A 72,089-nucleotide genomic window follows, 5' to 3' on the forward strand; every position below is an offset into this window, starting at 1 on the left:
TACTATGATTGTGATGTTTAAAGTATTTAAATATTTACCTGAAATCTTGAAAAAGGGATTGCTTTTTTAAGGTTTATTCAACTGGAGAATGACGCTAATCTTTCTTTCTGAAAGTCAGAAATGACATCCTTCAGTTCTTCCAAACTAGCATCAATTCTAAATTCATGTTACTGGTTTGATATAATAGATATTTTTTTTAAAGTAATGTATGCCTTTCTCTATTCTCTCTCCTCTTTGTGCTTGCATGTGTGTGTGTTGTTTGCCTTTCTGTTGCTGGTGTTGGCATGTAACTAGGGATGTGGAGCAGGCTGGTCTGTCAGACTTAGAGATCATCTCCCAGCCAGTGGAGGACGAGAACCAGTGCTTGGCTCCTCCAGTCCAGCTGGTGAGTTTTGGCTACAGAGATCTGCCCCTCGCGGCTCTGGACCTCTCGCTGGCTGGCTCACAGCTCCTCTCCAACGCAGATGAAGATGAAAACAGGGAAGGGTGAGTGAAACTAGTGTTGTATAGCGAGATTAATACATGTGTTTTGTTTTGATTTTAATATGGTTTGCCTCTGTGGCAGGTGTTACAGACATGTGATCATTTATTGGTTTCAGACAGCTTTTTCTGTGAATTCAGAGTGACAACGGTTTGCTTCTGTGAACGGTTTGGCAACAGGGAGGTGTGAGTGACACACTGGTGGTATTTTTATGTACTGTAGGTGACTTTTCTGAAATCATTTGGAAGTGGCCCAAACACACACTCACAGCCAGCGTTTAGCCAACAGATTCCTGCATCTTTTGAGCTCTGATTTGTTTGAGGAACTCTAAAACTTAACATATCACTCTTCTGAAAAGCCCCATTGAACATTACTTTCTGTATTTATCCCTATGCCCTGAGCTTATCATGTGTACATGTTTGTCAGGAAAACTGACCAGATTTTGGTAAATGATTAGGTTTTTACCTTTATAGCACCCTTTCACTTATCTGTACTACTTTCAGATGATTCCCCATCTTCTCTTTCTCTTGATATTCACCTTTACCCCATTATGTTATTATTGATTTCACATCTTAGTGTATACAAACTACTGAAAAGATCCTCTATAAGAGCTGCAAATCAGCTCCAAATCTACATCTTGTTCTCCATCAGCAAATGAATAGCTTTACTTTGAAAGTACTTCTTAGTGCACAGAATTAAGCGGGTGCACTTGCCAGAGACATTATCACATTGGGATACCCTTCTCTACAAAAAACGACTGATGTGATTTGTTTGCTGCAGGATTAATGCATTTACTTTGATTCCTAAGTATCACATGTTCAGGCTGTTCTCTTGACTCTTGGCACTTGCTTGGTCCAGGGAGAAGACCTTTTCCAGTTAAAGTTGTTAATGACTGTTTTCACCAGGAGCCGACTGAACACTTTAGATTTCTGCTCAAAATAACGTTACCATTCTGCCTGTACATTTTAAACATATCTAATTAAACAGCACTTTAATTTACTAAACATAAAGACATTCCAATCACAAATCTAAAAATCACAAGTGTGACTAGTACTGTGACTTTACTGTTAGGCCTGCGGTCTGGCTTGAATCTTCAAAAACCTTAGACAAGGTGAAAAGCAAATGAATTTAAAACGTGTAATAACTGTGACATCATCTGATTCAATATGACTTATTAGATACATTTCCTTGTGTGTGTGGATGTTGTGGGAAATTGGTATACACTAATGTCAAGGATTGTTGTTAAAGAGTAACCACTTACATACACAATGTGAAAAATGATTCAGAGTAAAGAAGCTTGCTGAGAACAAATTAGTATTCAGAGGTTGTCATCTTCACCCTGAGGTGATTATATTGGCCAAAACATGAGACTTAGTGACAGAAGTGGTAAGCCATTCACTCTTATTGGTCCTATCTAAACATACAGCTCTACTATGGAGGTGTCCACCTTTCAAATGATCATGATAGCAAGTACATTGAAGACCCAATTGATGCAATGCAAACTTCACCGATCTTCCCACCGTCAGCGGTATGAGACGATATGATTCATTTATGGATTGCAGACATAAAAGGGAACCAAGGGATGACATGTTCAAGTGAAAACAATTATTTCCAGAATGGTCCCAAGATGTTAAAAGACCAGAGGAGTTGCAGTGACAGGGTTCAGAGAGACAGCAGGGGCACAGCTTGTATTGGTCTTTGCAGAAAATGCACAGACGGTAGATGGAAGGGGTCAAGAGGTGGACATGCATCACACATGGATGGTGAACCACACAGCTTTTATGAGACCCAATATGATGGGAGCTACACTGGAACTGTCAACCGAATGGGTGGAAAGATGTTTAATACGTTTTCCTCTGTTGGAATCTCACTGTGATGAACGAGAAGAGGACATGAGAAGTGTCTGTATTTGGAAAGTTGTACAGAACAAATGTCTGCACTGAAAACATGCTGACGAAAGATCGAACACAGATTATTTATTTAACATTTACACCAGCCCGTCATATCAGTCCTCTGAAGTGGCCTCAGACGTTGCACCTTTTGCTACTTTGTGACCTCAGCTGTAATAAGGCTGAATTAAAATGCATTAATGTAAGGAATTTTTGATCATTTCAGCTACAGTTAAAGTCGACCCCAGTTAGATAAAGTTTGTGCCAGGCGCTGAAAATGTAGATTGTTGGTGTCAGAACTCTAATGTCAACATGTGTGTAACTAGAACAAACACAAACAGACACTCCAACGATTTTACACATGAAGTTCAGTTTACTCAAACTTATTCAGCCTGTGAAAACTGATGCACACAGTCTTCTGGAGGGTCTAACATAAGACGTTGAGTTGCATTATGGGAAATGTAGGATCCAGTGTTTATGGAGCTTGATCCACACTGGGGACTTCAGGAAGTCAGGACATTTCATTTCCTCTGGTGCTTCGATTTTAATGATTCCTTTTTTAATCTGTCTCTTGTTAGCCCCCCATTCGCAGTACTGCTCTATTTCCCCTTTGTTCCATGCAAACTAAAATGTTTTACAAACCCTCCTTGTTGCAGATATTTAGTAATTTACTTCCACATAGTCAATGTTTTGCTCAACATATCATCATAGCTTTTGTTTTTGTGATACAGTATTTCAGTATGGTAGGGTATTTGCATATTTAGCAGACTTGCACCCACATGAATTGAAGTAGTTATATGTACTGCATATGTATGCACATGTCTGCAGTACATATTTAAAGGGATGTCAACATGTTCTTGACATGAACAATATTTTTCTTGTTAATAAGACCATGATGGCTACTATATGGTGGCACAGGAACCTGAGGCTGTTATCTACAAACATTTATAGTTTTTACCAAAAAGCATCTACCTCACAAACACACTCTCTCTCTCTCTCTCTCTCTCTCTCTCTCTCACTCACACACACATGCACACACACTTGCCCCATCACACATTGCATAAATGCCACATAGTATACATGATTATCATCCATCATGTATTAAGTCTCCTTCCCCAAGTCCTTGACTTGCTGTCCCTGTTGCTCAGTATTACATCCATTTATCATTAAGTGACAACCTCTGGGTTGTCCAGCATCCATAAGTTAACTTCGATCAATTCATCATTTCAGACTAAATATCTGCCCTCCTCCCCCTGCCGGCTGACAAAAGGAGCCTTTATTGTAAGTGACATTTTGCAGCGCATGAGCCAGAAGCCGATAATATCGCACTCCTAATTTCTTGTAAGTCTTTTGTACCGTCGAACTATACATGCCGTCACATTCAATTATTTCATTGGGTCTCACATCAGCGATCAAAAGCAGGCTGTTTAAGGTTGAACTGCAACACACTTCAAGTCGTTTGATGTCTTTAATATAGTATCGTCTACAGTTTGAAGTAATTTAAAACCTACAAATTGTCATAGACGGTTCTTCTAAAAGTGTTTTTTATCATTTATATGTAATCAGGCATTATTACATGGTGCTTTTGTTGTTATGATTCTTTTATTTTTCCTCTGACTGGGAGTTCTGTTTGGATGCATGTCTGCCTCCATTGCAACATGTACATAGAGGATTTAAGGCTATATCGATTAGGTCCCGTAAACTTCAAGTTCAAGATTTTTATAAAGCACCAGGATGTAAAGCAATGAAGATGATTTATACAGGCAAATTACTGTAACAGTTACACAGGTTTTTGAGATGAGTGTCTGCACAGTCATTTCCGTCATGTTAAACTTGCGACCTGCTGATAGCGGTCCTTGTTTTTTCCGCTTTAACATGATTGTGCGAAATGCTGGTATGGCATATGGATATGAGGTCACATCACAGCTGTCCTTTTGATTAGTCACAACATTAACACATTTTTTTTCACTGTGCAAAGCTTGCTCACTGTCCAGTCTTTCCATTCTGTCCAGCAACTGTGACTCAAACCTGGCACTTTGCACAAGCTCTCACCAGGATGCACATAAACACCATAAGCTGTAGTACAGGATCCAACACATATGCACACACACACACGCCAAATCCATGTACACCACCTCATCCAAGCACTCCGTTTGACACTAAATCAGGTCTCACTCCATTGGGTCCCTTCAGTCAGCCAGTCATGGCCAGAAACAGATGGATTTCACAGACGCACCGTCAACAGTAGGCGGTGCCGACACTCACACTGTGCTTGTATCTCGACCAGCACAACCCTCGTGCGTTCTATTTCAAATCAGGGTCAGTGATAGCATGCATTTCCATCCCTATGCATAATGGATAGATGTGTGTATGTTTACAGTGATTGTCCTCGCTGTCTTGCGCTGGCATTGTTGGGGAAACATTTGGTGTACAGAGATGAATTATGCATGCAGCACTTCCTATTGTAGCTCAACCTGTGAAATACCTGTACGGCTGCTCGAGCTAAGAGTTGGCCAATAACTGGGTCACAGGCCTGCTGTTGTTGAGTAATCAAAAAACGAGACTACCAATATGTTCAAATGAGCTCAGGTCCGAGGGCACGAGACTTAAGTTCTCCTCCTGGTCCCGAAACTGAAAAGCCGTAAGAGCCCCTGCTGTAAGAAGCTCTAACCGCAGATTTACCAGTCACTGCGGTGAAGGTTATTTTACCATTGAGCTCAATTTACTCAAACTGTGCTTAGTGCGATGGGGTCACTATTTCATATTCACGTCATTAGTGCGAAATGTCTGCCTGTAAAAATGCTGCCAGTGGGAGTTGTAAAAGTCATCATTCTTTCTTTTAGCTTTAATGAAATTCCATTTAAATCCACCAGGCATGAGCTCCAGTAATGTGTATGTTACATCTCCACTACACCTTAAACGCTATACTAATCCCTCACATTAATCACCATTACCAGGCCTTGTGTCTGGCCGTATATTAGGAAGTTTCATTAGGATGTTCCTTTCGTTATTTCATTCATTAGGATGTTGTTTTGTGATAATAGATATAAACCATCAAGAACCTCTATTGTTTATAGGTCTTGCGTCACATCAGGTGTTTTTGCCAAGCTGAGAGATTTTGAGGTGAGAATCAGCACTGAAAGAGAAAAACTGAGAACATATGAAGAAAAGAGGCCTCCTCTGACATTAAGGCCACGTCATTAGAATCAGTGAGATGTAGCGAGGGAGCGTCTCGCTGAATGTGTCAGTCAGCCCGCTGCCCTCCAGGACCCAATTCTATTTTACCCTGTGGTTTTCAGCACCGTTGGGCTTTCTGTGATTACGCCTGTGCCTCCGTTTCCTCATTACTGTATTGATCTACCTCTCAAACAGACAGCGGCTATTAGCCTCCTTTAATGACATTCACGAGCATCATGCCCGTGCACCATCATCATGTTTTACGATGGTCTCCTGCGGCAGCATGCAGGTTTCTCAAGTCAGCGCTTTGACATCAGCTACCTGTGAGTTGACTTTGTTGGGCCATAACAGTGTGTAAGCACCATCAGGCCCGTATCTGTATTTGCTGTCAGAATGCAGATAGGAAAAGCTGGAGTGCATCTAGCAGGGAGACCGATTGCTAAACTCACCTTTAGGGAAATGGGGCAGAGGAAATGAACCTTTTTTATGGGCATGTGGAATGATGAAATGAAGTTGAGAGAGGGCAAGACGGCGGCAGTGGGACAGCAATCCACAGCCATCAAAATCAAAATGTATGTGGGAGAGGAATCTGTTGACTGCTCCACTGACTCTATCTGGGAATGTGGATTGCCCCACCACCACCCCCAAACACCCCTCTACTCCCAGTCTGCATTAGCTGGCTCATTGGCTTTCTGAGACAGTGAAGGAGCGTCATGAAGAAAGCTGCGCATGGGAAATGTTTAGGCATGCTCTGTAGTGATGTTTGGCAAAATGAGAGCGTGCGCTCCTGAAAGTGAGAATGTCACAACCACGGTAGAGGTGTTTCATCAACATGGTGACGGCTCATTGGTTGAGGGGCGGAAGTTATTTTCAGTGGTAGTTTGGAAGCGTCTTGCTGTCAGCAAAACTTTCTCATCTACTCATTCCAGAAAGAAAGTGGGTGTAAATGAAAAACATGCAACCTAAACAGATATATTTTCTCTCGTAATGTGTTAAAAGTTTTCCGTCAAATTGAATGGACCGGCTTGTCGTGTATTTTTGAAGTTATTGAACTAATCGGTTTCGTTGATGAGTCCCTGAAATTGAAACTTGAAAAACTGCAGAACATGCAAAATAAAACCTCATATTTACATGTTGGGAGCAAGAGACAAGTCGCAAGCTGTGTTCCTTCCTCACAGTTTACAGATCTGATGCTAAACGAACAGAGCTTTGTATTATTAAGGTTTGCCTATATACTGTAAGGTTGCGGCGTGTTTCGTAGCAGGAAGCAAGCAGAGGGGATTAATCAAGAGAAAAGGCTCCTGTGTCAAGCTGCCACTGTGTGATGAAGCACCTACTGTCAGCCATGTTTGCATATCATAGCCTGTAGCATTGTGAAGGTGGAACTGACCTTACTGCTATCTCTCATATAGTGCGCTGCCCTCGCTTCACATGACGGCAAAGTAGTCACTCACACACAACCCCTCCTCTTTCTCTCTCTCTCTCTCTCTCACACACACACACACACACACACATTTGTGCATGCATGAACAGAAACACTGCACATAGAGTATTTATACACTGAGAAAGAGAGAGAGAGAGGGAGAGAGAGAGAGAGAGAGAGAGAGAGAGAGAGAACAAGGCCAGGCCTGAAAAGCTTTCTCACTGCACTACATAGTGGCTGTTAATCTAATCCTCTGTAATCATGGTTCACTTCATATTCTAGTTTATACTGGGCTGTCACATCTCATTAGGAACAATAGTGTTCCTTCATTGATGCCTCTGCATATTTAGATAGGCTCTTCTTTCTCTCTCTTTCACCACCTTTCTACATATTTCTATATTTCTCCTGATTTTGCTCTTTGTTCTTTGCTTCTCCTCCCTCAGTCCTGTACTCTTTTCTTTTCACACTCACTGTCTCATCTTTTTCCATCTTTTCCTTCCCTCGATTTCACACACAAGTTATGCCTTCCCATACTGAATACCAATCCACACTGTATTGTAACTACGCTAAATGCCAAGAAGCAGCCCGTGTTTTCTTATCACTGTATATCATGCTGTACACACTTGTCAGTACATCGCACCGGCCAAAACTACCAGAGGCACCTTCGCCAGCCTTCAGGGGCCTCTAGGTTCACAGTCCTGTGGTGAGGGTGAAGAAAGGTGGACAGGTTGGAGATTTCCAGTACCCGTTTACTGTATTGTTGCCTAACACAGTGTTCCTATCAGGAGAAACGTGGGCGACATTGTGGGAGGTGGTTGTTCTAGCTAGCATCAGGGGGCAGTTGCAGTGTTAGCAGTTTTGGCGTCATGGTAAGTGGAGTGTAGTTATTAATAGAGTTGGGCCCATCCATCTTCCTGTCTAGGAAAAATGCTGGGAGGACCAAGGTGGCGTGGGCTTGTGTTCAGCACTTTCATGGCCGCCCACTCTCCCCCTAGTCATCAAGCTGCTTTTGTTTGTTTGCTCACTTTTTTTTTTTTAGGTTGAAGGGTTCTTTTGGTGCATTTTAGCTTGTGTTTGTGTAGGCTGCTGCTGGTGAAAAGAAATGCCGGGTGTAACAAAGAATGTCAGTGAGGGAGATTTGAAGGGCCTGGCCTCAACTGCAGCTTTCATTGATGGTTTAAACTGGCAATTAAATAGCCACTGGTGGCCGATCACAAAACAAGATTCAAAATCCTTAAATAGAGTTCCAAACTAATAAAAATATGTAGCTCGCAGCATCTGATGAGATCTGATCTGAGTTTAATTCATTTTTTAATTCTAATTTATTTAGCAGGGACAATGCATAAACATGTATTGTACCAAATATAGCTAGAAGCTTATTTTCATCTGTAGTCCCTGGGCGGAGGCCAGTAGTGATGTGCAGGTTACACTGATTTGTCCTTCATCCATGAAGCAAATAAAAAAGTTCAAAATGACTGCACTCTCTGATACTCAGTGGTAAAGATTCCACATCCCGGCTGCCTTAACCGAGAGGCAGTTTTGCCCAAATGTTGTAGACATAAATTAATAAATTTAACAATACAGTCCCCTCTAGAGGAAGCTCTTGTTAACCTTGAGCCTCCTCTACATGTTGTTACAAACTGTTTGAGAGGTTGTGGTGCTAGATTGTGAATGATCTTATATAATAAACCATTGAAAACTTTGGCAATACACGTCAAAAGCCCCCCCCCCCATCCCAGTGATTGGTGTGTGGTTGCCAGACGCGGAGACAGAAGCATATGTTGCTGATACGGCTGTTCCAAATGTGCAAGGAGTCCAGGGTTAGGTATACCAACACCAGATGGTTCATCTAAATCTGCAGTGAGCAAGGGGGGAAAAGAGGAAAAAACAAGTGCTCCTACCCTCTGCCACCCACCAGCTTTAGGCCAAAGGTCCAAATGTTCCACTTTGGAAATAACTACTGGCCCATTTGCAAGTTTTAGAAAGTGGTTAAAGAAGGAAAATAAACACAGCCCTTTGCATAAGATCACAACTGTTTTTGGGTAGATGTAACTGGCATGGTTCTGAGAGGTTAGGAGGTTTTGTAACCTGGACATGAACTAAACTTGGCCTGGACGTTTGAAGCACGCCACAGATAAAATCTTGTCTGTATTTGACACAAAGTGCATCAACTTGGCAGAGAATTTAAAGACTTGAGGTCATTGTTTTTGTATTAATTGCATTAGGAGTATTAATGTCTAATGTCTTCTCTATGTATGAGATGAATGTATTTTGTACGTAGACCCCCGCAGTGTTTTGCCACATTATTAAAGGGACATTTAGGAACCACTTGTGGCATATGGGATTTTTACCTTACACGCTGCAACTTTGTTAGAGGAGGGAAATAAAAGTCAAATGTTGAAGTCCTGCATTTTGAAATAATGCATTCTCTGAAGGCTCTCACCTGGTCGAGCCAATTTGGCCTGATTTAATTAGCGAGCACAGGAAGTTGTCTGAGACAGCGACCAGAGAGGGACCGGCCTCCCTGTTATCTCCCAGGCTTCTTAATTCCTCTACAGGGAGGGCTTCTGGCCCATGTAGTTTAGAAGAAATGTTAAAAATGTTCATCATTTTCAGATAGATGTTTTCTTGTCTGTCTTGAGGACAAATAGACATGGGTAAAGTTTTTTTTGTCGGAGATTCTCCAAATTATGAAAAATGCTGAAATAATACTTTTATTTCACAATTTTGAAACGACATTTGTCCAAATAATGTAATTTACCCTTCCACCCCACTACTCTTCTTTTATAAATACAGCAATAGTTAAGCCTAAAACTAAAACACTACATTAGAAATATTTGATTGAATTTTGATTACTCTGCACATTAGTCATTAATCATTATGTACAATATTCAGACAAATATCTGGTAGTTTTTGATGCCGAACACATACACGATGTGGTTCAATGTATTTTATTTGTGGGACTCAAAGTAGCTAAAAAAGTTTAAAAAATGTTTAAATAATCCACAGACACTGTTTACACCTCGTTATTACATGTCACCTCTTGGACGCGGTTGTTGGTGGTTTGTTGGATTAAATCTTCAGTTCAGCAGGGTCCAAAGGTTTACTACAGCTGCACTGTACTACATGTACAATGTACTATATACTAATATATTTGGTTGCTCTGTCCTTACACACACTAATCACACATGACTCATGTTAAGACCAGGTACATGAAGGAGTGTCCTTGACACTGCATAGATCTTCAGCTTCTCTGAAATATAGATATTGTTTGTTATGAAATGCTAAATAGATATGTAGTGTAATGTACAATACTATTAGTGACAGTATAGTAGATCCCTGAGCGGTAATTGATCACAGTGCTAGAGTAAGTCAATGACCAAGCATCTGCTGAGGAAACTAAAGCTCATGTTAGCTCTGTTCACTTAGGAATATTTGACCGTCTTGTTTTAAAAGCACCATGCACACGTCTCATTAGTCTTTCATGTCCATGAAGTCAAAATGCAGTTTTGTTTTGTTTGCTGCATCTCAAATGAGCTCCCCAGTGGCTTCTCTTTCAGATCAATTCACTTCTGTCACTTCAACTGAGATCTATAACAAACTGCAGTCGATACTATAGCAACAGTGCACTGATCTAGGCTGGCTCTGATTGGCTGCACACATATGAATGCACATATATGGTATACACACACAGAATACAGAATATACCCGTGCAGGCACACACACACACACACACACACACACACACACACACACACAAGCACACACACACACTGACCTTCCTGTCCCCTTGTAACATACAAATGAGTCTTTCCCCAGTGTTCCCACAGGACTGTGAGGGAAAGCTGAACACCAGTTGCCCTTGTTGATTGTGCTGTGTGCATGAGGAACTGCTCACAGTAAACTTAAGCCTCTAGCTGCAGGTTAAATATAATCTCAATCATGTCTTTCATGTAGTATGTATATAACATCAAATATGGTGACTTTCAGCATCAGGTTTGAAGCTTTTTTGGCCATAACCATAGCACACTCACGTCTTTGGACTTCACTGTGCTGCACAAAATAAGTACTACATGTTGTTGGGTGTGTATATATATATCTGAACATTTGTCATTGCAGGGTGACAGGGGCAGGTTTAGAAACTTGAAAAATGTGTTAAGACTCAAATTTAAGGCCCTTCTTGGCAATGATAAACTTTACATTATTAATAGTTGCATTGTTTAATCAGTGTAATACAGTGCCAAATAAACAACTTCAAATATTCTAATATGAAATTATATCAATAAATAGCTAATATTTGTAACTTCAAATATCAAATATGAGACAATGGGCCCCTGGGCACCGACATGTAAAAGGCCCCCAGCTCTCCTACATAGAAGACACCCTGACTGAAAGAGACACAAAACGACGCAGCTGCGTTGTATGTGGATGTTTTGCGTCTCTTTGTGGTCATTTGATTGACTTTCTTGATGATAAGATGTTAACAGTCACTTAATACAGAGGCAAACTAACTACCTGTTACCCTTTGACTCTGGTAGGGGAGGCACCAGGAGTGGCCAATAAGATTCCTTTGCCACACCTCTGGCCCTGCTTCAGGGTCAGTATCAATACTGAATGATGAATGAGAGTGTGTTGATAATGTGCCTTGGGTGCTTTCTAGGTTAATGTATGGATTATCTCTTAGCCTTGTTAACTGTACTTCACACAGACATTCTCACCAGGATTTTGATCAGATTATAAAAACTTATACTATCATCTTTATTCAACTAGCTATACTACTACTGTATTTAATACAAGTTCAGCTATTCAGCTGCTGGCATGACTTGGAGTGAAACTAAGAAGCTGTTATGTAACTGTCACGCGTAAACAAATGAAAATGTGAATAAATAATTTGCTTGCCTGACAACATTGTTGATGTGAGAAGGTAAATACTGTATAATAATAATTCACTTGTCATATTTCTTTTTAGCTATTTGCCAGAGTGAAAGTTTAAAAAAAAACAAAAGCCGCTCTATCTTTGAGGCAGAAGTTGGTACCTCAGAGATTTATATCTTGACTCCAGGGTCAGTCATTTATTCCTGCGGTTCCGTTTCCGCTGAAAGTGCTGCAGGAGTTTTGGGGGCCTGCCTCTTCCCTGCTGATGTGTTGTGATCAATGGTGCACAGGCATTGGTAATGGGGAACCTTTCAAATGTAAAATTAATTACCCGCAATCTGACAGCATCAGGGAAACTCAGCATGTATTTTATGCTTAGCTGGTACTCCCCCTTTTCCACACTTGCTTTAGCATGACACATTGTGTATGTGTGTGTTTGTGAGTGTGTGCATTGGTTGTTGAAATGTGGAGCCTGCTGGAGACACATTTGTTTCTAGGGGAGGGCAGGATGCTGCCTTCCTGGTGTCTGCTTTGTCAGGTGAGGCTGAATTTGCAGAGTGTCGTAATTCTGCCTTCAGAAAGCAGAAGGTCTTCTTGCACCCGTCCCTTCTCTTCTTTCCTGTTAAAACAAATTCCATAAGCACTGACATGATTTTTGACAGCATGTTTTTTGGCTGTACATACAATGGTCTCACGACGACAAACTGTGGGCCTTGTATCTTGAAGCCATTGCTGGGAGCACTGGCTTTAGGAGGTTCTGGTTTGGCAATAACACAAATGAATAAACAAAGATGGTGCGTTTACTGCCAGTCACTAAAGCTCTTCATGTACATAGGAAATCATTTGTTTCTGTAATTTAAAGAGTCTGTGCTGTGAGGTCAATGTGGAGTGCGGGTAAATTCCTTAAATTACTTCACAGAAACACGTTTTTCTCTTACATACAATACATCTGACAGATGGCCTGAGGGTATCTCATGCTTCTCTGTTCTCTCTCTTCTGATATTTGAGTAATGTAACAAAACTTGATAAGGTGAGTTAGTATGCCAAGATTTATTGTTTTAAGTTTACTTTTGAGTCACTTTCTGACCTTTAGTGGTCAATGTAGCTTTAAATGCGTTAATGCTAACCAGGATTCTGTTGGTCGGTGCACCAGACTGAAATACCTCAACAACTATTGAGTTAAAATCTTTTGCACACATTCATGGTCCCCGGAGGAGAAAGACGACTGACTTTAATTAACAACATTCTCATCAGTGATAGCAAAATGATCATGCTAATATGGTTAACTAAAAAGCTGATTGGGGTGAACATTAGCCTACATGCTAAACATCAGCAAGTTAGCATTGCTGATGTTACCATCAAATAACCACTGTGCCCAAGTGCAGCCACTCAGAGCCGCAAGTGTGGCTGTAGACTGTAGGCTTGTTTAACTAAACTAAACCCTTATATGCTGAATTTAATGAACTTGATTGAACATGATACAATAAGTTGTTTTATCTGTCTCTCTCTTTCTCTCTGTCTTTCTCAGTATGAGTGTAAATTAGTTTCATCAACCTTTCACTGAACGTTCACAACCACACCTCTCATCCCAGGAATAGTTGTCATCCCCAGTTTCAAAGCACCCCAGGTGATTAGCCAATAATAGAACTCATGTCAAAGAAAAAACTCATCAGTTGTGAGTAAAAATTCAAAATTAAATAGATAATTAATAGATTAGATGTTACCCCAATTCATGACACGCAAGTCATTACACTCGATTGAATGTCAGTTCGTAAAAGATACTCAGACTACAGCAAGTTGTACAGTGCGCTTTTCCCCACTGTTTGGACCTACAATACTTTTATAGGCTTTCAAAGTCAAAGTGCAGGTGTACAATTATTTCTATAACATACACAATGTGCAGCAGTGATCCACCCTTTACAAATGCTATAGTATTAACTTCATGTTGCCGGCTTTTCTGTGTGAAGCTTACATGTTTCTGTATGGGTTTCCTCCAGGTGCTCCAGTGGATTAACAAGTAATAGATAAAACAAGGCAAATATAATTATTACTACCTCTTTGTGTGAGTTTTAAAATTTGACAACTTTTGTGCAGAGAGTGGACATAAAAAGTTTAGAAGATTTTTCATCTTAAACAGGCATCAAATTACCTACATTTGCCCCTTCCAGAGCTAAATAAAAGTGCTGATCTTAATATTATGTGCATTTCTTAAATTTCCTTGAAGTTGCTGGTAACACACACACATGGCAAGAATAAAAGATAAAGTATTGTGAGAAGTAGAAATAGTAAAAGCATAATATTTCCAAATGAGGAAAACCTGAAATTGAACTTGAATGAAAGGATATATTTTCTATTGCTGTCTATTGGACTGAGGATGAATGAGTGTTTAAGCAATATAACCCCCTTCACTGCAGTGGAGTACTTTATCTGATGAGACCATCAGGTGCTGTGAGTCTGACAGTCCCAGTGTTTGGTGGCTCACTCGACATGCTGGTATCGATTACTTTGCCTGATTTAATCTCCCTCCTCTGTTTCCCTGTCCAGCTCCACTCAATCTCACCGGCAGTGGGGAACAGTGACAGCTATATCAACCTGCTCAACACACACCGGCAGCAGAGCAGATGTAGAGAAAGAAGGAGTGGACAGACAGAGAGAGAGAGCAGGAGAGATAAAGACAGAAATGTAGAGAGAGAGAGAGAGAGCGAGCAAATGAAATCTTGCAATTTGATTATAATGACAATGACACTGTGACTGTATTTTGTAAATCAATATTAGGTTGTGAAAAATGTCCATGAAGCCAAATTGGGTTTGAAAACAAGCAGTCTGAGAGTGACCTTGTCCACTGTATATGCTTGTCTACTAGTGACTTGGGCCAGGTGGTTCTGTCAGGCCGTCAGGGCTGAGTGGGTCAGAGAAACAACATTTGCTACTGTTCTGTTGCTTTAATAAGACTCATTAATATACTGCATGTGTCACCAGCAGCGTCTGACTGCGTCCCCTCTGGGCTGGGCTAGTTTTGGCATGACATGAAGTAAGGACACACACATTCACTGAATTTAGCCCATTTGTCTAATGTATCAAAGCTGTATCAAAGAGTCTTCACACTGCTTGTGAACTCACATCCCTCATTCATCTGAGTGTGTCTGATGCATTGGCTTGTGTGGTGCGGTTAGCCTGTAAAAAAAGATGGGGCGTGTTATCAATGCTGGGCAGATTGTAACTTACAGGTTTATTGCCTTGTTGACTAATTTTAATACCCTCAGGAGATAGATTTGATCTTATCCAGGATGCTGCCTTTCGATGAACAAGGCACTGGTTACTAGATGTTGTGCTGAAAGGGACTGTTTTAGGGACAGACAGACTCATGAATGCCTTTTTAGGTCAATTACGGATATTTATTAGATCAAGCTCCCCTCAGTAGTAGGGAAACACCCCATCTACACCAGGGTTTAAAGGAATAGTTTGATATTTAGGGAAATACGTTTGTTCGCTTTCATGCTATGGGAACATCAATACCACTCTCATGTCTGGTTGCCAAATATGAAGCTGTAGTCCAACCAGCGGAGACTCCAAGAAGTCAATGCTTCTGGCCAAAAAATTGTCCGGCACATAACACACATCCAACCCAACTTAATCACATAGACGTCCATTAGTTGAGATACGCTTATGTCACATCAGTGTACTTTCAAACTGTAGCAAGAGATGGGGTTAAGGAGTGCATTGAGGGAACTTTGACTCAAGACTTCAGTGTACTGGCTTTTGCTCTATTTTGGGGGTATGGAGGGAAATAGTAAAGTTACTTTACCAAAAGTGGACTTTCCTAGTAGTAAGTATTGTATTCAGTGGTGTTCATCGTGATTGGCTGCACTATGACATGATTCCTAAAGCCATTAAAGGCTGAGGCGACTGTACCCTTATAAAGTTTGTGAGAAGAGTATTTCACTTTTACCACTTCTTTTTACTACTCCCACTCATGGAGTTTTATTGTTCTGGTAATTTTTTCTTATTTTTTTGCTTCCCCGCAGCAGTTGAATGAAGCGTGAAATCATTTGATATAAGATGCACTTTGATGGACTATCTAATCATATGGTGGAAGTTTGCTAAACCATAACCTCTGGAAATGGAGGTTGTTTGAACCAGTGAAATGTTTGGATGACTCAAATGCATGGATTTTTTTCCTTCTTCTTTCTTCTTTTTTTTTGGGTGGGAGGATTTTCTTCAGCGCAAAAATAAAAATAAAACATATTCCAAAAACTGCCTGCAGTCTCACTTGCACCAACATGACTCAACAAGGAAATACCATTGTTGGAGAGCCATTTTTAGAATATATTCTCACAGTGTTGAATATTCAATTTATTATGTTCATACAATCAGATGTGATCAACAAGGTTTGGTTAAATGAGACTCTACTGTGTGCTGTGTGCTGCTGCGAGTTGTCACAAATCCATAAAGGTTAGAGAAGGTTATTACTGCAGGTTGACTGGTGCAAATCCCCAGAGTCTTGTGAAAAATGTGGATGGAGAGGGTGAACGAGTAACTCGCCTCACCTTCAAATACTGTCAAGGTGACCAAAGTCCAACTACTCTAATGGAGCAGATAAGTAGCAGAAGGTGAATATTTGAATTGAAAGCAATGCATAGCTGAAGGAGATCATTCACTCAGTTCCTGTTTAAATGAAGAAAGATTTAATGGCCCAATGAACAAAATCTTTAATTATAGTATATAGTATATCATATTAAGGAGTAATGATATGTATATTAATACTGTGACTTTATATGTATACAGTATATAGGTTGGCATGTAGGCTGGTTCTTAGCACGGCACGGTACCTGGCATCCACAGAGTCTCGCCAAGATGCTGGTGGAGCAGATTCTACACCATCTGGAGCTCGCACATTTGTGCCACCCCACCCAAAGCCAAGAAGATGATTGCTATCAGCATGATTACACCTTTATTAGATTAGCTGTGCATTGTTTACAGGCTTGTGGCTCCGCCCGTGCCAGCCTTGAACGAATACGTTTCTCTGAAAAACCAATGGTGAGGGTGGAGGGGTCAACTCAACGTTTCCCTTCTTGCTACATAGATGTCTTACTCTGGGGGATCATATGTTTTTTTCTCATTTTGATCTTCTGCAGTTTTATTGTATAGTGATGTCCTGTGTCTTCAGAAATGATCTGTTATTAGGGTCAGACTAATTCCTAAAACAGGTTATGGCAGCCATTATAACCCAACAATCCTCCACATGCCTAACATTTAGTAGTGATACTTACTTACAAGTAGTAAGATTGTGTCTAGCAACAATTCTGAATGGAGTATCGGGCCCAGTCTGGCTTAATCCCATTGAAACACAGCTCTTACAAAACTAATTTCAAGGATAGAACATATCTTCATCCAACAGTTTCAAAGTGAGAATGTGATGTTGTTATAACTGGTTTTAAAACACAGAAAATATCAGAATTCTTAAGTAATGAGTGCAGCATAATCAGTTTTTCAATTTTGAAGCCACAGTGAAAACGGAGCCATTTTGCCACCGTTGTATCTCATATTAGCACCATGCCAAGGAATGAAGACATGATCAGAGGAGAGAAATGCTCTGCCAACGTCTGTCTCCTCCATGCCAGTGCATAGGGAGAAGGGAAAGGTAGTGGGCAGAGCCAACTTTCCACTCCAGCTGGAGAGCTGGTGAGAGGCATTGTTTCGCTCATCTCCTACTGTCAGCCCTTGTAGTAGCTGGTCTGTAAGACTAGCCACTATTTCAAAATAGCATTGAGTCATCTTGCCAGACACTTTAATGGCCTAAATGCTGCATTCTTACACTACCTGTTTCTTTTTCAAGTCTTAAAAATTTTACTATTTTCCCTGGAGCATATAATTAAGTTAAAGGCCTGATTTTCCATCAGACAGGTGGTTCTTACTAATGTTCCACTGAAAATACTTCTCAGATTGATATGTAGATGTGGATTTTTGTTTATATCTCACGCCTTCACTTGTGTCTCAGGTCCCTGATTTTGCTGAACGTTCCAGCATCCTCTACAGTGACTCCCTTCATCACCATGTAAAAAGGAGTCCATCAATATTCCAGTCACACCTACGGCTGATGGTCAACTCACTAGTTCACAGAGCTTCACTGTCCTTTTCCCTGTCAATGCTGTCTCTGACCACGCTTCCTTTCCCTTTTTGCTCTGGCTGTCACCACCAAACCTTCATGAGTGTGGACTACCACCCTCTGTTGGCCATGTCAGGGAGTTCAAATATTAAAAAGTTGTTCAGCATTGCACTCTGACAGGAATCAATGCAAACAGCAATTCATCCATGTTTCAATATCAGTTTATTAAACATGCTGTGCTGGAATAAAATTCATTATTCAAGAGTCACATGTCAGTATGTCACTCTGTCAATTGATTTGCATTAGTTATACTTTGTTTAAATGCAACACATTTACCTCAAATACCTACTTTACTTTTATGACACGTAACTCTTTCCTCTCTCTCTTTTGTGTATTATGTAGCCTAGAAATGCAATAGAATAACCCATACTGATACAAACCTACTTTATACTTTTAAATGAAAAAAACCTACCTCATTGTTTGTGTTTACTGTCTTCAGGTCCAACTGGCTGAAGCCCTGCTGCGGCCGCCGAGTGGCCCTGTGGCAGGTCTGTCTGCTCAGCGCCGGCTTCAACTGTATCCTGGTTGCCTGTGTCATCCTGGTGGTGCTTTTCCTGTCTTTGGAGCTGCTCATAGACACCAAACTCCTACAATGTAAATAGTGTGCATGGCTGCTTATTTATTTCTGCTATTTTAACCTTTATTTTTTATCAAGGGGAGGTTTGCTGAGCATGCATATTCCAGCAATAAACTGTGACGTTTATAAAACACCTGGGAGGCATGGAGTGCAACACACAGGAGCAGCTCCACTAAAGCAGTGGGGAGTTAAATGTTGTTGTGTCCTTGAGCATTAAACTGAATCTTTACTAACTCCACTGGTGCTGTTCCTGCTGACAGGGTCAGGGTTTCAAAAATCAAAAATATTCATCATTATTCTTATTCTTATTACTCTTATAATTTGCTGTACATCTACATTGGTACATTCTTAAACTCATGATGAAGCCGCAAGATTTAGAGGTTATATCACTGTGAAAAAAGTCCTCTTTTCAAATCTCAGTTGTGGTTCTTGGAAACCTTGGAAAGTAATTACATACATTTATTCAAGTGCACTACAACTCAGAGCGAAATATTGTGTTTTTTTCTCCACTATAATTATTTTTACAACTATATTCACTTGCAATATTATTCTTAAATCAGTGGTTTCCAACCCGTTTGGCTTGTGACCCAAAATAGTGTCTACTTGGAGCCCCTTGTCACATTTCAAATGTCTACGAGTTGTTAGCAGTTCCACCAATGGGACATTTCCCCCTCTAAAGTTCTCACATGGTTTCATTTAAATAATGTAAAAGTATATAATGTTTCACAAAAAAGCAAAGATTAGTAAAAGTCAGAAAACTTAGTACAAATCTTTATGGCAAAACTAGTTGCCATAACTAGTTTTTTCTTCTTTCCTGACTCATTAATTATGGATTAAGATCCATTACTTGCAAGTGTTGTGGACATCATCATAACAGTCGTTTGACTTATTTATTAAACAGTCGTGTCCATCACCGCTGTGTGTGTAGTCTAGTCTAGTCACAGAGGAGCTGGTGGTGCTGGATGGTAAATGGTTGTGATGGAGGGTGATGGAGAAAGGTGATAATGAACCGAGTCTCTTGGCAATGGCAGCAGGCACTCGTTCCCATCGATTACTGGCCACCATCCAGCTCTGATGATACCTGAGTCTGGCTGCAGGGACTGCAGGACTCTCTTCACTTCAAATCTATTGTAAGCTTAGTGCTTTGTCAACTGTCAGTCATGCCAGACAAATAGAGGAGTGGGCAATAAGACGTGAGAGAGTGCACAGAAAGACTAGTGGCATAGGACATGGGTAGATACAGGTTGGCACTGTGGATTAATGGATGGAATCTGAGATATGGAAAAATCTAAAAATGCTGATGAACAGAATGTTAAGGAGCGAAGCAGTGGAAGGAGAGATGAGTGAAAGTTCAAAATCAATTCAGGCAGGACAGGAGAGCGAGCTCACCTCATAGATATGGGAACAACTTGCTTTTTGTGTGCTCTTCTTGGTTAACATTTGTCCCCTTTCTTCTCTCAACAGTTTCCAATGCTTTCCAATTTGCCAGCATTATCCACTGGATCAGCCTTATCATCCTGTCGCTCTTCTTTTCAGAGGTAAGATTACACTGTTTACTGTTGCGCATAAAACCTTATTTATGGCACCACCATTGATAAAACTCTTTCTTCATATAGTTCTCACTATAGTTCTCTTGTTTTTCCTGCTCTTGGTCTCTTGTATGATGTTATATATGTCACAGGAGTACTTCATGGGCACGAAACCCCTGATATAATATTATTTCATAGTTTAATAAAACCAAACTAAACTTTCTTTAACTGTATCCTATCTATGGCAATGCAAACCAGGTATAGGCCTAAGGGAATTAGAATACGTGGTCGCCATGTCAATTCCATTGTTGCCCATTCACGTCTCGTCAGGATTTAACTTTAGCTTCAGAAATGCTACCTTGAGGCAGGGTGGCTGGTAAAATGTCTATCATTTGAACCATAATTGTAATTAGTCTTAATAAAATTCGAGCCATTGTTTGATGAAATAATGTCTTATCATCACTCTGGAATTGTGAAAAACAAAATGGAGATAGGAGAATTTGGCCCACAGGCCTCCACTCCAGTGCAAACCAATTACCCTGACAGTCTCAGCCCCAATGCCCTAAACCAAACATTAATTACCAGTGAGCCAGCAGGAGCAATAATTAAAGCTGAGCTTAATGAGCAGTGGGGATGGGGTTACAGTGATACGATCCATCCAAACACCTCGCCCACTGACATCACAGAAGAAGAGTCATCTGGGAATGGTGTTAGATAGACGTAGCATAGCACCAGCCGGTCCCTCTGCCCCAATCAGAAAAGAGGATTCCAACATGTGGGCGGAGTCCCCGCACTTCTCACTTGACACTAGCTCTGTTGTCCAACATGCGCTCCAGATGATGGATTAGCAGGACCGCTTGTACATGACACCCCACGCTAATTGAAGTGTAAATCAATGGCCCCACTCAACAAAGGGTCCCACAACCAGCAGCATTTACAGAATGTAGAATTTGACAGGTGATCGGATTACAAGTGTTGTGTTGTCCGTTTGTAGGTCAAAGATCAAGATCAAGGAATAGATTTCCCACAGATGTAATAGTTTTATCAAAGAGCTAGCTATAAGAGCTTTCAAAGGACTGTGATCTGTGATGTGTGTGATATCATTCTGTATGTGCACAAGTATTTACTATTTTGTAGCTGTAACATATTTAACACCAGTCAAATACAGTTATTCTTTTTATTCTGGGCTACTTTTAGGGTGTCTAGATTCACATATAGCACTTTAGCATAGTTGTTATTCTATCTGGAAAAAAAAGGTGTTTGATGAGGAAAACTGCACCACACAGGCCTCCTCTCAGTTTCTATGCTAACACATCTTGACAAAGGTTGTTGGATGTGATGACAACTCAAAAGACTAAGAATATCCCAAGAGCTTTTTATATGTATCAGCATACTCACTTATCTATTTTAATGCTTTCATTTATCTCTCTCTCTCTCTGTCTGTCTTAGACTGTCTTCAGAATTGTAGTGCTCGGGATCTGGGACTACATAGAGAACAAAGTTGAGGTTAGTGCTGTTGTGTGTTTATTGGCAGATCTTGATGACCACTTTCCAGTTTTTGTCAGTGTAATATATTATTCTCATTTCAATTTGGCCACTTGTTCCAATATTATGTATCTATATGCAACTTACTGTGCACGCATACATGAATAAACTTCTCATGTGAGTCTAGCCTACAAGGTCAGGGCTGGAGGGTTGGGCGGGGTACTGGCAGGTGCCTATGGTACACAACAACGTGCACATATTTGGATTTTGTGTATGCGCTTGTGTGTATGACCCCTCAGGTGTTTGATGGTGCCGTCATCGTGCTGTCCTTGGCCCCCATGGTGGCCTCCACGGTGGCCAACGGGCCCAGCAGCCCCTGGGATGCCATCAGCCTCATCATCACTCTACGCATCTGGAGGGTCAAGAGGATCATTGATGGTGAGGCAGTCAAAAAGCCTTGTGTCCATCAGAGCTGTCTTATTAAGTGGCCTGAGGATACAGATGCATAAAAATCAGCTTGCCTTGAAACAACTAAATGGCCGCATTCGCTCCATGATTATACAAATTATTTACTATTCAGAGCAATATAGCTATTGATCATCCCTCATGGTAAATTGCTGCCACTCTGCTACTCTAACTTGTATTGATTGTAAGGTCCTGGTTAAGTAGATTCAGAGAGGCCATAATGAATATATTGGGTGTTCTCCGCTATGCTAATTCCCGACTGGTTCGATATCTGTTCGGAGGTCACCCTCACCATGGGCCTCTGACTGCATACAGGATCAGCTGCACTGAGACAGTGGACAAGTAAAGGGTTGTTTTACCTAATATTTCCCCTTAAAGCAATATAGTCTTTCTTATAAATTTAGAATTTTACAGAAATAGCTAAATAGAAATGTCTGTCTTTGTTGATTTCAGGATTGCTTTAGTCCAGACTCATACATGAGTACATTGTTTTAATTGATCAAACATATTGAACTAAAAGGGACACATCATAATGACTTCATAATAATTTCAGGAATCAATACAACACAGCTTTCAAGTCAATCATTGATTTACTCCAGTGAAACAGCAGTAGAAGTGTGCTTCTTAACATGCAGCTGCAGTTTGGTTTCCAGGGAATGAACTTGTGATTTTAATGCTGCACACCTCGACCTGTTAGGTTTGATATTTGTGAGTGATTGAATTTCCTTGTTAGGCAGGCGGCAACACACCTCAAACCAATAAACGCACAGCTGAGGGACTGGCTTGGTTATTGTAGGAGAGGGATTGAGTCTCTCGCAGAATTATCTTGACGTATAATAGTGGCGAATGTTTGTCAGTCCGATGGGAGTGGAAATACAGAGGAGTGAACTGCAGCAGGATGTGTAAGGACTAGAATTTATTAGCAGTGATATGTCAGATGGGAAATATCAACCTCTCAAACATGTAGAAAATAGGTGATCCAAAAAAAGAGAAATACTTGTTTCTGAGGCAATATACAAAAAAGCACAATGCTTATAGACTGAAAGCTGATCCATGTAAAGTCCTACATCAGTTTAAAATGCAGGGAAACTGGGTTTTGTGGGTTGGTGTGGAATGTAAGTGACAGAGGTTTGTTTGAGCAGTGAAACACTTGACTCTAGGTGAGAGGAGAGAGTGGAGCAGGGTCTTGTGTTAGCCTCAGTGAATTCAGTCGTGGTGTGAATTACACTGTTATGCATGTGCTGCCAGCAGCTATCAGTAAAGCTGTAACACGCACAGTATAATCTCGCAATTGACACTGCATGCTTGCAAACACTCACTGACACAGATACAATACACAGGAGCACAAATGTATTATTATTGCACATTGTGTGGCTCAATAATGAACCTGTGATTGAGCTTTTCATGTCTGTTTGGATTCTGACTGGACTGACCCCTTCTGACGTCCCCACTTTTGCGATGTGTGTGTGCCAACATGACTATAAATAGGTACAAGGAGCATGTGGCGATGGCTGCGTGCTTTGCACGGCCCCCCTCAGTACCAGAAAGCCTGTTTCATTCTCCTCCTAGTGTTTTGACAAAGCCTGAGTCTCATAATAGTTCAGATCCACAACAACAACAACAACAACAACAACAACAACAACAACAGCAGCAGCAACAGAGATATAGGACGAATATAATTACTGATTATGTTTCACCTATTTACTGTATGTTGCCCATAGCAACATTCCCACTCAGGATACACAGTATCTCCACGTGTGATATCATGTGGCTGGCTTACAAACGCGATCACAGAGAGGCGTGAGGGACTGATTGTCTGCCACCTGTGATGACAACAGGTATCCAAATTTAATCTCACCATCCTTTTTTTAGGTACACCTTCCCATTCTGCTCCAGAAAGTGTGTCATGTATAAATAAAATGTGCAGTCAGATTGTAAGACGTGGAGTTACTGATTGATCAAGACGGGATTTAAGTGTTTGATGCATCAGTTTCCAGCATGGATGCCGTTGCCATGAAGAAGAAAGATTGGTGAGGGATGATGAGTTGATGAAGTCGATGAGAGATGTCACAGAAAAAAAGCAAGCGTGATTCAAGGCTGGCCAAAGTATGCTGGCAACACTTCAGTACAATAATGTAGTAAGAAGAAGGTCGACAAGACATTCGGCAACAAGAAGATGAAGCTCAGGTGGCCATGTGACCACCAAGATTTCCATATTGGTACACAAATTAGCGTTTGAACATCATTTGAATGCAGCATCCTGTGCCAAAATGTAATTGCAGGCCAGGCAGATATGTCCACGACCTATAATCGTTTGAATTTTTTAAAAAATAGGAGCAGTTTGGTTAAACTCATTTTCACTGGATTTTACAGTATGTCACATACATCCAAATGTTGTGTACTGCTCCAAGAAGACATTGTTACTTTGTTGTACGTAAATTAGCTGTCCTGTGACAAGGACAGCTCAGAAAATGCTTCTGGTCAATGAAAGTTAAGATAAAGATGGGCAGAAACGGCAAATGAGCTGCTGATTATTTCACATTTCGTAGACATATACCCATTTTTCACCAGGTTTTTTTTTGGTTTCCAAAGTTTCAAACCAATACACACAGATAAATTCTCACATTTAACATTGAGCCCTGTCCATCTTGTATCCCACTATTGCTCCATTATCTAAAGACAACTGTGAAGACAACTGTGACTTGTGACTAGTGTATCCAGATGTTGTATACAGATGTCAACCCATCCCTGTGGAACATTTTCAGCGCCTTGCTAAATTCATTCAGTACAGGTATAGTGTTACCAGTAAACAGTAATTAATGATGTTTGCATACGTGATGACAGACATATATGGAGCAAAGGACAAATGGTCCACCAGCGTTGACCTTTGACCTTGATGTCCTCGATTTATTTTACCATAAGTACCTTAACCAGCTGTCTTACCTAAGAAACGTTTCTCTTTCAGTCTCCTAAAGTACCTGCCAATCCTTTTCAGGCCATATAATTATGTAGTTCAGTGATCTAAAACTCTCTAAAAACTCTCAGTGTCTCTGTCCCTCCTCCATGTTAGCTTATGTCCTACAAGTCAAAGTTGAGATGGAACTGGAGATCCAGCAGTGTGAGAAGACGAAGGCTGTGAGGGAGGAGCAGCTGGAGCGTCTCACTCAGATCTGCCAGGAACAGGCTGTGAGTACCAAAACACCTCAGGTTTAACCTTACAGCCAGGCTATCTTACACTTTTTTTCCACTTTGAAATCTGGTCATTATTGGAATCTGTCCATAGCCTCAGTTCTGCATGATGGTTGAAACTACTACGAAACTTTTACAACCACATTTTAACCCAAGGAATGATTCTATAATACTCAAAAGACAGACACTTAGTAGGATGCAACGTTAAAGTCAGCTTGGACACAGTCATACACAGTTACTGTAGACTTATGTTGTATGTCAGTAGTAAAAGTGTTCCAATTCAGTAGTAGAAGTTTATCACTCACTGCTTTATAGTAAATCTTAAGTTTATTTCAGAATCAGAAATACTTTATTGATCCCTGGGGGGTAATTACACAGTTACAGGTGCTCCCATTCAAGAGTAGAAAGTAGCATAAATTTAGAAATGAGAAGTATGTACAAATATAAGATATAAAAAATAAAAAAAATATACACATTTACAATATTTAAGTGAAAAATACTAATAAAAAAATAAAAAATGAAAGAAATAACAATGTATATATGTATGATTCACTGGTGAATATAAATAGAGAGTAAAGAATAAATAATGAGGTAGTAAAGAAGTAAGAAGCATTTATGGTCATATAACCATCCAGTCTTTAAAAAAAGATGGAGATGTAGATGTGTCATTGTGTCACTAATGGTCTGATGAAGGCCACACAAGCCCACAATAAATTTGACTTTATAAGAAATTGTCAGCTCATCTACGACCAAAAGAGGGCAGCAATACCTCACAAACAGGTCCAGTCTTTCCACACATTTTATCACGATTCCTCAGAGAACACACACACACACACACACACACACACACACACACACACACTAATGATCCCATATGGAAAATGCAGACTACAATAAATATTGATAAAGACTTAACCTTCAATTGACCATCTAAGTCCAGGTCTGAGAGCAGACTATATAATGAATAAATCATCATAAAGGAAATCATCTGATCCTTCCAACAATTCTTGTTAATTAATGCTCTTCTTAAATTTAGGCAATTATTATGCAGTACTGTTTTCATGTACACTTTAGGTGAATGTTTAGGAGCTTTGTTTGTCTGTGCTTATACTTTATATCTGGGATGGTGTCACATAGTACTGTATTTTACTCCACAATTTATGTAAGTATTTAAGTATTTTCCCCGTTTCCACATTATTCTTTCTCTCCCTCCCTTGCTCCATCACGTTTTCACCTCATCCTGTATCTCTGTCACTCCCTCCTTGTTCTCTCTCTTCCTTCCTTCCACGTTCTGTTTCTGCTTCCTTTCCTCTGGTCTTTTCTTTCCTACTTTCCTTATCCTTTTTACCATCCTCTTCACTCATCCTTTTTGAAACCCCTTTCTACTGTCTCTGTTCCTTCACACTCCCAACCTTCTGCTTTTCTCTGTTTTTCTATGCATACACACCAACCATATCCAGTTTGAGATCAGGCAGCTGAGAGCCCATCTGGCCCAGCAGGACCTGGACCTTGCGGCAGAGCGGGAGGCAGCCATGCAGATCCACCACGTATGGGGCAAACAGGGCAGGAGTTTTCAGGTTGTAGAAGGCTTGACTCCTGGGGAGTCTGACGATGAGGGCGGCCAAAGAAACCCCAGGGAGCCTCATGCCACTGCAGGTACAGTATGGTTTCTAAAGAGTTTTTAGGGACTAGGCTGCAAGATACTGGAAACTGTTCTGGTGAAATATGAGTTGGTTCATCATGAGTCTTTTGAGTCTAGAGACACCTACATGTAAAGTGATTTGGTTTGTAAACTGTGAAATAAAGCATTCATACTACGCAGTTGAAGAAAGGAAACTAAAATGTTTAATCTATAATCTGATACAAATTTTGGTTCCAAAATAACCTACAGTGAGGTCAACGCAGTAATTATATATACTATTATATTATAAATAGTAAAAAACTATTTCACAAACTGTAAATGGATGCATCTAAGACAAAAGACTGTTGCATTAAAAATATAGCTCATTTGAATACACACCACGCAATGTTTGCTTGAGAAAGCAGCATGACAAACCAGGAGAGAGGTCCAGCATAAAGTATGTACATAATTATGTGGAACAAAAAGTCTCTAACGGTGTAACATCAGGTGAACTGGATGCCAGAGCAGTGTACAGTTAATCTGGAGCAGTAGCCCTGGAGCATCTTCGAGGCCAGGCTCTTAGTCCCTTTACGCTCGCACACAACAACCATCTGACCGCAGGTGCTCTGGGATCAATATGAGGGCAAAAAAGCTCTTAGGTTCTGGTGAATCCTGCAGAAAACAAGCATGTTCCCTGACACTATGTCAGCTCGCATGGGCTTCTGTCATGCCCCAACTATCTCCCTTACCGCCCCCCTCGTGGCGAGGCCAGGCTGGCCAGCCCGGACCACTTGGGCTATTTCAGGTACAGAGTGCTCTGTGCATTGGGCCTTGTTAGGAGAGAATGGGCTCCTGTCAACATCTGTTCCCCTTCACCTGCAAACCACAATAGGGCACCATGAAGCTCCACGGCGGCCACAATATTACCCCAAGGGCATAGTGGGAAATCTGGCTCTCAGAAACAAGTGGGGCTTTTTACAGAAACATGGTCATTGGGATGCACACTTAGGCCACAGGGCTCAAGTCAAGTCAGGTCGACTCAAATCAAGTCAAGTTTATTTGTATAAGTCAATATTGCAAACACAGTCTCAATGGACTCTCACCTGTAGAGTACCATCAAACTATCAAGAACTCTCAAAGCAGTGGCCTTCATAAGAATGAATGACCCAAGAGATTGAGGGTTTTGCCACCTTAAAGTACCAAACCATGTAGAATTTAAGAACAACCCATGACGATCAGCGTTAATCAATGAGCCAGTAGAGTTTTCCCTCACATGCTGAGAGAGGATTGTATAGTGACAGAGCACACAGTACTGTAACAATAGAACAAAAGGTATTGCAACAAAGAAAGAGTGGCATGTTTGGTTGGAAGGAACATTTCAAATTATACTGTATCTATCAAACTGTCCTTGCAAAATCCTTGCAACATGTTCTAAGATATTAGACAGAGTCTACAGCCATGTTATTGGCTCTGTGAAGCTTTACTACAGCAGTGCTTTGAGCTAAATGCTTACTTCAGCATGCTAATGTGCTCACAATGACAATGCTACCATGCTGATGTTAAGTAGGTATAATGTTTGCCATGTCCAACATCTTAATGTAGTGTGTTAGCATGCCAACGTTTGCTAATTAGCACCAAAGTACAGCTGAGGCTGATGGGAATGCCATTCATTTAAATTAAAGTATTGGACAAATTGAAATTTGGACCCAATGATGGAAAGTCAACATTTTTACAAATCATCCTAAGAAGGACGTGAAAGTCTGAACCAAATTTCAAATAATTTCACTCAAAACCACAAATGTCAATCTGCTGGTGGCTCTAAATTGAGGGGATCACCAAAGTTAGTAGGCTTCATCCTCTGGGGTACATGAATGTCTGTGCAAAATGTTGTGCTAATCCATAATCTAATAGTTGTTGAGATATTTCAGACAGATCCACACTGCCATCCCTAGAGCCATGTTGCTAACATGGCTAAAAAGCCTATATGCTACATATATAAATCTCCCAAAGTGTGAAACTATTTTGTCATCTATTTAATTTTAATCTAAAACAGTAATTGCCAGTTCATTTAGTTTATCTGTATTAACATTAGCTGCAGTGGTTGCTAGTTCTCCTGAGGCCCACTCTCATACCACGTCACCTGTGGTGTAAAACTGATACTTCACCCATCAAAATTATAGTTTAGATTTGAACTAAAAGGACCTCAGCATGCCACCTCTCTTTTTCCACAGACAGATGACAGCTTGGTAACTTGACTGTCACAGAAAGAAGAGGAGAGCCTTTTATGTATGCTGGACAGCCCATTCTTTTTTCTTAAGACTCATGTGTTATTAATTGTGGAGTGATTGTCTCTGTCTTGTTTTAGTGAGTGCAATGCTTCCTCTCCAGGGGTGGCTCACGGATTAATATTTTAGTCTGAAAAATAAATGAAATTACCCATCAGAGTCTGCAGCACGTCCCAGGGGACTGGGGCTAGCACTCAGGGTACTCTGGGTTCGCACTCAACCAGCGGACAGTGAGCTCAAGACCAATGAAGCGGACAGAAGAGCATAGCAGATCACGGCCATTCACCACGCACGATGAGGCCTGCTAGACTGGAGGGATCTGTGCCTGAACAAAGAGATCTCTCTTATTTCCCCCCATTTCTCTCGTCCCTGAAACCAACCCAACCCCACCCTGTCCCTGTCCCAGTTTATTTCTGGTGCACTAGGGTGCAGCTAATGCACAGCGTAGCAGTGCGTGATCCCGACCACTTGCCAAAAAAGCACCTGTGGCCTGGGGCACAAGTCATCCCTGTCAATATCATGCTGTTAACATAAGATATATTTTCCATTTGGACTAGTTTGCGCTGTTAAGACTGAAATGGACCAAAGTACATACAGACAAAAAGGTGTGAAATCCAATTACATTCACTGCCACACACAGTATTAGTAGTATGACTCAGTCACACCACTGTATATTAAACCCTAATTTGACAAGTAATTTCCTGCTATCTAATTAAGATTTTTGTCTTTATTTATGTGTAATCCAAAAATTCAACAACCAGACAGTGCAAAAATAATTGTAATATAGCCCAGGTGAAAATAATGTTTTCATGGCATGAAAACTAGCATGAAAGTTGGTACACTTGTACAGTTTGGTGCCCTGAACATTTTCAGAAAATTTTCACAACATGCATGCAACAGACATATTTTAGTCTAAAGACTATTCAATGAACAGTTTATGATGTTGATATGGTATCATTGTAATCCATGACCACCAAAACATAGGGGTAGACATCACCTTTTCTGTGTTATCATGTTTGGTTCAGGAGATATGAAGCAAAACACATACTTTGGTTATGCTGGAAAGTAAAATGGCCATCATGGCCGCCATGAGACATTTTTGCGACAGCTCCATTTCTGAAAATGTCCAGGGCCCCAAACTGTACAAGTGTACTGAGTTTCATGCTTTTATGAAAAAGTGAACATGTCACCTCAAATTTGCCACATATCACCTGGAATAATAGTAATAACTAATATTTGGCATATTATGTATGCGTACATTAAACAAAATCACCCACTATAGTAACATATTTAGGTGTTGTTATTCACAATGTTTTTCACTGAAATAATACTCATATTATAAATTCCTTTATTTATTTATCGGTCTTTTTATTTACTTGTTTTTAACTCAGATCCAGTTGTGCGTGATGACATGAACAACTACATCAGCCAATACTACAGTGAAGCAAGCAGTGGTAAGTGACTGTGAACATTGGCATTATTATACAAAAAAAGGAGCTACTCAAAAGTACTTTTAATAATTGTATAATGTTAATCAACACTCCAAATTTAGCCAAAATTAGGAAATCTGTTGAGTTATATCTCAGCCCTTACCACAGCATCAACAATTCATTCACAGGTTTGAAAGTTTTGTCTATGTGGCTGACAGAAAGTACTCTTTCACTTGTGCGGAGCGGAATTTGTTTTATCTGCGTTGTCTGACTTTCCCTAAAAGTATACAATGTCTTTCAAGATGCTGGAGCTTCTGGCTTGGGTGCCCGGGTCATCACCACGGCAGCCATTGACGTTCACCTCCCCACCAATCCAAATCCCATCCAGTCCAACCCGATGCTTGCTATGGAGCGAGTGGGCAGCGCCGTAAGTGACGCCTCAACCAGCATATCACGGTCCAGTGGCAGCCTGACGGCCCGCCCCCACAGCCTGAGTAGCCACACCCCGGGTTCATCCATGACAGACTGCAGCAGCAGCACAGCTCAGGACCTTAGTCTGTGCTACAGCTCCCATCGCTGCTGCCCCCCGTCCTTCTCAGGCCAGGACCGCTGCAGGGACCCCAGCATGGTGGTGCAGGAGCTACTCTGCTCCCTCTCTGAGGACTCCTGCCTTGCTGAAAAGGGCCTGGCAGTGGACCCTGTCAACCTTAAGCTTCCCAGTCCTACTGGCTCAGAAAAGGCCAGCCCCGAGCTGGACAACAGAATAAACATATTCAACCGCAGGAACCAAGAGGAGAGGCGAGGCCGGGGAAGGGGTTGTGTGCTGTTGCAGACCAAGCCACTGATCCACCTGCAGGGCAGCACCACTGAACCGTCCCTGGAGGAGAAGTACCGGCTCCTGGGACCAGCTGACACACCCCTGGGTCGCATGCCTGATACATAAGCTACATTTTCACAGAGACAGAAGTATTTTCTTCTTTTTACAGTCACCCTGTTCGGCATTTATCTGAACTCTTGTGGCAGGTCAAACCTCATGAGAGGTTTGTCGCTGTGTAAATCCAATCTTAGCCAATCCAGAGCAAGCTTGAGCCTTAGCTTCCAGCTAACACTGAAGCTCCTTAACTCGATGTGTTCAGAAGTCAATAGTAGAAATGACTGTAAGAACTCTTAGGCCCTTTGCCATGCTGTCCCACCTCCCCTGTTCCTTGATGGATTTTTGAAATCAGAAACACCCTGATATAGCACAACAAAGACGATAACATCCCATTAAGGGGGAGTCTAATGTGTTCTTGGACACATTCTTCATCAGGAATTCTCACTTTGAATAGGTCCTAAATGCACTGAACTTTACATGAATTAAAACCAGCAAGGGGCCACTCAAGCCTATACTGAACAAAAACTTTCATTCTGAACAGTGTTGCAAACCAAGACACTGTTCTCCGTTCTTGGGATTTCAAGCAGTTAAAAGGAGTGTTTTCTAATGCATTTGTTATTTTGTTTCTTTTAATTTGTATGATCAACTTTACACATAAATCATGCTGTTTTTTGTTCAAACAGCCACAGGGTACATAAGACTGGCTTAACTGTACAAGCAGCCATTTTTTTTTTTTTTTACCTTTGCCTTTCTGTCACCTATTTGTTTGATTTGAAGCCATGGACCATCATCAAAATGTATTTGAATAGCCTTTTTCTTTTCCTTGTTCAAAAAACATTAGTAGGGTATATTTGTGTGGATGAAATGAAAAAGGTAAGTGACTGGATTCTTCACATGAAACTAGATTGGAGTGCTTGTAGCATGAACCTTTAAAAAGATATGTGCCCTAAATGGCAAGCAAATTCTTTGCACTTTAATGTTTACAGACACTTTTGTAAACTTGATATGGAGGGAGTTGTTGCAAAATGCAGGTGTTGTCATTCGAATGAAAATAGCAAAAATAAAAGTTAGTATTTCCTTAAATGCTTTCAGTTGACTCTTGTTTATGTATGACGTTACTACTGCAAGCGATTTAAAGCGGTGCCAAAGAGAAGACACTGTTAAAGGGCAAACAGTGACGCTTTAAAACACGTGATCAAGTAGATAGACTGGGTTGGCTCTTATCAAGTACGTTCTTCTGACAGGCACTTTGTTACACACTGCACTGTACAACGTTATTTCATTAGCATAATCTCCTTATGTGCATATGATTTAGAAAAATCTAAATTATTTAAGGTTATTAACATTGGAAGACCTGTCACAACAACTGCTAATTGGTCAAGTCATTGTAAGTGTGTCGTGAGAGCAATCAACCCCTCTAATTACCGTCTCGTATCATTAATTCAGAAGATAAACTGCTGTACCATTTTGTTGCTTGTCAAATGTTTACAAGCATCCAGAGAATGTTTTAATTGTTAATAACTATTACGGCTGCAGTTAAGATATCAACACAAGTGTTTTAAGTTTTGAGAACCGAGTAGTTCATTTGCAGAACTGGGTATGAGGATTGTAACAGCCTTATTCAATTCATTTTTAAATCTGTGGTACACAGAAGAATATTATCAGTATAAGTTTATAAGAATTCTGTCTGTAGATCCTTTTGGAGACAACGTCCCCCGAGTAACTGATTTGAAGCCTTGACACTTAATTCAAAACACACCGGCTGTAAGACTTGTCTATAGACTCTGGACTTGTGGACTTGTAAAGAGGCTGCCTGCTGTATTATTTACAGATAAACTAGGCCACATATGAAGACAGCAATGTGAACTAATCTAGTTCTTTTATTATACAAGAATTAGTTTAAACTTGAACATGGACCACTGATACATTCCTGTTCTTAAAGCAGAGTCTTACCGAGTCTTAAAGCAGTAACTAGGTGTGATCTCCAAGCTATAAATGACTTTTGTGGGCAACAATCTGGTCACGGTATAGCGCCATTGTCTCAGTTTCCTATACTATCATAAGAGAAAATGCAAACATAATAGCTTTATTAATAATGTGGAATTATGGATTAAAGAACCATAGATGGCATTTAGACAATAATGCACCTATTTTAAATGCAACAGAATAATCCAAATAAATGTGAAGCAGCATCATTATTTGGGAGGTTTAAGTTATTCTTTAAATATTAAAAGTTCAATTCAAGTTAAACTAATGATCACTTCGTCAAAGATCGAGTCATCTCTGGAACAGCATAAAAATATAATATATTAAAATAAAACAATAAAAACCTAGGTTTTTTGCTGTTTCAAACTTTCCATTTTACTTTAAAACCATCATCATGATGTAACACTGTTTTTGAATTCCGTCTGATCCTTAAAGTTACATTTGTAAAATCAAATTTGTTCAAAAAATAAAAGACATAACCCCCTTTTTATTGCCTTCAGCAGCCAACTGTGTTGTGGGTTTTCTGAAACGAGCCAACATGTAAGTTGATAACCTGGATCTGCAACCTTCTGGCTATTGGTAGACTCATCACATCAATCTATTTTACAAAAACAACAAAGCCTATCGCATGCCATGGAACAAGTAAATAAATAATGATCTGCTTGGCTCTCGACACACACAAAGGAGTCCTGTTGAATACGGGTGCCAGACCCTGGCTCAGCCTCTATCCGTCACGGCTGCCTTGGTATTAATGTCTCAAGTGGAGGTGCTGTGCCTCTAATCCGAACCCCTTCCAGCTCAACCAGCCATGTAAAAGACAACTCATACAGTTCAACCTCCAGCTCTACCCTGAGCAGCACCGCCCAGTGATGAAGCTAAATGATTTGTATGTAATAAAGGTTTCTGTAGGGAGGTAAAGTTTGCTAATAACATAACAGTAACATAACAAATAGACAAAACGTAATGCGGAATGCCTTTCCTGTACAACTAAAGGCCAAATGAAAGGTGTGCCTTAATGATTTATATGAACCCAATTTGTCAATACGTATCATACCGGGCCAGTCTGAATTAAGTGTTCAATTTTGACAGGCAGGGACACTGAGCAGACCTTTAGGAGACATGCTAAGAAGTAAATTGCTTCTGGGACCAAGAGGTACAGTCCCTGTCACACTCACAGGAAGCTAAGTGAATTAACAGTGACCATTAGACACTTAATAATTAAAATGTTTTAATAATGGCACAGAGGGAGTCACTTTAACTGCATTAACATTACATGATCATTGTTTTCATTCTCATTAACAGAGGGAACATGGACCAGTGATACACTAATGCTCTTTTGAGGCTTAAAACCATGTGGGATCTACAGTAACCAGGTGAGATCCCCAAGCTGTAAGATGACCACGGCAGAGATGGCTTTTGTGGGCAAGCCGGAGGCCTCCGAGATGAGATGTTAATCTTATTTTTTATAGACAATTTGTTAAGAAAAAAACACAGAGGTCCCAGTTTGGTGGGTCATGTTAGGATTATGTGAGTCATATCTTTTCTGTCAGGGCTGCACAGATCAAAATCATTTCCACACTGAAATTTTAAATGCCATTATGAAATAAATATGCTGGATTTTATTATTTTACAAGCTGTATCTTATTGTATTTCAAGCCAATACACCTATAGGTGAACAGGTATACATTATATTATTATGACTACATCAACATTACAACAGAATCTGATGGGGTCCCTGAAAGATCAGCCTTTAATCAGATTTTGTTGTGTTTTTGTTTTCTTAAAAAAGCTCTTACAGCGCTCAGTGAGTGCATTAAGTTTTAATTTCACCTTGATTTCAAACTCTAAAAAACTGGTTGAGACTGAACCGGTTTTAAATTCACCTTGTATTTCCTTGGCCCCATTAGATTATTTATAGAGCTGTTTCCAGTACAGCACACATGTCCATAATCTCTACAGTGACTTTAAAGTGGCTACAGTCAATATTCTTATATTAACAATGGATCACATGACTACTTTTATGTAAAAAGGCTCTCTTGAAATGATAAACCCAGAGAGAATTATCACCTGAATTTGCAGTTTCTCTCAGCTCTCCCTCTCAGTTTTATAGCATCTTTTAGCTCATTGTTTTGGTTTTCAGGATCACAACTTAACTGTCATGGTTCACTCTCACGGCTCTCATAGCGCTTTGGCAGCAGATATTAGCGAGCATATTTGAATAGCCTATTGGTCATGTCGCAAGTCTTATTATTATTACCGTGTTACACTGGGTCGGGGCCGGAATCGATTTAGAGATAATTGAAGGTAACAGGTCGGTTCAGATGCTGAGCTTGGCGGGTGCACGGCAGGTTTGCAAAATTGGACACATGCAGGACTCAGGACAGAAGATGAAAAATGTCTTCCCATTTGCGTAATTTATTAAACGTTTATTGATTTATTTATTTTATGGTATATAGGCATATGAATGAAAAACTGTGTGTGTTAAAGTGTGGCTGATGTGGATGATTTACTACTGCCCACTGCAGGGGACCCCCTGATTGTCATAGAGTATTAAAAATAGACCTAAAGAGGAATGAATATTGGACTGATCAGGTGGACACAAACCAACTCAAATGAATGCTAATGTTGCTCGTTATGTTCTGGATTTGTAAATAAGCAACTGCTTGTTCGCCATATTAACTTAAAAGGTGATAATATGTCAGTGTTTTACGGCTTGTTTTTGCTGCCCCCAAGTGGCCAAAGAACAGTTATTGCAGGTTTGATGTTTTAATCCCACCACCTTTCTGTAGAGCTATTGTTAGCTGTCAGGCTCCAACAGTAAATCTTGTTAGTTGATATTTGTTCGACTCAACAGCTCTAACCAGGCAATGCCAACCATGTTAGCTGACTGCTACTGAAACATATTGAAAACTGGAAATATTGCTGCAAAGTTAATTATCAATTTATACCTCTGGCTGCTTATCAACACACAAACTTATTTTACCTACTCACCAAGGATCTGCCACCAAAATGTAGTGAACCACTTGGAAGATGGGTGTCTCTGGGTCTTTGTTAATGGCAACAATTGACAAAAGTCTGCTGAAGAAATAGAGCCAAATAAAATACAAACTGACCTACTGGAATGTGTAGTCTGATTTTACCTTTAAAATGAGCTGGCATTATTATACAGCATTTGATGTTTTCAATTGTCTGTCCAAGAGGCATTTACTGATTCACACCTGAGTGGATTTGATCATGAATGTTGTTTCTTTTCGAGTGCGTGGAAGAGATTTTAAACGCTGCCCTATGGCACCGAACAGCTGGGTATATGTTAAAAAGGGTCACTCTCATTGAGAACAAATAGATGTGGGTAGTATGACTGCATTACTGCTGCGGTCTGACAGATTCAGAACACGTCTCACACAGGACACTCTTTCAAGAGGCTCTGAAGCAGGAGAAAAATACAAATAAATTATACATCATTCTTTAAAAAGCTTCTCAGGTTCTCTTTTTGAAACATATTTCTTAAGTGCACAGGATCCAGAGGTTCGCTTGGTGGAAGAAATCCACTCAGGAGACTGTTGTCATGGCTACAGAAGAGTTTTTTTTCTTCTGCATTTACATAAAAACACAGTTTTCTTCTGGTAATCTGACTTCAGATGCTTGTTTTGCTACTTGGGGAAAAAGTGGGTCAACAACAGACAAAGAAAGAGAACTAGAAACAAGACCGACTGAGTGACCAAGCTCAATCACTTCAGTCCTCTTGAGATATAATATCAATTATTAAGGTTTTAGTAAATGTAAATCATATTTTTAATTTGCTAATAAACAGAACTCAAGCAATCTATGAACAGAAATAAAGTCAGAAAGAAATTCTTGAGTGTGATTTCCCAAATGTTCTTTGGCTTCTATGTGTTTTCCAAAAGGAAAAGAAAAAAAGAAAACACTGATAATTTCTCTTGTTGCTTCTGCATATGTCATAAGCAATCAGAAGAAGACGTATGCTAGTTATTCATGTGATAAACATGAGGACACAACTGAGATAGTCCTCTGGGAGACGGGACACTACATCACTCTGTGCTCCAAAGAACTGAATAAAATAATCTACAGAACATGAAAATTAATTCAGCGATCCAACGTTCAAGTGCGTAGTTATGCATGACTTGCCACATGAGAAGGTAAATTAGCAAACATTTTTGAGTAAAAAGCCCAACTCTTCGGGGAAATGGCTCCCACTAAATCCTATTGAAGCCACATACATATTCATATTCAACGTCTTGCCTCTGCAACAAACGCATAAACATCCTGAACAAACATTTACAGGAACTCAGAGAAATGTAAGTGCATACTGAGTCACTGAAAATGAATGATTAACACACATACATACTTATCTTCATGCCAAATGTGAACAAATAATTCCTGTTTTTCTCAATCTCTAACTGACTTTGTTTATTGTTCCAAACACAAACTTTTTGGTCTTGTGAAAGGCGTATGCTATATTTATAGTGGAATACACTGCATGAATATTTATGAAGGAATACACAAAATACAGTTTTGGCAGATTATAAAACACAATCCACTTTGTGTGATCTGACTTACATTACTGTCTTTCGTTCCGGCCAGATGCTGAATTGCTCCTGAGATGCCACCTGCAGCGTAGAGCTCCTGCATTTCAATAAACAGACATTTGGAAATATTAATAGAAAAGAGTTACTTCAACATTAATACTTACAGCATTAACATTTTAATTCAGTCATTAATAATCACAAAATATCTGAGTGTGTAATGTAATCCTGGTTGACTAGTACTCATACCCTGAAATGTTTCACAACAAAACAACAAATCACTTATTGGTACTTTCTGTACCAGCAAGTTTTCTTCCAACTGAGTAGAACCGAGTAACTGGGCTGGTAAACTGCTCTTTTCTATTTTCCCCATATTTTTTATTTGTCCTAAAGTTGCCAACTAGTTTGCAGCACCAGATATTTTGAGTGTCTGTGGCCACCGGGGCAGACACTGACATCAGCCGTCCTGAATCCGGTGGCATTCAACTCAGTCTGACTCGGTAGCCTCGGCTAAATCACAATCACTGTCCCGGGCCAGAGCTCAAGGTGTCTGCCAGCGCGTGCTGGGGCCCTGCAACATTTCCATCTGGCGTCTGGGGAGTCGCACATCAATTGCTCTCAGCTAAATGCACTCACATATGAATATTTCAGTACAATTTAATGTTTCAGCTACAGCCCCAAAGGAGCAGAACATCAATTTGTGAACACAGTTCTCCTGGAGTTAAAAGCCAGGCCGGATAATACAGTATGAAAGGCGCTGTCAATCTAGAGGGCCTTTTTTTTCACTTGAGAGACTGAAAGAAAAAAAAAGCAAGCCCCCTTTGCCTTCAGTATCCCGCTGCATACAAACAGCTTTTCAAAGTTTCCTCTGGAAAGTAGCTGGCTGAGGCAGCAGCAGGCAGCTTTTGGTTCACCAGAGTCACCAGTCGATTTGCCAAGCTCAGTCAGTTTTCCCAGAGCTCTGGTTGTCTACCATTTGGTCTCCACATGCTCACTCACTCACACTCACACACACACACACACACACACACACACACACACACACACACACACACACACTCAATCACACAGCTGGTGGAGGGAGCAGGTCAGGGAGTCGTGCACCTGCTGTCCTGTTAATAAAATACCCCAAAGTGATGCTGAAACCTCTTCCTTCACACAGCAAAGCTTCCCTCAGGTGTGAGAACATGAGTGCTTTACAAAACACGCAGATTGTTGAATTAATCAGCTGGTCAGTAAGCAGAACACTGTGGAGCACATGGCAAAAGACTAAAGCCTGGACTGTTATTATCATTATCATTACATTACATTACCCAGCAGCACTAATGATTGTGTTGTACAGCCAAGAATGCATTCAGTGCTTTGTCTTCAGGGTAAAGCTGCAGCTAATTATGATTATGATTATTCTCGTTATCGATTCTTCTGCTGATTATTTTTCTAATTAATAGATTAATTGTTTGGTCTGTAAAATGTCAGAAAATCCCCATTACAACGTCATACAGCCACAAGTAACACATTCAAATAGTTTTCTACGACCAACAGTCCAGAAGTCAAAAAAATGTAAAAAGCAGCAAATCCTTATATTTGAGAAGCTGGAACCGGAGAATGTGTAGCATTTAAAAAAATAATAATAATAATAATAAAAATGTTTCAGCTCTACTTCAGGGAGTTAAAAACCATATGAATAAAGTTTAAAATTCATGAAAATTTAATTCACGCATTTCTCATGAAAAGAGACTTTCGTTAACACATACTGTGTGTTAAAAAGGGAAACGATGAATGTGTTAACAAGTCGGGAGATAAAACATCAGGAAGTGGCTAAATCAAATCCTAACATCTGCTGCACTCTTCCATTGTATTATAAAAGGTGTTCCTGTTGTTTTGTCCATCCCCTGAAACAGACAAAAAATGTTTTTGCTTTTTGCATCAAACCATGCTACAGCAAAAACTATAGTAGACTATAAATACAACTAAACGACTAACAAATCTGAATCTGTTAATGGTAAAAGAAAGAGATAAAACTGGATTATGGATAGTTTTCATTATTCAGGTCTTTCTCTGTTTGGTTTCAACGGACAAAACTCTTCACAGACCAGCTGTTTCAGTGTGTTCAGAGTTGTTTTGACGGGTCCAAACAGAGATGCTTCTTTCCTCATTTAAGTGACGCAGCCTCGTGTTGAAGCCGATGATAAGCAACGAGACTGCTTCTCCGCGCTGATGAGAGCAGCTGATAAGAAAATACAAGATGTGCATTTGTAAAATAAAACAGGCGGCTGACAGTTACACTAATAAGGTAATAATGGCACAGGTTCTTCAGCCCAACAATGCAGAACTGCCCCGAGGCACCAATCAAAAATTAATACTAATTATCATGTGAATACTGCATTAACTCTGAAGAATTATAAATTATAAATCTGCAACATGGTTCCCCTCTCAGAATGGCCTCGCTTGCATGAGGATGTGATTTTTTTTTTTTCTCGCTGAGGCTTTTTTGAGGACCTGTCACAAAATAAATAACTGTGCATGCAGACATACCATCAGTGTTGTGATATATAAAAACTATGTTTGTGTTTATAAAGTAATACACAACCTTTTTGTCTTTAAAGGTCATCACAAAATGATTTGAGGAGATATCTGTTTACACATTTTTAATATCTTATAACCTGAGTGTGCATATTAATTTCACTTTTGGCTGACCCTGGGCATAAGAGTCACTATTGGTTCTGGTAAATCATTTAGAGCTTTAAACCACCATTAACTACATTTCAAGAGGTTCAAATGTTGCTCAAGTGTCTCTGAGAGTATGCAAAGTGTCCAAATTAATGTATTTAAATGTGTTGAAATTAAAGTAGTTAAACAATATTATACTGCATCATGCACACCGTGATTTAAGAAGAGTTTTAAATGGTGCGACAGTGTGCAGGAATTAGCCATTATAAGGAATATTAGTGCCAACATTCATGGATTATCTCTGTGTTTTAGCTGTTTCATTCAGTTATGATAAAGTAGATGTTATTTAAGGTGTGTGTATTTGTTGTCATTTCACAATATTTAGATTGAATTATTTTAATTATCAAATCAATAACTCTAACCTAACCCTAATTTAAAATAAAATCTACAAACTAATGGTTTAATATAAAACATTAGTTCAAAATCTGCTTAAAGTGTTTAAGTTTTTCAGTCTTTTAATTTATAAAATACAATATTTATGGATCCCTTGGTGAGAGACAAACAAACAAAGCGTGTGTGTGATTAATGACAGACTTTCAGGTCTGGCTGACCTACATGTCATTGGGGACGAATGACAGCATCTACAGCAGCTCTAGAAACCCTGCATTTCAATAGAGGTGGTGACATGATAAAACTGTCTCTCTCTCTCTCACACCCTCACACACACGCGACATGAAAGAAGAAACTGACTGAACACACATAAAAGCAAAATACCTGCAGCTTTCAGTTCATCATCCAGCTCACACAGCAGCTCGTCCAGAATAAACACAAAAAATAAAAGTCAGCAGACGTCTGGTTTGAGTTTTGATTCCCAGTGAGATGTACTAATACTGCATGTACTTGTGCCGTTGCTGCTTCAGGTACAAATATACACCAAACTGCACATGCTACATATATGTATCAATAGGTACTGAGAGACCATACGTGAACAAATCTTCAAACACATTTCTCAGCCTGCTGCATATGTGTTCCAAACTATGATACGATGGACATGATGATGACGACAGAAAATGGTTGTTTGCTGAAAATTGAAGAAATGTTTCTAATGATTGTGTGGCTTTTGAAATCTTAATTGCACAAGGACTAGACAATTATGGTCAATAAAAGCATTTCTATTATGTGAGGAAGGGGTTCTTTGATTAAAAGCAAGTCTATCATTTATCTGATGTGGTCATTAATGTGATGATCAGACTGCTGATCTCTTATGGTTTCTTTCAAATTCTTTAATTCATTAATCTTTTCATCCACAAGTAATGTTCCATATATTGCATAAGGTTTTAAAATCATCTTGATTAGGGACATAAATTACCAAAGTTTTCACCGAAGAATTATTTGAAATATAAATAGTTGCTAAGGAATGGTTTATTACCCTGTTCAATAGCACTTCATCCTGCCTCAAATGAAGGGGTCACAGTGAAAACCTTCTCGTTGCACTTCACTGCACAGCAGCACAGCAACAAGATCTCACACAACACATCTCCTTCTAGCAAGCCAGTTAATAAACAGGTACTCTACTGAAAACACATATTCAGTGTTACGACATGGGTTCCATTGTGTTGTTTGTTTTTTCTGTGAAGAAAATAAAGATGCTCCAATGAACACAAACAAATTGGCAGAAATTCAGCTGAATCAAGCCAGGGGACTTTGAAGGAATTGGCATAGTAAATTACTTATAGGTCTGACAATAAAGGCAAAGTGCCATAGAACCCTAAAACATTCAAGAGACAACGAGTCACCGTGAAAAGTTCGGTAATGTGGCCCAGGAAAGCCCCCCTGAATTCCAAACAAGAACATTTTGCTCTTGCCAAAGTTTAAGTGGATGATTTCAGTCACACATATATATTTCATGAGGTTAATGGGCCCCATCAAACTGTGATTAGAGATTCTTCTGGGAGGCTTTTATGCTAGAGTGACAGCTAGGATGGTTGGGCTTCATCTAGCAGTCAGTAACAGGTCACAAACAATAATGCTGCATGTGATAGTGTGTCACTCTATATTATATGCTATATATAATACAGCATGCATAAATAAGCCACAGCGTCATGACCAAAACTTTGCCAAAAGGTTAAATGAATGATTAAGTGCACCACACTAATGCATGCTTCTGCAGAATTAATCAGATCTATGCTCTATTATTATGATGAGTTACCATAATATTGGGTTCTAACTTATCCTTGAGGGAAAAGTAGCAAATGTTGGTGTACCTTTCCTTATTCCCTTTACATTTTCATTGCTGTTTACGCCACTTACTGCATTTATCACTCCAGCATACATGGTCCTGACAAAAGTGTCTCGGGATTTGACCTCAGTGATGTCTGAAATAGTAGCCACATCCAGCTTAGCAGACACTCTGGGGATGGAGATTCTGTAAAGTGAACCACAACATGTTTAGGCTTACAAAGCTCTCACAGATCTTTAGTGACAGTGACTGAGAACATGAAAGTTAAAGTAATGCTTATATTGAGCTCTCAAAGGGCGGGGTGAAAAAGTTATGTCAAAAACATAAAAGAGGTAATGCCTCAGCCTGGTTTTAAAAATATCTGCAAAAAATGAACACATATACACACACACACACAATATTATATCACTTTTACAATAAGAAATAAAAATGGCTTGAATACGATACTACTCTCATACCTATTGTACAGTTTAAAGTGACTGATGCAAGCGAGTCAGTCACATTGAATTAACCACATACTGCACCTTGTTCTAATACTAAACAGCGTAAAGCCTAGCCTAGAAATGAAGGTCAATATGAGCTGTAATAAAATACCTAAGATTTAGTTTAATGCATCCTAATTCAATTGAAAAAGCATTTGATGTACGAGCTGACAACCACAACCACAGATAACAGAGTGAGGTCACTTATCAAAAAGAATCAAGAAGAATAATTAATTTTCATGCATGCCCAAACACTTCACTATATAAATGACAGAGGATCCTTCTACTGAGGGGAAGTCTGAACTTTTAGTTTGATCAGATGAAGTTCAGTAGCCAACACCTTTCATAAATTTCTTTTGTAAACTCTTTATTCATAACACACTTTTCAATATTTGGAAGTATATTTTTGGAGGACTGATTAGTAACATTCACATTTCTAGAAATGAAAGGTCTTTATCATTGTGATATCATTGCAATATTCGGTTTTCAGGCCTGAAAACAGTGAATGTATATCATGAGAGACAGAGAACTTTCTCACTAAAGAAATCACCTTTTTTTGGTCACTGACAGGTGTACTGATTACTTGTGACAGAGGATCCTGCACAGATGTGTGTGAAGTTAAACTGATTTTGAGTGAATTTGGTATTGAGAGGCAGAGATATGTTCTTGAATTGTATACCAAATTATACAAACAAATTGTATTTGTATGACAGCATGCAAATATAGAATTTCTAATATTATTAATTATTATTCTTTTTTTTTGACAAAAACCAGCATAGAAAAGCTCATAAATTACCTGGTAGCTATGAATCATGTTGTGCCTCTAATACCTTCCTGACCCCTTGACCTTGCAGACCTCCTCAGCCACCTTGCCCAAAAGAAAAAAAAAGCACTTCCTGCCGTTTTGTAAATGACCTCCGTGATGGTTTGCCGGTTCATGCATCCGAACTGAACTCACTACCTTCATGTCGGCTGTGGTCTAATTATAGCTCAAGTATCACTTTTTGTTTGTGCACTCTTGAATGGTCTGCTAGGTTGCTTCCTTTTCCAATGCTGGATTACACTCCACATCACACAGTGTCTCTGTGGGCTTTTTGTGATGTCATTAGAAAACTGAAACACAAGATACAGGATGCAATGATACAGACAGGAGCAGTTTGAGCAGACAGCTATAGGAATTCTTTGTATTCCTGCTGTTTTAGGTCCTGTTGAAATGCTGCAGGCCCACCTTTACACAGTTGGTACCAGCTATCAGGCATGATATAGTATATACTTCTGCTCCCACCCTGCTGGCAGCAGTGATGGCCATCAGTGTTAGGGGTCAGTTTGTTGTTGTGCTCTGGAGGAGGCTGACTTGTAGAGAAAGTTTTAGACATATACGAGATTAAGCAAGAATAATAAGACCTTCTACTACAACACAGTAACGTCACTTAACTTTCAGTGCATGACAAACAACAACCTGCATTAAGGTCACTGGAAATGGTTCGTTCATGGCAATGAAAACCTTAATCGGCAGTGAAGTGTCAGTAAATCCAGCTTGTCAGAGACCAAAAGTGTTTTCTACAGCAGATCTGATGGCAGGAAAACTATACTACACAGCACCTGCACATACTGACCCTGTCCTCAAACATACATGTACAACAACGAAAACACAGTAGCCAACTGGCAAAGCAACTGGTTTAAGCCAAACAAGGTCAACAACATTTACTGAGAAGTTAATTAATTAAGGATAGTTTTTACTCTACCTTACCAGTGACAGACAGTGGCAGAGTTGGTCTGAATGAAGCCTTATGTGTAGACTAGTGAGCTGCAGTAATGTCCTGCTTGATAATAATAATAAACTAAAATCTGCTGTCTGGAAGTTGGGAAATCAATCAAAACCCATAAATATTGTTTTTGTTTGGAGGTAATGCAAGTTGAAATAATTGGTATACCATAATTGGCTTTTTACATTACGTGAACCATAGTTTGCGCCTCAACTGACCTGTAAGACAACACAAAGGGAAAAACTCCTCCTGACTTGAGCATGATTTGACCTACAATAACACAGCCACGCCGGTAATTAACATCATCATGGTTGAATCACATTCACATTCTACTCACCATCTTTCCCAAACTGCTCCTCTTACACGCCGGTTTATGCATGCTAGTCAGATCAGTCTCGAACCAATCAAAACACTGTTTCAAGCAGGATGAGCATATCTGGTTTGTGGCTTTCAAAATAAGAGCCATTATTTCAGAAAGGGATAGTTGTCGCAGCTCGCCTGTCTACTGGTACAGTGAGAGTATTTTGGTTTAATGATCTATGACGATGAGAAAGGAAGAGATATTCTATTAAACTGATTTTGTCCCCATTTTACTCCATATCTTGAATTGACAAAAAAATACATTAAATAAAAACAAACAAACAAACAAACAAAACAAAACAAGACAAAAAGTCCCTATTGTATATATTTGGACAAGAATAGGAACCATTCTGTCCTTGCTTGAGATGCTTGCCAACATCAAAACTGGCGACTGCAGGCGAGCCTTGACATCTTGCAACAGTTATTGATATTACTGAGAGAACATGCAACTGGAGAAGGGGCTCTGTTTGTTTGCTTTAACTAACTGCTCTGCAGGATGAAGGAGGAAGAGGTGCAGGAGGAAGACGGTGTTTGAACAGAGACGCAGCAAACATTGGCATTGTGCAACTGTCTGTGTTGTTTACTCTTTTCAACACTTTCAGTGCTCAAACAGACTGACCCTGTCAATGGGAATATACGTTTTTGTTTTTTTTTAACGATATCACGTTTGTGAATCTAATTATTGAACCCACATTTGATCTTATATCTATATTGATATATTTATTTCTCTTAAGAACTTAATGTTTTTTTATTTTTTTTTATTTTTACATATAATTACAGATTTCCATGAAAACTTGAAGTTGATATAATTAAACTAGATTTGCAGGAAGGAATTCTGCAGTTGTTCGCAAATGTTATGCAGATCACTCGTCTTCCACAGCATGTTTATCTAATGTGGACCAGTGGAAAAATATAGATATTTCATGCTCATATATAGATCCATTCATAGACTGAATTAAGGTCAAATCTACTGTATGCTCAGCATTTCTCTGATAGATGTAGTTCTGGTTTTCCTCCAATAGATGGCCTTGTTCTCGAGTAGATGAGCAACCCGGGCGGAGCAGAGGGGACTTGACAACTATCCTCAGATCCTGCTGAATTTATGTCCGAAAAAACAATTACTTACTTACAAGAATGTATGGTTTTGGTTTACATTTGTTTCTAATCAAAAAGACATGTGCGATGTTTTTGCTTAAAAGGCAAAGACCAACAATGCGACTCTCGTGTCCTCAAGAAATATCATTTTCCCATCGTGACGTGAGAAATGATATTGATATACTGAGGAGCTAAAATCAAAATACATGGACATTTATTGGAAGCGATGTGAAATAAGACAAAGTCCTCTCTCACCTGTGTGAATCTGTGCAGGACGGTTTTACAGTTGAACATTTAATCATTTGTAATATGGACAAAATAATACCCTAAAAATGTCAATACTTCTTGTCAATAAACAGTTATTTATTCATTGTGAGAAATCAAATGTAACCTTTAAGACAGAACTGAAAAAATGCTGGATTTGGATTTTCTTTTGGTGGTAAATATTTTCAGATGCCACATGTTTTAATATACCGATTATGATGATGATGATGGTTATTATCACCATCACGAAATTCATGCGCATCTTAAAAACTGGATGGAAATGGTTCGATGATGTTGCCGTTAAAACACTTTTCTTGAATCTTTGTTCGAAGAAACTGAATATGAATATCTGCACTCTTCTTCAGCTGTTGTCAGACATAAATACACTGGGGTTTTTTTTTCACTGGTCGAGAGAAAGAGAGAGACGCAGTGGAGCGATTGGAGAAGTCCGGTATGGACGTCATGACGTCAGCGCAGCATCGTGAGGGACCCTGCAGCCTCCTCGCCCGGCCCCCCCTAAGTCCGGAGAGACACACGTTATCAGGGAGGCAGCCGAAGGGCCAGTCATCTGCTCACATCTTTTCTGCATCTACCACAATCCCCTTTATCCTTCCTGTATGGTGGATATTATTTTCAGCTCTTCTTTCTTGGGTGATATGGGGGATCATTCCAAAAGTAAGTAAGCTGAACTGCTCGGTGGACTTTTAAGTGGCAGATTTTGTTTTTCGCCGCAGAGGCATTATGGGCTACATGATATGTTCAGCAGTGCACCGATTGCTATAGTGATTTATCTTAATAGTGCAATTATTTCTTTGGCTGTGCATTCTGGGGCCGCTTTTTAGAAATGAAACAAGTCAGTATTTTGCTTTACGGATACTGGCAAAAGTCTTAATCTGTTACATAACATCAAGACTTGTCTAGTCTGCAAAAAAACAGAGGAGTTCACAGCCAAACTGAGACACGCAGGCTGGATTTTAAAATTAAACAAATGAATAGATGCTGCTGTTTGTGATGGTTTTGTTTGACTGCGTTTTCAGTCTGTGGTTACAATGCTGTCGGACTCTTTGCAGAGAAGCCAGGATTCGCCATGTGTGTCGGATGTGGAAGTCAGATCCATGACCAATATATACTGAGAGTCTCTCCCGACTTGGAGTGGCACGCAGCCTGCCTGAAGTGTGCAGAGTGCAGCCAGTACCTGGATGAGACCTGCACTTGTTTCGTCCGGGACGGCAAAACCTATTGCAAAAGAGATTATGTAAGGTAGGAGTTTGGAAATATTCCTGAATACAGGCTGAATCAGGTTTACTCCTTTAAAATGTAAAGTTAAACATATTTAAATACAAAAAGAATTTATTTCATGAAGGTGCCAGACCTAACTCAAAAAAGACGGATTTGTACATAAAAAGAAAAGTGCATAAAAAGGTGGAATAACACCTTTGTAACTCACAAGTTAATTACGCAGTTTAATATACAATTTAACAAAAAAAAAAAAACAGAACAAATACACACCACTCTAATGTGTTATACATTCGAATAAAAAATAACAAAAATAGCATTTATACAGGCTGGAACTCGCATCTCTGAGTTAGTAGCCAAAAGTTTTCTTCGTTGTTATTTTTTTATGATATTCCTCCCTCCTTGTTTTTAATTCCTTTTTCCAATTTGTTCCAGGCTGTTTGGAATAAAATGCGCAAAATGCAACCTAGGATTCAGCAGCAGCGATTTGGTGATGAGAGCCCGGGATAACGTGTACCACATCGAGTGTTTTCGGTGCTCGGTGTGCAGCAGGCAGCTGCTGCCGGGAGACGAGTTCTCCCTGCGGGAAGACGAGCTGCTGTGCCGGGCGGATCACAGCCTGCTGCTGGAGAGGAACTCCGCAGGAAGCCCCATCAGCCCCGGACACGTCCACTCCAACAGACCGCTGCACCTGGCAGGTCCGATTACTGTTTGATTATTATTATTATCATTACTATTATTAGGCTTTTATTATTAAATCTATTTTACTTGAGCCACTTGGATAGTTTATAATAACACCAACATCATAAAATCGGCAGTTTATTCCTAAATAAAAGGCCTGCAGTTTAAAGAAATGTACGAAAGACATTTTCATATTTTGCAACTAAATACACATATAAAAAGTAAATATTTGTTGAAAAAAAAAACTTGAGTAGAAAAACGAAATGGAAAAAATAATACAAGATTGTCAAGATTATTTTCTTCCTTTCCTTTTACATCCAGATACCTTGTTTAGTGGTTGTCGAACTTGGTGTGTGTGTGTGTGTGTGTGTGTGTGTGTGTGCTGCGACCTTTCTTTAGGCTTAATTTCATAATTGATCTCATTAGCGCTAACCTGCTCTGCTGCCATTATCTGAATAATCTGGTATTTGAGTCGCGGCTGTGGCTGTGTTTGCGCGCGTTTGTGTGTGTGTGTGTGTGTGTGTGTGTGTGTGTGTGTGTGTGTGTGCAGAGCTGTCATCCTGAGGGCGCCTGCCAACAGAAAGAGAACAAAGCAAATGTGTGAATAATGTTCGCCAACTTCCTGCTTAAAGCGCCCAATTCAAAAGAACTTACACAGCTGAGTGCAGAGACACACTGGCCTGCAGCAGGAAGTCATATTTCACCGTCGTTTTTCACATTTGATCGAGTTTAGAGTGCAGATTTGGTGAAATAAATAGCCTCCTGTTTCACGGTTATTGGTCATTACAGGTTGACTGATTAAATTAAAGAACGCAGCCTTTAAAACCCTTTAATCATAAATTTAGGCTATCGAAATGTTTGCCATATTATGGATATTATGGACCAGAATTCTGCTCTTATTTCCACGCAAGGTGTCAATCAAAACTGATTTTTGTCCTCTGAAGACAAAATAAAGGAAAGGAGCGTCCCAGAAATATTGATAGCTTTTTTTCCTGTTTAAAGACTCTTTTATTGAAGCTGTTGCAGACCTTTATCTCATAAAAATTCATGTCAGACTGATAAATATTATTGGCCTTTGCAGCAGAAGACAAAACTATCCAACAGATATAAAAAGCGAAACAGCGCAGATCGAGATTAATGAGCTGCAAAGCAACTGTATCAACATTTTTGAAAAGGCTTTCTGAAGTCTTTATGACGGTTTCTGACGGACTTGTTTTCCTGTCGCCCCCCGGCCTCAGCAGACCCGGTGACGGTGCGGCAGGCCCCGCATCGGAACCACGTCCACAAGCAGTCGGAGAAGACGACGCGGGTCAGGACGGTGCTGAACGAGAAGCAGCTCCACACGTTGCGGACCTGCTACAACGCCAACCCGAGGCCGGACGCGCTGATGAAGGAGCAGCTGGTGGAGATGACCGGCCTGAGCCCCCGGGTGATCCGGGTCTGGTTCCAGAACAAGCGCTGCAAGGACAAGAAGAAGTCCATCCTCATGAAGCAGCTCCAGCAGCAGCAGCACAGTGATAAGACTGTAAGCATCTTCGTAAGTTTGACCACTTGATTACTATCAACAATTTATTTATTTATTATTTTATGTACGTATTTGCTTGATATTTAAAATCATGGCCAGGATACATGAACTCAATGTATCCAGTTTTATTTTGTTCTATTACCTTTATTAAATACAGAGTGCTGTAAAAAGCACAAACAGATGCAGGCCATAGGAACATAACTTTATAGCTTAATGACTTTTTTGTTTATATTGGAGGTTGTTTGCCTTGTGATCATCACTTGCAGGTATTAGTCTACTCCCTTTTTTTCTACCACTAATGTGAATCTCTAAACTTAAGTTTTTACTTAACTTCCACTACGACACATGTACAACTGTTCCAGTTGGCTCCAGTGCTTTTCTGTATTCAAACTTCAAGTCAATGAATAATGAATCAAATGCTTTGGCTTCAGTTGCTTGACCTGGTAGACAAAAAAAACATCCTCCGCAAACAGACTTGTTCCACATCTCTGAAGCATCTCTTCCTCTGAGACCAGAGTTCAGTCAATGCTCCACCCTGAGCAGAAGCTTTTTGGAAAAAGTGTTATCTCAATTATTCCAAATTTAGCTTATTATCATGAATGGCACATGAGAATGCCAATTTTGACTGAGGAAAAGTATTATGAAAACATGTGTTGGTGTCATGAGGATGTACTAGCCAGTTTTTTGACAGATGCTTTCTTGCACCAGCAAATGCTTATACTGTGTTTAAGTATTATTATTATTATTATGTCAGAACCTACAGGGCCTCACAGGGACGCCTCTCGTGGCGGGGAGTCCTATCCGACATGAGAGCACTGTGCAGGGAAACCAAGTGGAGGTTCAGACCTACCAGCCTCCATGGAAAGCCCTGAGTGAGTTCGCCCTGCAGAGCGACCTGGACCAGCCAGCCTTCCAACAACTGGTGTGTGTGTTCAGGACAGACTGAGTCAGATGTACACACACAGACATGCATGCCATGCAGGCCAGAACCTGAAACACTGGCACATCTATCTATCTATCTATCTATCTATACACAGAGACTGCAAACAAATATTTAGTACACACACACATGCACACAAACAGTAATAAGAATTTTGTTGCATGTGTGAATACAGATATGCATCACACACACACACACACACACACACACACTGAGAGACCACATGCATGTCTACATTGTGTCTCCATGACAGAAAAGACAGTGAAGCTGAACTGTAATGCTTTTTTTACAACCAAGTTTTCAAAATAAAAGCCCGAATATTTCGCACATGCTGATACGTTGTTGTTTCTGTCTGTTCAGGTGTCTTTCTCTGAATCGGGCTCTCTCGGGAACTCCTCGGGCAGCGACGTGACTTCTTTGTCCTCTCAGTTACCGGACACCCCCAACAGTATGGTACCCAGCCCGGTGGAGACGTGAAACGGGGCCCCTCAGACCTATCGGTCCCCCGCTCCTGCAAGGACAATTGCAGCATGATCCCCGGTCCCCTGCATGTGACCAACTCATCACATCGCCCAAGCTACAGAGAGGAGAGTGTTTTCTCTTTTGTTTTGTTTTTTGATTTCCTGAGATGGAACGAAGAAAGCACCGATTGACTCCCAGTTTTTTGTGGAGCTTTAATTGACAAAAAACTAAGCAGAACAATTGTTGCATGACTTGAATTGGAGAAAGAAGATGTACAGAAGACCTCCCGATGGATATACTACAACAGACCCTCCCTCAAAAACCAAGTTGGAAACGTTTCCATGTCGAAACAGATTGACATTCTGCGGTTTCATTGTGATCATATTGTGTCTTGTTTCTTCAACATGAGAATTTTTTGATACATTTATTGCGTTGTCGAGTCCAGTTGACTCTCTTTGTCTTAAGGTCAGAGCATGATAATCTGGAAATTTATTCGTGTTGTAAAATACTTTATCTTAAGGGCAGGACAAAGGTTGTTTGAGCTTCTCGGACAAAAAAAGTAAATTATTGTTATATTATTTATTGTTAGGAAAGCGATTCGTAAAGGGATTATTAACTGATAAAAAAATAAAAAAAAGCTGAATACATAACTTGTCTTGATGACCAATCTTTGCACAGGCGCAGTTTTGATTTAACTCTCGATCTACTCTCGCTATTGCATTTGCAAACGCAACGTAATAATTGAATTTATGTGAAAATTCAGCTCTGAAATTATAACAACTGTCCATCTGTCATTGCAAAAGTACGACGAGAAACGAGTTGACGGCCCGAACCTCATTAAATGTTGGTGACAAAGTCAAATTTACTGTCCACATCCAAAGTGCAACGTGTCCCAAACGTGCAACACATGCAAAGCTTCTAGGGCCGGTTTGAGGAATAGATTCAAAGAAAAAAAGTAAAACCAACATTCATTCCAGTTGCTCTGAATATGTTGTTTGTCCTGTTCAGCCTATATCAAGCTGGCCTGCCTGAATCGAAGCCTGCAGGCTCTCTTGTCTTATCACCGCCCTCCATCTGCGGTCTTTCCCCCCTTCGGTTATGCGGCAGGAATCGGCCAGTGGTCATTTACTATCTTGGGGGCAAAAATCTGCTGTAAATTGTGCTCAGTCCAGTTACTCTGGTTGAGTCACAAGCTGGTCTAGACAGCGCGGAGGGATCGGCGACCTCTTATCTAGTCCTGGCATCACCTGCAAGCGATACACTGACTGAAGCCACAACAAACTAACTAACCCCCCACCCCCCCCCCCCCCCTCTATAGACACACACACACTCTCCCCAAAGCCCCTCGTGTGTGAGGGGAGCAGAGAGCAGCTCGTAAAGGGTCACTACTCCTCCTCGGTTTATTTTCCTTCAGTGAATTGCGTTATTGCACACGGGTCAGCCGACGTGACAGCTCAGGCTAAATGAACTAAATGAACTGACCTGCTTTACACGGTGTGCAGGACAGAACAAGGCTGCCACGGATGCTCTGAAGACCCTGTGGATAAACCTGTTATTAAGAGAAACATGCGTCATTTGTTTTTAAAGTGTGCATAGGAGCATCCTCCGGTTTATTATTACAGAAGTGGATCATTTAATTTCACCTGTCTTTGATGCAGTTTTGCTGTTTATTTTAGACAAAAAGGCAGAAAAGGCAAAACATGTCTTTAATGGCAGGAAAATTAGTCTTTTAATCTAATTCTCAAAACAATTAGAAACAAATGGAATTACCCTGGCGCACTGATTTTCCCCACTTGCTGTATTTGAACAACTTTTGGACTCAATAATTAACCTGATGAGCGTATTTTCATATTTGAGCGTTTTTCACTGGGAGAAAAAAAATTCAACATTTTCTTTTCGTTTCTAGTCAGTTTCTACAGTGTCTTAATCGGAAGTTTGAATGACAAAAGACAGATAATAGATTTGTAATTGAGCTATTTCAAATAAGATAAGTAAACAATGCGAGCAGATTTAGATAACAGAGATAAGCGTAGAATAACAATGGCGCTTACAGACAAGAATGCAGGCCTATTAACTCTCCTCCAGCAGAAACTCATTGTGGGGACCATATATGTTCTCAAAGCAGCTCATTTCCAGCATGGACACTGTATATAAAGACTCTCACGAGACAGATCACATTAAATGAACTAAAACAATTATTACTATTATGTAAAAAAGAATCCCAACTATCAGATTTTCACCTCATCAGTTTTGCGCAACAAAATAAAGCTAAAACCACGCGAAGGTTTGTCTGCTGAACGTTTTAAAATAATAAAGAGAGTTTTAAAGCTTTTGTTGAGAGATCAAATCGTGCAGGGAGTTACAACACAGAGATAACAAAAAAAAAAACAAATGCCTGGACAGGCTCTTGAAAATGTTTTCTAAAATTCTGAATTGTGTCAAAAAAATCCCACCGAAACAGAAAAGAAAGGGCAAATAAAACCGCAGATAATAATTAAATGCACAATTACATTGTCTGTTTTCCATTTTATGTTTTCCGCTTCAGCCAGTCTGTGGTGCTCACACAGATCAGAGATCGCGTCCTCTGACAGCCATAAAATGACGCTCGAGTACCTGTAGGCCACAGGATCCTCTATCAGGTCCATCACTGGGCGTTTCCCCTCAGTGCGTTAAACAAGAACCTAAATAAACACCGCGCGCGCACACACACACACACACACACACACACACACACACACACACACACACGCGCAGTTCCGGCTACAGTATCTGCACCACTCATCGGATCCCTCTCTTCAATACGTGAATGGCCTAATTGACCTGATTTTACCGGAGGGTGTTTGGTGGTCATTGACTTGCACGCAGCAAATATCAAAAACTCCAGAATTTATTTGTCAGAGTTTTGACCGAAAACACTGCGAGAGTTTAGCTCCAGCCGCATTATTTAGGATTAACTCCTAACTGTGTCAAGTTGCCACAACGCGACTCTAAGCTGTCAGAGGGAATGACACCGTATCATTAATGATTAAGAGGACGAGTCCATTTAAAGGTGTGATGTAATTCTCTAATTGGTGGAGGGGTGGGGGGGACGTAATTAGATCACCCGGCGTGCTCGGAGGACTGCAGCGCTGCACAAGACCTCCAGTCACTAAACTGTCACTGACTGACAGACACGTGGATCATTAATAACATTCTTTAATCCAGTTTTTTTTTTTGTTGGAAAAAAATAAACAGAACTCAGAGAATAGACAGAGACACGTTTGAGCTGGCTGCACTCCTCTGCTGTTCACAGTTTATTTTCTTTCCACTTGTCACAACGTTTCCCACAATTTGATATGGAATTATACCCATATACATTACACCCAAGCCATACACCCATGCATTTTCTAGGCTTTTAACCAACCACCTCAAATTGTATTTAGTGCTTAACATAACAGCTAACAATTTTATTTAATCATTATTTCATTTAAGGGGTATATTTTGACCATTTTAGGCATTTCTTTTCAGGCCTGATCCTCACTCTTATGCTTTTTGGGAAAGAGGAAACATACCACACTGGTTCAGGAGGTGGCAGCTACAGTGGTAACACAGCTGTGGGAATATACATTCAGTTGCCAGTTTATTACGTACACTTAGCTAAAATGAATGCAGTGTAATACAGCATTCCTACAATAAATCCTCCCTTCATAAAGGTTATAATGTTTAGGTTTTGCTGAAACGACCCAATTTTTTAATTAATGAGGGTAGACAAAATATTACAAACACCTTTCAGTGTAACTCAGTAGATTGTAAATGTTTTTTAAAGGCAGTCTCAAGAAGATTGACACCAAACTGACAGTTAACATTTTCACCATTGTACAAGAATGAATTGATGAATTGGTAATTGCAAAGTCAGTTACCACAATTCAATTTAACAACTGAGCTGTAAGATTTGCTGTCTATTAATTCGAACAATATACGTTCAACAAAGCCATGAAATAAAACAAAACATCTATGCGGTATTTTTTTTTCTTTGTGTCTGTCTTCTGATTTTGACTACATTTACAGATTTTGAGGAAACAATGGTGACAGTATGGAATCCTTTAGGAACAAGGAGAAAATGGGACAAAGATGGAAGAAAATGAAACCTTTTAGATATGCTATTTTATTGATAGGAATCTTACATAAATAAGCCAAAATACACAAATACATGGCTGTCATGTTATATTAGAGTCACCCATGATGGCAGGTCACAAATGTGAGACAGCGGATACAATATTTATTTTTTCAGATATAAATTCAGATTTTTACAAAAGCCCTGATCTTAATGTGCAAAAGGCCATAATGTAGAGTCATGGCTAAACAAAGGAGGCAGCAAAAAACAAACCAAAAAATCATTCCAATAAAACTTGTTATGCCAAAATGACACCCTGCAATGCCATTCAGACATATTCACATAATGTATCCTGAAGTACAGTAGCATCTACATCACTGGAGAGATAACCTGTCGAGAAATGTTTTTTACATTTGTATTTTACATACAATGAAAACTTACTTAATGAAAAATACTAAATGTATTACTATAATTATTATTATAGCTGTTGTTGCTAACACACAAGGTAGCAGCACATAAAAATCCTCCTACATGGACCATCCATGTACCCATATACAAATGAACATTTTTAACCTTTAGAAATTGGAATTTTTAGTGATACCATCAGGAAGTTTGTATGCACAGACGAAGGTTTTGTGAATTTTCATTAAAAATATACAAAAAGGTTAAACAACAGCAACATGCTTTCAATAGGTTTATTGTCTTCCTGACAATTTGCCTGCAACCCCCTTCGAACTCTCTTGTTGCAATCGAAGAAATTGTCCTGAGACTATTGAATTAGCGTTCCTGACAAACATTGAGTAAAAATAAGTGTGTGGGATTTCTGTGGAGGCTCTGTGAAAGTTTCAACACTCGGGGTCCACTGTGACCTCGTTCCTCCAGTGGGGGCCACCAGCAGAGGAACTGCCGGGACGAACTTCAAGTCCAAAGCTCTCCAGGGAAGGACTCTGACAGGCTGACTTAATGCAGAGTCTGAACTGGGAGCTTTCTTTTTCTGCAAGAGAAGAAAAGAAAGGGGAGGAGGGGCCAGTGGGTGAGGGAAAGTGTTGCACTTGAGTGGAGACACAACAATGAGTCTCAATAAGGGCCTCAATAACTTTTCGTAAAATTAAATCATAAAATGTAAGATAGATATGGAAAATAAAGCTGTCTGTTGGATTTAGCATGTCCCTGCATGCTAGTCCTCCACCTACGAAGGAAATTAGAAATTGAAAAATTAGTGACTCAACAGGATGTACCGAAATAAGACAACAAAATATCTATTTATTCTTCTTCATCTCATACAATTCTCACAATACAGCCAAATCGTCTCAACACCATTACATTGTGTACTGTGTTTTCTCCACCTCTTGTCCGGTGTTTCTAATGGAGAAATTTAAGGACCAATTTATCTTAGCTGGGTAATGGCCAATCTAACATCTGGTGACAAGAATTTAATCTTCTCTACTGTTAGGGTTACACTGATAATGAAAGGGCAGCGTCAACATCTATGTGCAGTTACCGGGCTACTATACTACTGTATAGTAGTATAGTACTGTACTGTATCGATCCTGGGAATGAATGCTGCTTTTATGGGAAACTGACACAATGAGTAAATATCCACATATTATCCTTTAAACTTTTAAAAGCACTGGGGCCAACAGGGGAGGAGGTATTTTAGAAAGCTGCATTAAAAAACAAAAGCAAATATTGATTTTTTTTGGAAACCAGATTTTCTCTTTAAGTGTTGTGTTGACATATTTACACCATCTTTTATATTTTTAAAGCCACAGTTTTGACTAGATTTAAACAAAATGAAGAAGAGATTTTGCATAGCTGTGCAGCTAAAGTGTTTTTTTAAAACTTAATGAGTGTTCAATACCTGCAGGACAGCATAACATGCCCTCTTATCCTCCTGTACTTCAGGTGAACCTAAAGGGAGGAAATTGCAACAGTAGCAGCTGTATGTAAGTATCTGTGTGTTCTCATTTGTGAGTTTCTGGGCATGTTGCTCACACCGTGTGTGTGCGTGTGTGTGTGTGTGTGTGCAGGGACGGTGAGCAGACCTCAGGCTCACCTGGAACACACACAGAGAGCCACAATCAGCCTCTCTGGTCCTGCTGCTGAGACAGTGTCAGAGCTCTGTAAATCACAGCGCCCCACCCACGCATAAATCTACTGCAAAAACAACACACCAACGCCCATTAGGAGAGGAGAGGAAGGTTGGAGCCGCCCCACTCGACAATGACTCGCTATAAAACACAATGAGGGTTCACCTGTACTTGCCCCCCCCCCCACCACCACCACCACTTTGACAGGACCAAACTGTCATTAGCTGAACGAGGAGGACAAACACGTGTCACTGGAAGCAAACAATGAGGCAGCGAGTGTGAGTCACTTCAGATGAGAAACGGCATCAAAAGGTTTCAGGGAGACACTCTGGCGTTCATCAGGGTCATATCAGTGTCAGTTCAGGAGTTCAAGAATGTTTTCAGGAAGTCTTTGTGTTTTAGATTTAGTGCTAAAGTTCAATTAACCTCCTGACTCGTGAGTTGGGATGGAACTGAGACAAACTTTAATTATAGCATACAGAGCAGCAAACTGAGATGTAAATGCCATTGATATACTGCTCCTGTCAGATGAAAACACGGTGAGTCAAAAGAGTCATCTATTCACATGAGCAGGGAAAATTACTTCCAGTTTATATTGATAAGCCTTCATTGTTGATGGGCCATATACAGTAAGTGGGCTGTCATACAGTACACATACAGCACCATACATTACGTTATATACTTGCTGTTAAAAAGGAGGGGGATATCTAATTTTCCATATGTAAATTATACACCTTTCTTTGTCTGTTAAAGGTAGAAAGTTTAATGTGCAGCAGACACTGTAAATGTTCAGGTTAGCGTTCAATTTAGGCCCGAAAAACAAAGCAAATCCTTTCCCACATATCCCTTGTATCCAGTGCCACAGCAGCAGTCTGGAAACACACACACAAACCGTGACCAGTTCAAGAAAAAGTCCACAACAGTAAGGACACACAAAGAGCGACACAAATGGTCCTGAGTCAGTGAGAGATAAAGAGAGTAAAATAAAAAAAGGGAAGGGGGGGCTCTGCCTGACAACTGCAGCGATCCCCTACGTCCCAAGGCGTTCTTGCCACTTTAAGAAATGAAGCAATATCATTAATGGAGGCCTCCGAGGGCTGACATCTTGCTCCAATTCACCAGTCCCCGTCCATCACACCATTACGGTGGGCCCAGCAGAATTAAAATCCAATCACTCCTCTGGATAGTTTGATTAAGGAGGGCAAGCGCACAAAGAAGGGGCTCTGACCCATTGTTGCCTCTGCCAGGGAGTCCCCAGAGGCTGGAGCAGGTTTCTGGTCCCAGGCAGCACCCAGACAAGAACTGGTCACTGTTGAAGCTTCACAATAATCTAGTGTGATGCCTCAGTGTTGAATGTTTTGAAGTTGTCTTTTTTATGGCTTTCTGCAGTATTTGTCAGCAGGCAGGGCTTTATACACAGAAATGATCAGATATAAACTTGTGGAATATGACTCATGGTTTGTGACGCACATTTACAAAGGAAAAGAGAGGTTGTCTGCATACTGAAATAACTTTTATTGATGCAGCTTTTAGGTCTACATCAGGCGAATGAGAGAGCCAAAGACGGGTTATATATATATAGACCAAAAAATGACAGCTACAACGAGGAGATTGCATGATACAAAATAACACCCATTTTAAAAAATATGGATTGCAAAAAATGTACAAATGATAAATGTGTATAACATATATGCTGCAGTCCATTCTTTAGGATATTATCTGGCTTTTATGTGCATGCTAGTGGCACATCTCTGGCGATACCAATGTTGTTTGGACTGAAATATCTCAACAACTATAAAATGGATTGCCATAAAACTTTGTACAGACATTCATGGTGCTCAGAGGAAGAATCCAACAGACTTTGGTGATCCTCTGACTTTTCCTCTAGCGCCACCTGCAGGTCAAATCTTTCGCTTATTTCATAATTTGCTTGATGGATTGCCACAAAATTTGCCATATATCCATTGTGCCCAGATGATATCCTAATGACTTTGGTGATCCTCTGACTTTTCTTCTAGTGCTACCATGAGGTTGGCTTTAATGTTTTTAAGTGAAATGTCTCCAAAGCTATTTAATGGATTGGCATGAAATTTGGAACAGACATATTTCCTTTAGGATGAATTGTAATTACTTTAGCCTTTACTTTAGGTGAACATGGTGCATTTCACCTGCTTAACATCAGCATGTTAGCATTGTCACTGTAAGTATGTTAGCATGCTTAACACACAATTTTAGGATAAAACACAAATAAATGCTTTCAGTAATTTCAGTGGCTTGCTCAAAGGCACATGAACCTCAGCTGTTGCAGGATGATGTACTAGCACTTTTTGATTTTCAACTCGCGTATCTAAATTTGAGGCTACTGCTGCCCCTCTGAGGAGGTCACATTGGTTAGATTGTGTCTGGGAAAAAAAAGGCAGCATCACAGGTACAGACCCCGGAGAGAAAAGCCTAAGCCAAATTAAAACCAGAAGGCCAGGGTGAGCCTCCTCGGACACAGTGACATAAATTACGGGGATTTACAAGATTTTTAAAACACTTTTAACAATACTCCCCTTTTAATGTGCTCTCTGTTTAATAATGCACTTTAGGTTTTAAGAGCATGATAAACAAACCAATAATTCACTTTTTTATCATCTGAGGGTGAAGCCCTTCAGGACAGCGTTCTACAGCAGCGTTCAAAGAGGCCTCGAACGGATCAAATGAAGGGCTGTCGCAAGATGTTTTGGACAACAGTTGAGACGTAACCGGTGATCTTTTTGCTCTCTTGAGGATGAAAGTACACCAAGGTTCATCTTCCAAAGAACTGGGCAACATTTAAAAGGGATGCTGATACTGAAAAAGAATAAACACAAGATTTTGTAACAGAGGTTATTGGTCCATGTCATGGGGATGAGGCAGAAAGAGTCTTGGGTCATGTGGATGGCACAGTGGTTATCAAACATAAAACGGTGTTATGTAAAAGAAGAAAATATTATGCCTCTATTTAAAATGTAGGTTGATGATAAATGGTGGAAATAGAAAGGTACATTAACACAGTGCTTACAGTGAAAGATGAAATAGTTTTCCTGGCTAACGATATGAAAGTCAACATGCCTCCACTGCTCTTTGTGCTCCCGTTTGCTCGTGTGTCAGTAAAGTCAGTGGGAGATCTGGGAAAGCTCACAGTAGCGTTTGGCTGAGTTTTCAGTGTGTGAAGCTTCGCAGGGTAAGTCAATGATTCTCCTGGCTGTCAAAACATATAAAGAAGACTCGGCAAGAGAAGGGTTTCATAAATCTTCAAACAATGAAATTCAAAGATTATTAATCTTTTAGCGGAGAATGGATGTTATAGTGTGAAAAAAAAGGACAAACATGTCACAAATGTCTTCCTGCAGTGGCCGAGGCACTATTGTCATGAATGTAAGAGTTCTTAGGAAGCAGGGTGGAAGACAACTGACGTCTGTGTTAGAGCGAGGACCTGGAACTGAACACACTGAAAGACACAAAAGACTGACACACGTGCTCACTGTATGTATGCACACACACACACTCACACATACTAACACACATACTTACTCCAACCCACTACCAGCCATCACAAATCACTGGACCATCTCATATACTCGTCCACCAGCCAGTGCCGCAGCATTAAACATCCAAACAAATTGTCCTTCGTCAAGTGCTTGCTGCAGGGAAAGACATAAAGCAAATACAGATAGCTGGGCAGGGCCACGGGGTTGGATCTAGAGCGGTGGCAGCCTCTGTGTTGCTCCAAGAAACAGGACGATAATATCTTGGCTGCTCTCAGCCTGTCAGCTGTCCAACTGCTCCTTGCAACTTTTTTTGTGAGAGAGATTTCAGGGATAGCGGAGGCACTGAAGAGCCACTTGATAAGACAAAGAGGCATCTTCAGCTTCTATTTCAATGTTGGTTTATCAGAGTTGAATAAAGTAAACCCATGCAGTTGTTTAAAATCAGAATTTTATAAACAACTCCTTTTTGGAGTTGATACATGACAAAGCAGCCAGGCAGCAAGTAAGTAAAGCTCACAGGATGCTGCTTACAGTTTTTTAGCCATGCTAGTAGTGTGGAGATGGCAATGTTCGTCCACCACCTAATTCCTGAAATATCTCAACAACTGCCAAATGGATTACTATGAAATTTGGTGCAGATATCCATGATGTCCAGAGGATGAATCCTAATGACATTGGTGATGCCCAGACTTTTCATCTCGCGCCACCATGAGGCTGACATTTGTGGTTTTGAGGTAAATGTTTCAACAACTACTGGATGGATTACCATACAATTTGGTACGCGCATTCATGTCCCCCTCAGGATGAATTGCAACAACTTTGGAGATTATCTGATTTATCTGACCATCTTATCTGAGTTAGTGCTTATTAGCAAATGTTTGCATGCTAACACACTAAACTGAGATGACAACCACGATAAGAGTTTCCATACTATGTCCAACATAAATGATCAGTACTGAATGTTAAATAAATATGGATATTTGCATTTTATTAGGCCTCCATTACATTAACAAATCATGGCTGTCCTTTGAAAACCGTATATCTCCAAACCAAATTTTCAGGGCTAAAAAATACCTCCACGTTTTCAGCTTTATGACAATGCGTTTTTAATTTTTTAATCCAGGTGTTTTTGAATTGTTTCTTCATTTTAAGGAGAAGGAGAATTTTCTCAACCCATAAAGGAACAGACAATCTATCAGTTTCAAAATCACCCAATTTGGGGATTGATGACACAATTGAACTGAATGGCTGCAGTTCTTTGTCTAGACACCGTGAACATCCCTTACACTGAGATCTGAGATGTGTTAAGCAACGGACACCTTGACAAATATCAGCCCTGCAAGGTTTCCCCCAACACACACACACACACACACAAACACACCAGATCTCCATCTTCCTCTCCAAGCACAAGCTGGAAGTGGGCACGGTCAGGTTTCTGATAAGAGCGAGGGCACGGCTCTATCTGGCAGATCTGAGAGATGCCGAAGGCTCTCGTGAAAAGGAAGCTAGACTTAAGCTGCTGTAGGGACTTATCTTTACAGTTTCCTATACCAGCTACCGACAGATCCCGAGACTGTGTAAATTCCTCTGCCCCCTGAAATGACTCCGGGCAGACAATGAGACGACACTTTGTGTACTGATGTGTACTATAACACGGAGAACAGAGGAGATTTTACAAGGTATGTGGGAGACAAAGACAAACACAAGTTTCACGTGTTGCAAATTGTGTTTGGAAATGGACAATCCTTGAAGTAAACCAATGAAGCATGCTCTATGCCCTCTCTATATGAGCTGGTTCTATGAGTCAGCACAAATTCCTATAGGAAACATCAAAGTGTCATTCATGTGAGGCATCAGCTTTGCTTTGATTTTTATTCTATATACTCAGTAAAAAGTGACATATTTTACTTTAAAACATCCCATTAAAAAGTGATGCAGTTTGTGTTGAAATCTGCTCGACAAAATTCCCAGAAGATGATTCAATATGTGACGAACACCAGGGGTGGAAACATGGCCCAATGTTATTGTACAAGTGACGGTGTATAAGTCACTCCCAAGATGGCTTTTGTACTATTGGGAAGAGTTATTTATATCCGAAGAGCAGGGGGCATTTATCATTCGGGGTAGTGGTTCCCCTTCAAAGTTCTCCTTTTTTATGACGTGCATTATTTCTCGTGCACACACATAAACAAAGCCAGGGCTGCCGGCACTGAATCAGCAGACTGTGTCACCGTGTGGCCCCTGGGTCAGGCCAGCTTTCTTGTGCCGCCAGTGCTTACATTAGCATGTGAAAGGCTAAAGCTGTTCCAAATATTCCCTCTAAACATTTATCCTGCCCGAATCCCGCGTGGAAAAATTCCAGAGAGCTGGATGAATCTAGGGTGCAACGAGAGGATTTGAACTGCTAATAACATTTGGTCTTGACAAACCAATTAACAAGATGACGAAATAAATGTTTAACTAATACGCAGATTTTTCCAAATTTGCCCAAATATATTAAAAAGAAACTTGAATCTTAATAATTAGTGATTTCTGAGTTGGATTTGATTCAGGAAAAAAACATTCTTTTTAATATAAACATTTAAGTATAGCGTTTATATGTTTGCATTTTTTTTTCCAGATTTGTCATTTTCAAATGGATTTAAACTACGTTCCACATGTCTTTTGCCAAGTCGAGCCTGTCCATAATGTGGCAGGCAGGCAGGCACCAGGAGTCTGTGTTTACATTGGAAGTGCCTGGAAATGAATTTCCCCACACTAGTCTCATTTGTCTTATCAATCTCTAAATGTGTTGCCTCGATGATGGAGGAACACATTTAAAACATTCAAAAAAAGTCTTTCTCATATGCTTAACATTCCCCTTTATGCACAGTATTAACCACTGAGGAGCAGCCAGAGCTGAAGAAACAGCATCCTGTGACTTGCGAGCCCCCAAAGTTTAGTGGGCGCCCTGCTGCACATTTTTTAAATTAGCAGAGTGCGTCTGCTGGGGGTGACCACTGTGGAACATATAAATATTCAAAAGGTACATGTTGTATTCCCAGTCTGCTCATTCTGTTAACTTTTCCACACTGCAAGCGGAATCATCTGTCATTCACCCTAATTTAATCATCAGCCACTCTCATTCAATTATCCAATATAATATGCAAATGAGGCGAACAATGGCCAGCTCATGCTAATTATGTACATCAGAATAATTAAATTGGATAGAAGTGGTGGAGGGGAACTGAACTATCATAAAATGGGGAGCAGATTCTTTAATTAAGGCTGCAAAAATTTTATTAGAATCTGTAATCTGCCCGTAAATTGTTGAATGGTGGCTATGCACAAGGGAGACATTACTCTTATTGGAAAGCGCTCCCTGTAGACTCGCTCAGGGAAGCACCGAGAGACGTGGCTCATATCAAGGGCAAATCCATCCTAAAACAGGATTCCCATTTATTATGGCAATGATCTTGGACTGTGAACAACTTTCCTCAAAAGACTGCAAACCATTGAGCCCTTAATATACTAAAGAAACTGACTGAGACAAGCCACTGATCACAATTTTGTTTTGTGTAACTGCTAGTAATATGACAAAACGGAACATCTCAAGCAAACACTCAAATGTTTCCTCTTTTTTGCTTGGTTCAAAATAGAGCAGTTAGAGGTCAGAAATAACAGCTCATTTCTCAAACTTAATGAAAAATCTGAGCTCTACTAGATTTTCACTCCACAGTAAGCAAAACTAAATGATGTAAATTGTGTGTGCTGTGCCAAGGCGGCAGAGCATGCCTGGCAGCCAGTTAGACACAGAGAAACATCAACCCTAATCCTCTCCTCTGCTACTGCATGCATGCAGGCACCACTGCCTCCCCACAACAGACTAGCCGTGTCCAGCAGCACAACACAAAACAGTCTGCCATGGGACACACAATGGCTCACTCTGAAGGACCAGCAGACAGCGAGCAGCAGGACCCTGGACGAGGTGCTGAAGCCACTGAAATATTTACAGTGGCGTGTTTTGTTGCTTTTGTGCTGAGTGATTGAAGGGGGAGGCCTCCTTCATCGCTGGCAGTCTATCTGGCCTCTTGGTTAAAAACGAAGTCACTGCAAAAAATAAAGGACAACATTCAAATGGCATGTCTTTAAAAATAACAGTATTTGCCCCTGAATGTCTTTCTGTGTGTACATGGGGTTTCTTAGAGTGAAGAAATGTGCAGGGGTGTTTGAAGTTTGAAGATATTGATAAGAAAGCTTAAATCACATATAATCCATCACCTTCTATGCAGGCTGACAACAACACCTCTGGTGTATCCCGGCCCGGCCAGACAGTATTTGTTAAACATGTCAGGGTGACAGAACAGCAGTAGGTCAGGAGCACTGTAGATTAAAGTGGGAGTAAGCTTGAGTGAAGATGTAGAGACATGTAAACTGACATATGACACAGTACACAGCAGTGATAGCCTGCTGTCTGCTATCTCTTCCTTTTCTAATATGTCTACAGCAAATGCGCACACAGGAGAAAGGCCATTATTTATATTGTGCATCCTCTTTGCAGTGTACACAATATGCATGTATATATAGCCTGTGTGTAAAATGTCAACGCAATAGTCAATCAGTTCAGTTCAGTTTCTCCAGTGTTTCGAAGTCATTCCCATTTCGCATGTTGTTAAGTGTTTGGCTTGGATTAAACCTAGAGCTTGATCATTTTTCTTGATGAGACTTTGTACTGAGGGTAAACATTGTTCATGTGTTTACGTGTGCAAATGGCTCTCTAAGAGTAAAATAAGTAAAATAATCTGACATAATCTTATCAATTGATAGGAGAGCATCAATTCTGGCCTTTACCTTTGCTTCACAGTTTTGTTGACTCTCAAGCACATGCTGTACAATAATTGTAAAAGTGAAATTCTCATCAAACAAAAGAGAGCACAGGCTGAAAGGTGCTTGTTCCATGGATACTTAAATAAACATGTTTTATATGTATATTTTCCGAAAATATTTTTACTTTTACAAATATAATATCTGTGGGATGCAGAACATCTCCTACTTCACTGAAAAGTCAATTTTCAGAGTATGTACACTGGAGGCCTCAGGTTTCCACATGTGTAAGTTGTATACTGGATCGTGATTATCTTCCAAACTAGTTGTTATGTCGCAAAATCAAATGGTTGTATTCCCAGATTTGAGGTGAGAGAAACTTTCCGTCTTAAGCGGATGAATGTGAAAACAGCCTTTTAGTGTCAAACTCTGCACACACATCACTCTGCACAGTGAAGGTCAAACATCCAAGTGAAGGAACAAAACACATTTTTGAGTGGAAGGGGAGCTTAAAGTCAGATGGTTTAAATCCAACATGTTTTTTTTTTGCTATGTTTGGTAGAAAATAAGAGCAGTGGGACCACAGAGACAACAGGCTACCATTTGGCTATAATAGAGGTGCTTGTGGGTTTATGAGAGGACAGTTCACGATTGACAAAACAAACAGGGGCTTGTGCATATTCATCTTTATTCTTTTTTTCTGCATTTAAATTGATCAATTTTAAGCTTCACAATTTGACATTTTTCCACACAACCTCGTGGAGATGCTGGATGCTGGAGAGTGGAGTGCAATGAAATACAGTATGGTAGTAAAGACACTAAAGAATTCTTTGGGGAGTTAATTTTGCTTTTAGTTTAGTAGATATACTTTATAAAGTGACTTCCTGGTGAGGAAGATAAGTTCTTACCGTATATTTGACTGTGTTGCAGCCTTGTAAACACACACTGTGCTCATACGTCATAAACGTTCTTATCCCAAAACATAACATTCAGTAATTCTTTATGAGTCAGTCCACTTTTATCTGTCACCTGATTTTAGTGTTCAACAAACTGTAATAACTAAGACGTGTTTGCATTTGTCGCGATGAAGATTTCAGTAGTCAGCATTAGTCAGTAGAGTTGTGTATATTGTAGACAGAACAGCTGCAATCAGCAAAGGTGTTTACGGAATTAAACCTGAATCACTGACTGCACTGTCTACATTTGACCAGAGAGTCTGGTTTTGTACAAAAATGAGTCAGATCTGAGTTACAGCAGAGAGGAAATCACAGTAGATGACCTCAGATATAATCACACTAAAACACTGATATATGAGCTGCTTCCCAACTCTTGTTCCTCCTGTTTGTTTGTTTCTGGTTTAGTGCCTTTCTTGTGGATTTCTAACCATTATCTTCAAAAGGGGAACTTTTCATGACAGAGCTTGTTTAAAAGGCTTTTCCTGAAGTACCCAAAGCACATAAAAGACTATACGAACATACACATTACTTGGACCAAAACAGTTCTCGAGTTGACACATGAAAGCAGCAGGTTGACTTTGCTTGGCTGGTGCACAAACAGCGCTATCTCTCGGCCCTGCCTTGTCTGTCCACATGATGGATTAGCAGGGGTCAAAGGTCATACCCGTTTATTCTTGCAGAGGAAACGTCCTTTCCTAATGGCAGTTTAGAGGCACAATAAGAATGCTCTTCCTCATGACTAGCACATCAGGTTGGACCACGAGGTTATGGGGCTACTGTACTGAAGAGAGCTGTCTGAATCACAATCAGAATATTATGTGTGTGCTGCGTGTTAAAGCACTTTGTAGTGGCTGGATTATTATCTGTGTGAAGACAGAGTCAACACCAGTGTTAGGGAGGATTTTCAAAAAGTGATGATAGTGTTAGTATTACTATTTGTATCATTAGTATCGATAAGTAGTCCAATATAGATTTGTTCAACTTTAATTCATTGATTTCTATGTGTCTGATTTGTTTTCAAGACCTGTAATGTGCTAAATCATGATATTGTTTTTGTGACCCAACATGGCAAGATATTGACATTCTGAAGGACAGTTTGTTTTGCTTTTGATCATGTTATTGATATTGTACTACTTGCACTGTTAGCTGCCAATACGTTATTTTCCCTCAATTATTAATATGTGTGTATTGATCCAACCTAGAATTTCAGTCTAAAGCTAGATGAGACTGGGCTTGTGGCACTTGACAAACAACCCTCATCCTTTCTCCTATACTGTGACTGTAGGGTGACATGCAGGCATAAGGGATCTTCTGGACAAGTCATGAGCTTGTATTTTTTAGTTGCCTCAAAGTCCAACCTCAGTAACTGCATCTGCTTATGAAAGAGCCTCTGCAGCAAAGAAGTAATTCATGAAACCTCCTCTCCACTATATCTATTAATGTAATACCTACAGTACAATCAGTGCAACCAAGTGTTGGTTCTGTAAATTCCAGTCCATAACATTATACAGAAAGTTACTCCTTTTGTGAGAAAGTTATTTCTGCAAATCATCAGTGTGTAACTGACTCTACAGCGTGCAGAAATGACTGGCAGCCTGTCAACCGAGCAAGAAAAAGATGTTGGATGTTAAATATCCGAGGTCTAGCTGTCAGAGTCCACACACTGAAAAGAAATGCTTGTTCCCAGATGAAAGTGAAGAAAGCCGACCGCAAAAGTGATGATTTGATTTAACACAATTATCTCTAATAAAGTAATTACGTAATTAGCCTCCAATCCCCAGTTCAACCCAATAAATGTTAAAGTTGTTCACAGCAGGTACACAAACAAACACAAACTTGTCTGATCTCTCAAAGAGCAACAACTTAAACCCCCTTTCAGGATTCATAATGAGTCAGCAAACATTTTCATTACAAATTTGCACCACTTTCCGCCCTAAATGAGAGAGCCGCGCTTCCTCCTATAAATACCATGAGCAGGTATCTCTTACCCAGTGGCATGCTAAGCACAGGATGGAGACCTGTATGCCAATACCTCCACAGTGTAAGGGACTGATTGTGTGCGGGGTTGCCTGGTCACACTTAATGCTGCACTGAGACACCTGAGCATGGAGGACGGCTATTGTACATCAGCCAAACGCTGCTCCATGGCTCTCCTGTCCTCTGAAAACCAAGGGAGAAAGGAAGAAGGAAGAAGGAAGGCTCATTTCCACCTCCTCCCACTAAAATCAATGCATCTCATGGACACCGGAGGGTCAGGGCTGTCAAATGGCACTAAAGAGACACCATTAGGTCTCCTAGAGGCCATGGGTTACTTCTTGATGTACTTGTCTAAGACAGCACTAAAGACAAGTGTGCCTCTGTGCAAAAGGTAAGGTTTTAAGGATAGATACACAACAGGGCAGGAAGACTAAATCTTGAGTAGACGTACAACAAAGTGCAGCCTCTCCTCTCCTCTCCTCTCCTAAAGCATTCCCAGACATTAAACTCCCTCATATTATCCACGACTATAGGTTACATTTACTGGCTACTGTGCAAACTGCGGTTATGGTGGGACTGTGAAATGAGTGAGGGAACAAACGGCAGGTTTCTCACACATATTCAGTGACAGGCACACAGCCGATCAAACAGCTGGCTGTCATTAGAGCACAGCAGCTGGGGTTGACATGGGCTCCGGCTGCAGCGCTGCAGTGAGAGCTGACACTGACACAGACAGGAATCAGTCACATAGATGTGAAATATGTCAGGCTGCTGGTACAGTTTCTGTTGTGTTGGTTTATCCGTGATATACAGTAATTTACTAAGTGATACATTTCATAGACATGACATACTGGTGATACACTAATCAGTGGCTTTTAAGAGAACGCAACACAACACACAACATTGTGTGAGTTTTATGAATCTATGAGTATCTAACCACATATTTCAGAGCCTCAATATTGAATATATTACTCCTCACTGCCACTTAAGCAAAACTTTTCTCCTTCATTTTCTATTGAGGAATTTAGACTGTGTGTATGTACCAGCCTGTTGAGCCATATTGGGCACTGTAATTCTGCTTTTACTGTAACTATTGAGGTAGTTCAAACAAAATGCCATTGCTGTTTAAAAAATAATTTATTCACACGCTTTCTTGCTGAGAGTGAGATGAGAGGTTTGATACCACTCTCATAATAAATATGAAGCAACAGCTGGTTAGCTTAGCGTAGCATATAGACTGGAAAAGGGGAAACAGCTTGCCTGTCTACCAACACCTCTAAAGCTCACTAATGAACACGTTAATATATAATGTTTGTTTAATCCACACAAAAAGTGTGAAGTGGTAAAAACATGTCGTTGTAGTTTAATGGAGGATTATGTGCCAGACTATTTTTTTGGCCGGGCACACCCCTCACCCTGTTCTCACCCTGTTTCTTAAACTAAGCCAACTGGCTGCTTCATATTAATTGTGCAGACATGAGACCATTATCACACTTGTCACCTAACTGCAAGGGAGCAAGTGTGCGTATTAAGAAAAATATCTCAGATGAAAAGCTTTCATGGATTGGGTATGGTTTGAACAACCACTGGTATAAAATGTCAGAGATGAGTTATATCTGCTTCAGAAAGTGAGCTCATGTTGTACGATTGTCTTCCATTTGTTTCTTTTCCTCCTGGATTAGTATCTTGACCTCTCCACCACAGAAGACCTACACTCACAACGCTGATAAAAGCTCCCTGACCAACGCCGCCACCTGAATGAAAAGCAGCAGCTTACACCTGTCATTGCACATGATGAAAAAAGAAATTCACCAAGTGACAGAGAGCGTTTGGCTGAAGGTGAGGAGAGTGACAAAGGAGAACCTGATAGTGCCAGAGGAAGTGGAGGGAGCTCTGTCCAAAACTGATTGGGTTTGAAGTAATGCCAGCTAGCTGCAGTGGAAAGAAGCTGGAAAAAAAGAGAATAGTCTTGTGAAAGATTTGTTAAGGTTAAGCTCTAACTATGTATAGTTATATATTTTAATAATTTTCAAATGTACTTTAATGGTGCACATGCTAAACATAACAGCAAAGGACAGAGGAGAACATAGAGAGTATCAAAACCTTCTCTAGAAAAGAATAAATAAATCCTATATCCTATAGCTGAGCTGAAATTCAATACACAGAGCTTTAAGGGAGAGTCCGCCATGACAATGCATTATTGTGATTTCACAAATTTGTGAAACAGTGACAGGTCCAGAGAACATTCCCTCTCCGCCCACTGCAGTACAAATCACTGGTAATTGACCTATTACTCTGTCGCCAGGTCTGCTTCAGTCGAGCTCGCTGAGCCCTGGGAGGAGCCGGTGCAGGGATCCGTCTCACCTTGTCTGAGTGGCTCAGGTATGTCTACCCTGGAGGGACTGCAGCCCACTTCTCTTTAAAGGGATGTCCTGCAGAGAGAGCTGTCCATCACCAGACCTCCCAGTGTGTCAGAAGTCTTCCAGTCCAGCAGGATTTGATCACTGCTGCTAAGAGCATGTAAAACAGCCTCTCTCAAGCTTTCCCCTTCTCCAGGACAATCCCACTCCTCTTTCACGTCTTTGTTGGAGCTGTCAGTCAGTGTAGACTTTACATATACCAGTAATTACAATTTCAAACTGCTCACAACCTCCCTACTCAGTGTGTCACATGTCATTTGGACTTAAGCTTGTTGTTTTGACATTCCCCCCCTAAATGGCTTCTCGAAGGCATCTATTGTCAATTTGTCAGTCTTTGACTCAACAGAATGGGGTGCATTTACCTGCAGCCGTATTAGACCTTAAGGACCATACAGGTCCAAGATCACTTCGCTATACACTCATCCAGAGTATGATCTTTAAAGAGGTAGTTTATTTTGAAATAACATTTTTAGGCAATTTGGCAGGTTTAAGATGCTGATTATGATGCTAAATATCACA

The 72,089-nt window shown here is 40.2% G+C and overlaps 2 protein-coding genes across 3 annotated transcripts; both read left to right on the forward strand.

Annotated features, from left to right (window-relative positions):
* Window positions 1–244: 244 nt before the first annotated feature.
* LOC139285825 (transmembrane protein 266-like) lies at window positions 245–31,535 on the forward strand. The gene is made up of 9 exons (XM_070906485.1): window positions 245–486; window positions 18,451–18,605; window positions 20,053–20,126; window positions 21,567–21,623; window positions 21,902–22,040; window positions 25,138–25,253; window positions 26,717–26,912; window positions 30,554–30,616; window positions 30,895–31,535. Exons 1-9 carry the CDS (start codon window positions 245–247, stop codon window positions 31,533–31,535), a joined length of 1,683 nt encoding a protein of 560 aa, XP_070762586.1.
* A 15,948-nt stretch (window positions 31,536–47,483) lies between these two features.
* Window positions 47,484–51,731, forward strand: isl2b (ISL LIM homeobox 2b). 2 transcript variants are annotated; one of them, XM_070907333.1, is made up of 6 exons: window positions 47,484–47,547; window positions 47,943–48,132; window positions 48,544–48,806; window positions 50,031–50,314; window positions 51,069–51,236; window positions 51,615–51,731. In XM_070907333.1, the coding sequence occupies exons 1-6, from the start codon at window positions 47,490–47,492 to the stop codon at window positions 51,729–51,731; spliced, it is 1,080 nt and encodes a 359-aa protein (XP_070763434.1). In that variant the 5' UTR covers window positions 47,484–47,489. The 2 variants fall into 2 exon arrangements, with proteins under 2 accessions (XP_070763434.1, XP_070763426.1); XM_070907325.1 differs by having other exon boundaries at window positions 47,490–47,547; window positions 50,028–50,314.
* Window positions 51,732–72,089: the final 20,358 nt, after the last annotated feature.

This window comes from Enoplosus armatus, chromosome 1 (genome assembly GCF_043641665.1).
Source record: "Enoplosus armatus isolate fEnoArm2 chromosome 1, fEnoArm2.hap1, whole genome shotgun sequence".
Classification (NCBI taxonomy): domain Eukaryota; kingdom Metazoa; phylum Chordata; class Actinopteri; order Centrarchiformes; family Enoplosidae; genus Enoplosus; species Enoplosus armatus.

Bases quoted from the DNA above. Each gene is read 5' to 3' on its own strand.
- LOC139285825 (XM_070906485.1), top strand. From the start codon at position 245: ATGTGTGTGTGTTGTTTGCCTTTCTGTTGCTGGTGTTGGCATGTAACT. The intron at 21,624-21,901 runs GTTAGTGCTGTT...ATGACCCCTCAG, and splicing joins ACATAGAGAACAAAGTTGAG to GTGTTTGATGGTGCCGTCAT. The intron at 30,617-30,894 runs GTAAGTGACTGT...ATGTCTTTCAAG, and splicing joins CTACAGTGAAGCAAGCAGTG to ATGCTGGAGCTTCTGGCTTG.
- isl2b (XM_070907325.1), top strand. From the start codon at position 47,490: ATGGTGGATATTATTTTCAGCTCTTCTTTCTTGGGTGATATGGGGGAT. The intron at 47,548-47,942 runs GTAAGTAAGCTG...GACTCTTTGCAG, and splicing joins TATGGGGGATCATTCCAAAA to AGAAGCCAGGATTCGCCATG. The intron at 51,237-51,614 runs GTGTGTGTGTTC...CTGTCTGTTCAG, and splicing joins AGCCAGCCTTCCAACAACTG to GTGTCTTTCTCTGAATCGGG.